At 46.9% G+C, this 70,971-nt stretch overlaps 1 protein-coding gene across 1 annotated transcript; it reads left to right on the forward strand.

Moving 5' to 3' along the window:
• Positions 1-771: 771 nt before the first annotated feature.
• Positions 772-37,624, forward strand: USO1 (USO1 vesicle transport factor; the record flags this gene model as incomplete). The annotated part of the gene is made up of 25 exons (XM_081999255.1): positions 772-837; positions 1,341-1,427; positions 1,549-1,613; positions 8,018-8,097; positions 13,867-13,967; positions 16,010-16,112; positions 16,270-16,325; positions 16,965-17,085; positions 18,845-19,023; positions 20,005-20,145; positions 20,989-21,077; positions 21,838-21,992; positions 22,249-22,460; positions 23,289-23,309; positions 27,306-27,416; positions 28,089-28,207; positions 28,591-28,772; positions 29,747-29,868; positions 30,898-31,036; positions 32,351-32,514; positions 33,122-33,211; positions 33,899-33,985; positions 35,552-35,650; positions 36,127-36,342; positions 37,547-37,624. 25 exons carry the CDS (start codon positions 772-774, stop codon positions 37,622-37,624), a joined length of 2,883 nt encoding a protein of 960 aa, XP_081855381.1.
• Between the last annotated feature and the right edge of the window lie 33,347 nt (positions 37,625-70,971).

Raw genomic sequence — 70,971 nt, forward strand, 5'->3', positions numbered from 1 at the left:
CTTTAGTTGACTCTGAAAATAAAACCCCCACAGCTCCTAAGTTGTGATATGAGTTTTTTTTTTTCCCCTGGTGTGAAATGAACTAACTTAAGTCTCCAGATCACCAGTTGCTTCCTGTGTTCATTTGCTGTCGTTGCCGTATCACTTGCTGTGATGTGATATGCAGAGAAACGAAAACACTGCGGAACCAAAACCGGTGCGGGTTGGGGAGAGGAGGGTGGCGGCAGGCGGGGGCTGCTGCGCGGGCGCGGGGCCTGAAGCGGCTGGAGGCTGCCGTGGGACTGCGTGCGGCCGCGCTGAGGCCGAGCCACCGCGGCTGTCCGGCTGGTTTTGTGACGAACACGTAATACAGTCACTTTTTTCTTCGCGGTTGGCGTTTGTATCCCGCTTTCCTTCAGAAGCGACGACTGCGGCTGCCCACCACGCCTTAGGCACTGCGGGGCGGGGGGCGGGTGGGTGCGTGTGTGTGCCGGGTTCAGGTGCTGGGCGAGTGAATGCCCCCGCCCCGCGGGTCCGTGCCCCGGGGCGAGCGCTGGCAGAGCGCAGCGCTCCGCCGCTGCCGTGCTGCGGCAGAGCTCGGGGCTCCCCGCTGGGGCACGCGGGCGGCTACTCCCGAATCCTGCTCGGCCGCGGGGGCGGGGCTCCCGCTCGGCCCCGCCCCCTCACCCGGTCCCGGCGGCCACGTCGGCGCCACGTCGCGGCGCAGGCGCGGCGGCCGCTTCCGTGGCGGGGGCGACGGCGGGGGAGCGGGGCGAACCGAACCGAGCCGCCATGAACTTCTTGCGGGGCGTCATGGGCGGCCCCAGCGCCGGGCCGCAGCCCTCCGGCGCCGAGACGGTGAGCGGGGCCGACCGGCGGCCGGGGAGGGAAGCGGCGGCCGCCGGGCCCCGCCCGGGCTCCAGCCGGCGGCTTGTTGGCGGCAGGCCGGCGCCGCTCCTCGCGGGGCGGCCGCGCTGGGGCGTCTCTCGGGCGGCGGCGGTGACAGCGCGTCCCGCCCGCTTGGGAGGGCGGCCTGGGCGCTGCGCGGGGCCGGGAGCACGCTTCCCCTTGGCGGGGGTCGGAGGGGTGCCGCCCCGCCGCCGCCGGCCCGGGAGGCCGCCGCGAGCCTCCGTGCCGGGCTGCCTGGGTCGGCGCGGCCGCCGGGCGTTGGCCCGGGCAGCCCGCAGGCCCGGCGCCCTGGGCGGCTCCCCAGGACCGCGGACCGCGCCGGTCTGGGTGGGGGACTGACGGCTCTCCCGTGCGGAGCCCGAAGCCCGGCTGGGGTTCGCAGAGCCTTCTGGAATCTGTTAACGTGGTGGCGGCGCGTTGTCTTTTGTCACGCGTGTCCCGTGCATTTCCAGATTCAGAAGCTGTGTGACCGCGTCGCTTCTTCCACTTTGTTGGATGACCGGAGAGATGCCGTACGTGCTCTTAAATCGTTGTCCAAGGTAAGTACCGAACTGTCTGAAGAGCCGCGTGGCTTTTCAGTAGTTTTGTGGTGTTTTGCTTAAAAGGCTTTTTTTGGACTTTGGGCTGGACCAGTAACTGCTCGGTTTTTTCTGCAAACAGAAATACCGGTTGGAGGTGGGCATACAGGCTATGGAACATCTCATCCACGTTCTTCAGACAGACCGGTAAGCGTGTTTCTGATTTCTGGCAGCCACCTCCAGCTGAGAACCTAGCCCTTTTCTGCCGCGGTCAAACGGACGAACACAGACTTGGTTCTGATTCTAAAGCTAGGAGGGGAGCTGGGTATCGAACAATTCTGCTGTCACGGGGGATTTTTCTGATGACAGACTTGAACGGTGCGTATTCAGAGGTGGAAAGAACAGAATTCCATGAACTTGGGTGAGAGGGACAGAAAAGCCAGTTATAGAGTGAAGGTGGTACCCAAGTGTATCTCAGTGCTTCTCAGTGGTCAGCTTCCACCGCTGTGAAAAGGTAAACCCGAAAGGACAACATTAACTAAAGACAGTATTTGAAATAATCCACGTGAACTTGTTACTGGGCAAAAGGTGACCTAGGCAGAATTAAGAGGAAATGAATCAAATCAGCAGCCGGGTGTTTTCTCAGATGTGTGGTGCTGAAGGAATTGGTAGAACAGTTCTGTCACGGGCAGTAAAGCGGTATTTATATTGAAGGGCTCAAGTAGACAGGAGAGCTGGACTCCACGCCTACTGTCAAGGCAGCTGACACTAGTCTAAATACTTTAAGTGACTAAGATAGAATGTTATATGTATGCAATCCAGCATTCAAAGTATCTTTGCTCTCCATCTCTTTGTGCAGTTTGCAGCAAGGCTGTACTTGGTAGTACCCACATGTTGTAACTTGGAACCTTTTTGCAACGCTCGGATTTAAGCTTCAAATCCTGTGCGTTCTTGGTGCTTAGGTAGGCAAGGGTATTGTGACAATCTTTCAGTCTGGATTGGAACATCAAGCCGGTAAATGGATGTTAAAACAACTGTCGTAAGGGCATATGTGGAACAATTCCATGAGCACACATGGAAAGCAGGAGTGTGTCTTTGAATGTCAAGACTAAAGGAGAATTAGGAAAGCAGCAGTTAAGTGTCTAGAAGGAGATATCTTGCTCCGCTTAGGTATGTAGGACAAGAAACTCTTCAGTGTGCTGCTGGTGGCTTGCCTCGCCTGGCCAGTTAGGCCAGCTGAGGAGAAGGTATGGGGCTGATGTCTAGGTGAACCTGTGTTATTTCCATTCTGTTGGCTGGTAGTTAAAAATGAATGTCGGGCCTGCCTGCAACTTCTACAATGAAAACAGCAGGAGGGAAGGTTATAGGAGTTACTGGCACTGGTGTGAAGGGAAGGCCTTCAACAAATTAGGTCAAGGAGCCTGCTTTCATCCACTTATCTGGTCTTGAGGCCAGATTTGAACTTTGAGAGGGGAGGCGGAGCTCAACTGATCTCCTTTCCTTTGAGATCCTAACCTGAACCCTGCTGGGCAGGAACTTTAGAACTTTCCTGTGCCTTATTGAGCTCCAGTTGCTTTCAGAGCTTGTGTGTGCTGGGACTCTGTGCAGACATGTTGTGTGACTCGGGCTGTACTTCAAAAAAAAAAAAATAGTAAATACATTTCTGTGGTTTTTGGCTTTTCAGCTAAAAAAATGCCGTCCTCCACAAAAGGTGGACAGGCACGTTTCATGTTGGGTGCCTTATGGTTGACCAGCACATAAGCTGTCCTACATGTTGTACGCTGTGGGTCATGTGAGAGAGGTCTAGTTGTATCCCCGTGTCTGATAAGTTCAGGTACATGTTACAGGTGGTGTGACGGCACTGTTTGCTGTCAGAGGTCGTAGAGGTGAGGATCTGGGGACCCTTTCAGTCGTAGGAATGCAAATCAAAGCCAGCTCGTCTGAATAACTGGTTGATAGATGAGTCGCAGGCTCAGCTGTCCGTGGTGTCCGGAGTGACTGGCATACTGAACCGGGAGGATGGTGGCCTGATAGGGGACGGTGGTGTTGTGCTGTCATCGTCGTTTCAGTGTGTGCCCGTAGGTGTGATCTTTGGACCTTTCCAGTGTCTGCCTGAGGTGCCCTGAAGCTTTCTGCAGAAGTGGGAAATGCTCCTTTTCTCTGTCTGTGCTCCTTCTTTTTTTTTTTTTTTTTCCATTGCAGCTGCGAAAAATCATTGTTATGAAGCAGTAATGCAACTTCATAGAGAACAGAAGTCAATGACTGACTCCAGTTGTCTTCTCACATGTTACCGTGTTCAGGCGAGTGACTCGCGAGCGCTGGTCCTGTACATTGTGTTACTCAGACGTTTAAAATTACGGAAGGTCTAATTTGATTAGAAATATGAAAGGAGCGGAAAAACAGAATGCTGAAGTCAAAATAGCAACTTTTGTTTTCCTCGATAGCTTAGCTTTGGGAAGTAGGCTTTTTCAGTGAATATCAGGCTGGCCTGCAGATGGTTGACTGAGCTCCTGAGGTGAAGCTTTTTGGCTGGGAAGCTGCTGACGGTTGCTATTGTACTGACGGGAGATGTTAGGCACCTATCTGCCTGTTGTCTTGGGTGAATGCCTATAGTTGCCGTGTTTTGCGTGCCTCAAAGTGAAGGTAACCCGTGGGATTCCCCTCTCAGTTCCAGGTTGAGTAGAAGCAGGGCTTGCTTGGGCTCTAGCAGGTGACGCTTAATGTGCTCTCCAGCCTTTTTTGCAGGGATGGGGTGCTTGGGTGGAACAAATTACGGGGGAGGAGCAGGCAGCAGGCATGGGCTTCTGCACTCGCGGAGCCTGAGTGCGTGTATGGAACGGTTAGCTGGTGTACAGGGTACTGTAATGTGAGAACAGTGACAAGTGCAAACACGCTTCCCTATTTGCTTTCACCAAAAATTAATGGAATAGTTGATGCACAACTGTTTGATCTTCAACGGCATTTGTTTTGCTGGAATATGTAATAGGAATATGAAAAACTGAAGCAACTTTGCTATTAAGAGGTGATTATTTCCTAATGCAAATAAGCTCATTGTGAAATCGGTATCTTACCGAAAAGTCATTTGGTTTTAAGACCTTCTCAGCCAAGTATGATAGCACAGCTCTTACTTTTTGTGACAATGATGTTAATTATTATTCATGTGTCCCTCGAGTAAGAGCGTAGTTGTCTTTTTCACCACTGCTGTATCTCTGGATTTTGGTGAATCGATTGCTCCCTCTCTTGGAATTGGAAGTGATAAACACAAGTACGATATCGGCTCTGTAGCAGTAGTTCTTTCCTTCCTTCTGCTTGCAGCCTCGTTGCTGTGCTAGTCATGTACTTCCATTGTAGTGAATCACGCTTTTCTTTAGCCCTTTTTATTATAAGGTGTGACCACATTTTCTTAATTCTGAAGTTGGTACAAGGTGAGAGGCATTTATAGCTTCATCTCCTATCTTTAGCAGGGAGAAGGCCTGGTCTGCATGGTTGTGCTGAAATGGTGAGCGCTGATTGCGTCTTGTCGTCACTTCTGTGCTCAGATCTTAACACCGTTGCTTTGAATTGTTTACAGCCTTTATCCCGGAACACCACTTCTGTCCCTTAAATGAACATGTCATTCCACTTGTTCTATGATTTACTTGTAGATTGCCTTAAGCTTTCTCCCCTGCCTGAGTACTTACAACTTCTTCTGTAGAAAACCGACTTCGTCCACTAGTTTTTCAGCTGTGCGCATCAGGCATGGTGGAGCCTGATGACACTCCTGAGTCAGTCTTGAAATGTTCTAGACTCTTATGCAGACCAGTGTTCTTAAGCCATATGTTTATTTTGTAACATGAAGTAGTAACTGTGATCTCCTAGAGGACTTTTCCTGACGTGCTGTCCAGATGTTGATCCATCCTGCCAGGAATTATTTTGAAGTTCCATAGACTGTAGAACAGGCCAGTACCACTTAACCGTTGGTGTGGGAGAAGGCACCACCAGGAGAAGTCAACCTGATCTTCAACTGCTTCCGTTCTGCTTGGTTAACAAGGTTTTTAAATTTCAGAGTGACAATTGTAATAGCTTTAAACCTAATACGAGCCTAGGAAAAAGAATTCTTTTTTTCTTAAGGCACGTACCTCAGATACTTATGTGCTGTTAGTTCCAAATTTTCTAATTGCAATATGCTTCTCATTAAAACTTCTCTAAGAGGTAATATAAATGTCATTACCCCCCGATAGCTTTTTCATGACTTGAGTCTGCAGGGGTAAGAAAACGCCCGCCTCCTAGAAAAGGCGTGCTGTGATTGATGACATGATAGAAACACTTTGCTTTTCCAGGCTTTTCTTGACAGTATAGATGATGCTCGTCTCTCTTCTGACAGTGAAATGCCGTAATTTTAGAAGAACAGGTAAAAGCGTTTTTGAGGCACCCTAGTGGGTCAGGACAAGATGTGAGTGCCTTCGCTTCCACATGATTCTTCTCTGCTATTGTTTGTGAACTCAAGGAGCGCTGCACTGACATCTCGGTCGAGCGCCACGTGAAAGCCCGACGAGCAGAGGGAAGACGCCTAGGCTGTCTTATGCCGGATCGTTGCATTGCATAAAGGCTGCATCTTTTATGGATGCATGAGAGACTGGAATTCTATTTCTCGACAGATTTTCATCACACAGCAAAAGTTGCACAGCTTCAGTCTGAAGAGAATAATCAGTAAAATGTTGTACGTCGTGGAGAGCAGATGGTGGCAAGGCAGTGAGCAGCAAAGATAAGATGCTGCTGTCCTCGTTTTATGATGCGTTCCTCTTTCGACGAGAGAAACGGTGCCTGTTTATACCACATCTGCATACAATTTGCCTATTCTTTTGCAGCTGCTGTGATGTCCCAAACAAGGGAAAGGAAAAAAGAGGCTGCAGGTATTTTTTTTTTGTCTCCAGGAAATAATTTCTGTGTGTTTTTCAGATGTGGAATTGTTTCAGTTACATGAAAAGGAAACCATAGGCTTTGTAGAATTGTGTTTGAAGAACTAAAATTACAATAAGGGGAAAATATAAGCAGTGTGGAAATCTGAGCATACCTGCTGGATGAGACTGTTTACATGGACCAAAAGGTTCTTGTACTTGCTCTGACAAAAAGTTTGGCAGCAGAGGAGCTAGTTTTTTCCCCCCCTTTCTTTCTATTACAGCCCAGCTTAAAAGCAGGTGGTATGAGTTGAGTGACACACTGAAGAAAAATGCACCTGTCTTGGGAGGACAGCAACAGTACAAGGATTCAATTCAAAACCCAACATGAAAAAACAAACTACACTGACCCCTGATTTTTGTAGCTTTTAATTTGGTGTGAGAGTCGTAGAAGGGGAGGTGAGGTGTCCCTTTGACAACTTGCGAAAGCCATTGGTGTAGTGATACAAGAAACGCAGGTAGGAACTGCTCCATTCTGTCTTTTCAAAGCTGGTGGATGGATCACCTTGAGGCATCTCTAGTTTGCTTGGTTGCAACAACATCTATAGGTCTGTCATCCTTAATTAGTGGTCTAGCAGAGATAACTGGCCTCAATTAAGGCTTGGCTTTTAAGATAGCTGGCTAGGTTGTTTTTTAGGCCTCTGCTCTGAACCGGCTTAGTAGCTTCTTAAAATGCAAATTTATATTTGGTGTGGAGGCCTGATTTTGTATGCCCTAGAGATCAAGGCACTTAAAAGTTGGAATGAGAGGTCTTGTTTTGACAGCGTGCTCTTCTGATGCTTGGGCAAGACATGAAGAGAGCTGTGAGGTGTGTCCTTCTGCACCATGAGGTGCCTTCCTTTGTGATGTTAGGTTTTATTTTCCTTTGGTTTTTGACCAGCTGTGCTTTCATACTTTTCTGGTTTATGAGCACCAAAGCAATTATGTTCCCCCCCTCCCCAAGCTCTTGCACTGTGTCTTTGTGGCAGCGTAGGGTTTACAGATTGTTCGGTCTTTGTAACGCAGAAGAAACAGGTCTCTCTGAAGCAGGGCCTTATCAAGAGAAGAATCTTGGTGTAAGCAGGTGAGCTAATGCTTTGGGGTTAGATTGGCTGCCCAGCAGCTTTCTGGGGATACTTGGAGTTGAACAAGCCGTAATAAGCGGGTGTAGTCCGAGTTGGTGGCAAGGAGCCTGGCCTGTTTGGGAGAATCCGTGGCTGTTGTCATTGCGTTCACGTGGAGCGCAAGCTTTTGGCCCCTGGTTCTCACTGACGGGGTAGCGGGGAGTTCTTTGGTGGGATGGTCCTGAAGCTTGCCTGCGGCTTCCTTGAGTGACTTGATGGGAAGGGGTCTGAATCCCTCCCAGAGATTTCTCCTGGTATGCTTGAGGATATGTGGGTTGGAAGGAGTGACTCAGGAAATAAAAAGATCTGCTTACGGTGAAGCTTCCTGTGGTCATCTCACATCACCAGACTTTCTGGATGTGGCCACCTGAGGGAATGGAACTGGGAAAAGGAGTTTGACTCCATTCAGGGACTGGACAGCTCATGGTTACATGGTATTGCAAAATGTCTGTCAACATCGGTCTTTCTGACTTGACCTAATGCTGCAAAGGGAACTGCCTGTGAAGAAAAAGTATGTTGTAAGCGTAGTTGGAAATAAGTCATTAAAGAAAAGTGGTTCTTTCATTTGCAGTTCAGATTCTGAAATAATTGGCTATGCCTTGGACACTCTCTACAATGTAATATCGAATGACCTAGAAGAGGAGGAACAAGGTAAGCGCTTGGTAGTAATAGCTGTATTAACTGTGGGGGTGCTTTCCTTGGTGGTTTTGTTCAAATGATAAACTGTAACACTCTGTGATTTACTAATGCTGAGACTTGCTTTGCTCTCGTGTAGCTGTTAGGACAACGCTAAAAATATTGTTGTATGCAGCTTGCATTAAAGTAATACTGGATCTCTTGCTTATTTGTTTAAAAACCTGTGTTCCATGAACAGCAGCCAGTTTGGAATGGGATCATTAATTATTTTTTCTAGTTTGTAAGTAAAGAATCGAGTCATTCTTTGCTATTGGGAAAGGACAGTTCTGCCTCTTGCTGCCAAATGGGACACTACTATCTGATGATTTAGTGAGAGAGATATTGAAGGAGAAAATCTCAGGTACCCATGATAAGGTGGCTCTATGTTAAATGTGAGAAGTTTCTTTTCCAGCCCTGCTGTGGCATTTAAGAAGGAGACTATGCCTGTCCTTCGCAAGATAGTTACGAGTAGAAGTAGGCTGTGCAACTCGCTGCCCTTCCTGCCTTTATTTTATTTTCAAAGGCTTTTCTCAATAGGCCATCAAAACTGGTCTCAAAGGCCAATGAAATGGTTGCTGCTCTTAGAAATAACCCCATATTTGACAGAAACATCAGTGCATTGAAGAAAATGAGAACAGTAGCCCAAGTTAGGCTTGGGCAAGACGAATGTTCTTAAAACTAAATGAATAGGTGCTATGAGTGTCCAGACTGAAGAAGAACCAGATGCTTCTGACTAGTAGAAGAGCTGTGGATTATACCCATTTCAGGCTCTTGAAGGGAGAATGGTGTGGGGAGCAGGACAGTCAAAGTTTCCTTGTTTTTTGAATCGAGGGCAAGACTAGAGAATGGGGATGGGATCCAGCTAAGGGCTGTGCGAGTGCTAGCTTAGGAGGAGGCCTCAATCGGGAAGCGATGTCTGTCAGATGCCGAGCCTGTATGCCCTCGCTCTTATCACCATCACCTGGGAGGACAGAGGCCAGGGTCCAGTTACAGTCACGCAGGCAACTGCCAAGTAGGTGACGCTGCCAGAAAGGTCACTAGCTGTAAAACTGAAGCAGGTTGTGTAGTAGAGCCAACTGCGAGATTCAGTTAACCTTTCTGACATTTCACTCGTGCCTTGTTGCAGGTGCTATTTGGAAAACCAGTTCCATTTGTATTTGCAGATCAGGTCTTGGCTTGATCACCGTTTAAACCAGTAATCCTAAGCCACGTGGTCGTAGACTTGCTTTTCAAGGCTTTAAGAGGAAAACATCAACAACTAAAAAAATGCTGTAGGACGTCCACTCAGCTTTTGGATGAATGAAGATGAAAATCTGTCAGCTTGTCCAAAAACATTGGAGGTCTTGGGCAAGCGCGAATACAGTGTGAGCAGAAGGCTACATTCAGGGTGGCGGAATATCTATGGGTTCATAACATCCTATGCGTGCCATGGACCTCGAGAGTCTTTCTAGTTCTTGACAGCCCTTGTATCTCATTTTTCTGTCTCCGTTACATGTGGTGGAGTGCGAATGCTCCTGTGAATTGGCAAAATGTGAGGTGATACTGCCGTTTGAGTTGAAGTCTCTTGTCTGCAGTATTTACCCCAAGATGTTTCTTCAAAGGCTCCTAAAGTGATAAATAACGTTATGGAAAGTAGGTGAGGGTTCTCCAGTATGAATACGTTTTTGCTAGTATGTTGGCATTATGTTCTGCAGCATGTCCTTTCACGGCGCTTCTGCAACAAACTGTCTCGTCTGCCGTAGCTGCAAGAGACTCGCAAGCCGAAATGCTTCGGTGATCTGTTATTCTTGACGATCTCTCCCATTGTCGCTGTGCTTACTGGCCCTCCTTTTCCTTGTTCATCCAGTTGCCTGACCTTGATGCAAGAGGTTTGATGAAAGATAGAGTTTTACAGTGGTGGTGAATGGTAGTGGCCTTGATTACAGATTTGACCAGATTATTATTAGCAGTCTGTTATGAAAGTATTGACCAACTTGAGTTATGTACGTGAGACCGCCAGTGTTGTAAGAGTATGGGGTTGTTCAGTTGGGCCGCTTCCACAAGAACTACCCGAAGGAACTGCTGCTGTGGAAAGCTAGGATGGCTGGTTTGATAAATCTGAGATTATGCTGCCATTGGTTGTGCTGTTTGGGAAGCTATTCACCTTGTAAACCTTTCTCTTGTTTCTTTTTCCTTTATCTGCATTGACAGATGATTCTGAAGGTAAAAGAACCTTTACTTATATAAATATAGCACTTTGTTTTAGGCCTAGTTGCTACTCACACCCATAACACTTGTTGCCGTTTAAAAAGGACACTGTAAAGACTTGCTTTGGAGCTTAGCAACAGCTTTTTGCAGTCTGCTCTAAACGTTTTCTTTGGAGCTGAACTGTTTTCCCAATTTTATTTCTGATATGATTTGGGTATGTTGAATGCCAGCAGATCTGTGGAGATAGTAACAACGACATAGTTTTGTTTAGCGTGTCATGAAAGCGTGCAGCTTCAGAACTGGTGGGATTTTAATGGGCGAAAGTTTGCGAACGGAGTTTCTGTTTTCGTGAAGTTTGACACAAATGCACGTGTCGTACCACGTAAGCATCCTTCACAGTGTCTCTTTTAAGCAATGCATGTTAAAATACAGCGTTCGCTCGTACCGTAAGCTACCACTAACACTTGGTATGCTCGCCTTTTTTAAACTGGTTTTATGAAAATGCACTTCATCTTCTTACTTTAAGATTAAATTCTAGTTTCCAGTGCTGCTTGTCAGCGAATCACCAAGAGTTAATCTTAATATGTGGAAGTTGTTAGCTTTATTTGAAAGAGCAATTATGGGTAGAAGTCTGGTTGCAAGATTGTGGTGTATCCACATAAGTAGAAGATGCAATTTCACTTTGCCTGTTTCTTTTTGTGTGGCTCCTCTCTTTTTTGTGTTTTTTTTTTTTTTAATTTAATAGAAGAAATACTGATAGGAAAAAGCAAGAGTTGAGAGAAGGAAAAAAAAAGACAACTTTAATTTGTCCCTTTTATAGAAGAATGCTAAATATTCTGAACTAGAGTCAAGCTTTTGGAATAAATAAAAAGTACGCAAAAGCAAGTTCGTAAGAGGCTGTATGAGTGTCGTATACTGCTCAGGTTTTGCCTTAGCACCTGAAATTTGTGCACGGACAAGAGTTGGGATGAGGAGGAATCCATAGTTCAAATGCTTGCTATTAGTAACTGAATTTGGGTGAAGGACAAGATGTTCAGTCACAGCTTGCAGAAAATTCCAAGGGAAGTATTTTGACTTAAGCAGCTACTTAAAAGAATACGAAGTTTAGGTCTATGGGCTTTCCTCGGTTTGCATCAAGCTACAGCAGGTGCGATCTGTCTGTGATTCGCAGCTGAGTTGCCTCTTACTTTACAATAGCACGTGCAGCAACTCAGCTTCTGTGGAGTTGGCTTACCTGTGTTTCTTTCTTGATACGAACGAGGACTGAGCCAGCCTTGATAAGCCCCTCGGCTTCAGAGGGCTCGCCATCAGGCTTGCGTTCTGCTAGATGCTACACACCTGAGCTAGCGTTATTTTTGCGCAGTCTGTCCTCCCTTTTTTCATTTTTAGGTAGTGTTTCTAGTTTCTGCAGCTAAAAATTTACAGCAGACTGGTGCTGCTTCTCTCTGCCTCTTGTAAGCCACCTACCGATAAGCTTGCTTCAAGGGAGAAATATAGTTATACTACACTGCAGAAATGATCCGCTACTCTCCGATGTCTGAAAGGCCAAACAAAACCTCTCTCCTAAGGAAGTCCTTAAAAATGAGATCTTATAAACTGATGCCTGGCAGTGAATCACCGGCGCCAACAGTTTGAATTGGGTTGGTTGAATTAAAATTGTTTTCTTGGCACCGAATTTTTACGGTAGAGTCCTTTGATTTCTCTGTTTTGCCGTACCCCCAACGACATACGGAGTTTGAAGACTGTGCGTGGCCTTTGACCCTTTTTATAGCTGCTCCGTTGTTAATGGTTTGTTCGTGACTGCTTGATAAGGCTCTAAGTCCTGCAGTTTAAGCAGGAGGAAAAATCCTTGTTTTGCCTTCGCTTACCCGAATCAGACCTTTGGATTTGGTTAGAAATACAGTGGCGTTACCACGTATTTTCTGGGAGTTGTGCTTCAAACTGGTTCCGGTGCCCGTGGCTTCATCAGCTGGCATGCGATGGTGTCGCAGCGCCCAATGTACGTCTGCGTGATTTGTAGGGCAACCTCCTTCAGAAGATGAGCCGTGGCGCCTTTACTGAGGCTCTTCAGCGAAGCGTTGGGCTGTGTGAACCGCCTGAAAGACCGAATAGAGCCTGGGCAGGTGGCCGTATGCTCGGTGGGCAGGACGGGCTTGGAGGTTACGGTGAGAGAAGGCAGCAGAACAGCAAGTTGTTGAGAGGATGTGTGGGGAGAGATGTTTAGGGGATGTTGTAGGGAGAAGAGTGCATGGCCAGAGCTGGATACGAGTGGATGTGTCCTGTGTACGGCTCCCCTAGCAGATAATTTGTGTGCATTGGCTTTCTGTGCTGTTGAGAAGCCTTCTGTAGATGCAGCTAAGCCAAGAACCAACCTGGTTTTTAAACTCATAGAGAGACTAGTTTCGTAAGGGGTGGCCGCTGGCGTCTCGTTCAACTGAATTCCTGCCTCTGCTGAGCAGGGCTGGACTTGATCTACTGCCAAGTGCTTGAAAAGCTGAGGTTTCAGAAACGGTGCTGGGCTTGCATGAAATGTCTTCTCTTCCTACCCACAAAGAAAGTATAATAAAGTACTCCCTTTGAATTATAATCGCCCTTCCTCAAGTTCTCAGCTGAAATTCCTTAACTATGCCAACCAGTAGTCCCTACATACGATTGTGTTGTGAAATAGCTTTGTAAATTGTCACTCGGCCTAGAAAAACAGCAGCGGTGCTGTTTGCATGTTTTCTGGGGGACTTTAGCATTTGTTTTTTGCTTGTGCAACAATGATGCATGAAAGAATGGTCTTAAAACAGAATTCATGTGCTACCCCAGTTCTGCACAGCAGAAGAGTAAACAACAGAGTGGCACCTGATCTCCTTTGAGAAATTAGATCAGATTCCAAGCCTGAGAGGTTGTGATGCTCTCCTGTTTCAAACTTACTCTCCTTGCCTGATGTTTAGGTCTTTTCTATTGTTAAAGCAAAATAAATAAATGAGGTGTTTCAGCTGTTCAGCTCTGGTTGGTTTATATTCCCTACAGCTCACTTCAAGCCTCTTGGTATGAAATGTACTTTGCTTTTGCACATTAGTGAACGGTCCTTATGAGGAGTTTCTCTACTGGATCGGTTCAGCTGCATGCGAATGTCGCTGCTTTGGGGTTTTCTGCTCCTCCTCTCTTCGGAGGGTTCTCTTGTCTCTCTGAATTTTCTGTCTCTAAAGGGTTGTTATGTATAGAACAGGCAACTGTGGGGATGAGTACTGGGATTCTGGTCAGCTGTGATCAGTAGAAATGGGATTTTTTTTTTTTTTTTCTTTTAATGCTGACATGAGGTCATTCAGTAGATTCTTGGTTGCCTCCTGGTTTTAAAACAAAATACCTCTGAGTAAATGTTATGTTTAGAATAAGGTAGGCTTTCTCTTTTGTGCAAAGCTTGTGTCAATGTTTGTTCTGAAAGCATTCAATTAACATAATAGCAGTGGCGCTAAACCTCTGTCACCTATGGTCCTATTTTAATAAGAAAAAGAACACCTGAGGTTCTTCCAGTCATGTTTTGTAATACATTGTCTTTTACCATTACAGAAGAAAACTTACCAAAACAAGTTGATGATTTGGGAAGTCAGTTCACAGAGATTTTCATTAAACAGCAAGAAAACGTTACACTGTTGTTGACTCTTGTGGAGGTAAGTAGACAGTATCATCCTTGGAATACTGAGGGATACGTAGTGCTGTACAGGGAGGTTGTCGTAACGGATAAAGCTATGGTTTTTGTCTTCCTAGTGAAGCCTATGTCATATGTGAGGTGTTCTTAGACATAGTGTGGGCTTGGAGGTGAGTGAAGATTATGACCTCGATGAACACCGTTGGTGCAGCTTTTAATGCAGAGTAACGTTGAAGGGGTTTTTGATGAGGGCTTCAAATCGGTCAAAATCATTGTTTTGCAAACAGGAGCTGTCGTCGCTCGTGCAAGGATAATTTTTCAGACGAAAGTTAAATGATTATGAGATAGTAATGCCTGTTGAGATGCAGTTGAAGTGGAAGGGGTGACTGCTGTCTATTAGCATGATATATTTAACTCCATTTCCTATGGATTTATCCTCAAGGACTCCCTCTTTTTGTTTCTAAGAATCTATAAATAAATAAATTTATATTTATGTTTATATATTTAAATAAATAAATAAATATTTTCTGTAACTAAGAATATGATTATGCTTGAGAGAAAAAGAGCAACCAGAATCTTGGTTTTTTTTTTCCCCCTTCATAGCCAGTCTTCAGCAAAAAGATTATGTTCTGCTCTTCCCATATGGAACTTAGGTCATGGTTTCAGCAGTATTAAACATTTGTCAGTATATCTGAGGTTTAATCCCTGCGTGCCGAATTTTTTGGCCTCAGTAGATGGAAATGCAAATCAGGAGCACAGTTTTGTAGGCTACGGTTAGTGAGTTTGTAAAATTATCTTTCTGAAACTACTTAGTGAGTGTGAAAGGTTGGTTTATAAATATACTCTCGAGATGCATAAATGCAATACTTACTTTAAAGAGAATCCAGCATATGCTTGATTGATGTATCTGTTAAAAGTTAGGCTAGGACCTTACACCACAGCAGGGTTCTGTTGATTTTAGTGATCCAAATCTAAGATCTGCAAGTTGGAAACATCAAGCATCTGTCCTAAAGGTAGGTGAAACCTACAGGAGGAGCTACGTGACAGCTGAAACTACCTTGGTGTGTGATTGCATGTAGAAGCAAGTGTCATTTGATAAAAATGGATGTAGCATCGCGCAGAGCTGGAAGCTTGTGATGTTTTAGAAGTTACACGTCCTTTTTCCCTGCGGAAGCCGTTGTTGAGAGTCCTCTTTGCTGGCAATATCATGCCTTTTAGGGTTTGTCCTGTACAAGAGTCACGTTTTAGAAAAAGCTTTATAAACCATCTAGCCTGTTTGGTGAGATGGTTAGAAAATTGATTAGCTACCACCTCTCTTCGGCAGCAAGTAGAGTGAAGATGTTTCTCTTGGCCAGTGCCTGAGGTAGCTAGGGTCCTGAAGAAAGGACGACACGCACTCAGTTTCTGCTTGTAACTAGGAACAGGGTTAAAACAAGACTTCTTGTCCAAATGAGGGATCTGCTGCCTGACTTGAAGGTGATGCTTTAAAACCAGCAGGACTAGAAGTAGAGTAAGCTCTGTGAGGTGACTCAGTTGAGATGTGGGTCCAGTTAGCAGCTGTTGAATGAGTTTGAGCTCACCTGGGGACCCCAAAGGTTTGTTGTGGCTTGGTGAAGTCTGTCATGGACTCATTAGTTCTTGAGCATTGTCTTGTGGACAAGAGCCAATTTTAACAGAGAAGCTGCTGTTACTGTTTGCAAATAGGGAGCAGATACCAAAGGGCTTGCTTTGCCTTCTGTCTTGGATTTCTGGGTAATATGGACTGGTCCCTGGAGGACTGACGGATTTTTAGAATGCAGAAATAGCTAGGGAGGCTCCCGCAGAGCAGAGGTAGGAAAGGAAACTGCTGGCAGTTCATGTTGCTGATAATAACATAGAAAGAACTATGTAACAGGATAGTGTTTTGGCTTGCTGGCTATGCTCTGTTATAGGATGGATGAAAAAAGAAATTGGCAGGAGATGCAATTCCTTGTCCCGTTGGTGTCTGTTCGTGACTAGTGTCTAGAAGAGGAAATTGAACGCCTGGGAATTTATTACTTAATGTACTCCTCTCTGTCTTTGCAGGAATTTGATTTCCATGTTCGTTGGCCTGGAGTGAAACTACTAACATCTCTTTTAAAGCAGCAAGGACCTCAGGTGCAGCAGATAATTCTTGTCAGCCCTATGGGTAAGCGGTTGAGTTTATTGCTGATGAACTTGAAGCTGGAAGCTCAGCAAGCATCGTAGTGCAGGGCTAGAGGAGTGTCCATCAAAGTCTTTTAATAATGTCCAGCATGGAAAAGCTGCACCTTTTTTATGCTCTTTTTTTAATGTGTTTCTTGCAGGTGTTTCCAGACTCATGGATTTACTAGCAGACTCTAGGGAGGTTATACGAAATGATGTAAGTACAGAACAAAGGCAGTTTATTCTCTTAATAAATAGTAACTGTCAATTGAATAGCTTAGTACTTGTGCGGAATTTGGATTAAGTTAGACGAATGCACATGAAGAAATCATTGTGGTTGTTAATTGGGAATATTTCATTCTTCAGTCGGGTGGCTTTAGGATGTCTTGCCACAATTCACTTAACAAAGGCGAACTGTTACTGTGTACTTAATGCAAACATTCGCCCTCGTGTAGGGTTTTCCTACTGTCTTAGCTGATCTCTCTCTTGGCCTTCTGTCAGGTTCACTTCGGTTCTTCCTCTTTACTCATCAGATGCCAAAATGCCCTCATTACTTACTACGGAAGAAATGAGGTGCTTTGCAAGTTTCCTCTTCCTTCTGTGTAGCCACTTAGGATCCTTTTTAGCAGTACTGTGGTTCTGTTTTGAAGTGCAGTGAGGCACGAGGGAACTATTGCGAGGTGTCCGTGGCAGGTTTTGTTAGATGTGCCGAGGTGCAGGGCAAGCAGTTCTGTCCTGTGATTCTGGCCAAGGATTATGTTGCTGATTTAGCATCCTTCTAAAAGCTGTGATTTGTGAAAAGCAATGTAGTTGCAGTAAAACTAAGTTTCATGTCTTCTCTTCCCCACCTGTCAAGGGAGTCTTGTTGTTACAGCAATTGACAAAAAGTAATGCAGCCATACAGAAGATTGTTGCTTTCGAAAATGCCTTTGAGAGACTTCTGGATATCATAACAGAAGAAGGAAACAGTGATGGAGGTACAGAAAAGTCTTACCCTTATTCAGAGTCTTGTGCTTTTGCACAAACTATTAGGTGACAATGTTTACGGGCTCACACGTTAGTATCTAATAGGAGCCTAATATCTAATAGGTCACTGGGTAGAAGGGTCAAAGCATACAGCCTGGTTGTAACAAAAGAAGCAAAAAGAGATTGAACAAGTAGGCAGGGTTTCAGCATCTTTTGGTAACTAGTCTTGAGATACTTAGTTAAAACATCGGTTAATTTTTCTGACCGTGTGTGTATGAGTGTTTGGGTTCTTGTTTGGCTTAGGTCTGTCGATGTATGTACCTTGAATGGCAGTGTCAGATACACGTATGCTTCATTTGTCACTTACAGACTTAAGCATCTGCATTCCTCTCAAGGTCCTTGGATACTTGGAGTGGCTGGAAGTAACAACTTGCTGAGTTTCTTCAGCCTCACTAGTAACTTCAGCTTTGTGGTCAGCTCCTTGCCAAATCGATTACCTGTTGCGGGGGGGGAAAGGATAAAAAAAATGAGCAAAAGAGATGCAGCCCTTAGGTGCTCTTTTGGTTTTTTATTAGCAACACATCCCGAGTTTACTGTCAATTGTAGTTTGCTACAGGATCTGTTTCAATAACAAGACAGGTTGCTGTTGCGTGGCCTCTGTGGGCTGCAGAAGCAGTCAATGCTTCTCACCCAGCTGAATTATTCCAGGTATGTTGGCATGGAAGGATTAAGCAAACCTTTGATTCAAAGCTGCTATTTTTAGGCAGTTAGTAATTTTAGGAGACTTGGTATGTAAATGCCTAAGTGCCAAGAGTTCTCTGCTGCACCGCTCCTACGTGTCCGCTCCTCCTGTCTGCAGCCCTGCCGAGGGCCGGATTACCAGCTATGGCCCTGCAGCAGGAGCGGGAAGCGGGGAATGTGACAGCCTGTCCCTCTTTGTTCTCCCACTCCCAAGTCTGGCACTGCCTGTGCGTTTTCAGCAGTGCAAGGAGTAAGTCTTCATCCTTTCTGTCGAGTCCCAGCGGTACCACGAGCAGGCTGCCTTTCTTTGTGCTGTCTTCTGGACAGAGTGGTCTGAGGATTTTTCTCTTTGCAGAGTACGTAGTTGTTGAGCATCTACAGTGCTTTTTCAGTAAAGATAAAACGTGAGGCTAAAAAAAGAAGCTGTTACAACTCCAAGGAGTGGAGTTTGAATTGGCTCATTGTCACCGCTATATCTAAGAATTGCTTTTCCACCAAAATAACCCGAAAAGTAGCTTTGAAATGAGTTGAAGATGTAGCCAGCAAAGATAATGAATGTGTAATCCTGTAAGAATTTCTGCATTTGAATCATGATGCTGTTCAAGAGGGACTTCATTTTAGTGCTTACAAAACAGACAGTTGTGTGGTGTGACTCTGAAGTAGGTATGCTTCAAGACACAAAGTGGTTGTGAGGCTCAGTTTGAAGTTCTTCCCGTGGCCACCCCATTAACTCCTACAAAGCGTACATTCCTTGGAATTAACTTTTTGCTTCAGACTTGTGGAAGAAACACAATTATGATCTCCTTGGAAATACGCTGGATTGACATCCATGTATTTAATTTAGAGTGACCTTAGATAATTTTTTCATGCATGAGGTTCACAGTTCTTGATCCAAATCTAATAGTTGTTAAGAATGAAGAGTTCAGAAGTGTGTGCTCTGTTCCACCTAGAACATACTTAATGCATGGAGAAGCTAGCTAGTTTTCCACGTGTCACCTTTTGATTAATCTTTGTTTTTTGTCCCACCAGGAATAGTAGTGGAAGACTGTCTCCTCCTGTTACAGAACTTGCTGAAGAACAATAATTCCAATCAGAATTTCTTCAAAGAAGGTTCGTATATTCAGCGTATGAAGCCTTGGTTTGAAGTTGGAGATGACAACTGCGGGTGGTCTGCACAGAAAGTAACTAATCTTCACCTAATGCTGCAGGTAAAACACTTCACCTAAGTCATAAGTACCAATGTCAACACTTGTTCAGCTCTCTGTCTATGAAGAATAAGTGTAAACTAACTGTTCATTGTGAAATGCATGTGTTGTCTTTAGCTCAGAAGTAGCTACCAACATTCACGAGATGTGTTTGTGCTGAAAGCAGGGCTGTTGCCAAATTTTGAATTTGTAACAGCTGGCATATTGCAGAACTTCATTTCACGTAACTTAAGATGTAACAGTGATTTGAGTTAAATGCATAATTCGGGGTGTTCTGGATAAAGAATCCTCCTGTATGAATTCACGTATGGCTGTGGTGCATTAACCGAGTTCCAGTAGCTGCCCTCACTGCGGGTTGATAATTGTTGATTGCTGGGTATCTTCCCTTCTGCTCACCCCTCCTGAAAAATGGAATAGAATAGGCAGAATGGAATAGGAATAGAATAAATAGGCTATTTCAGTTGGAAGTGACCTATAACGGTCAGTTAGTCCAAGTGCCTGACCAATTCAGGGCTGACCAAAACTTAAAGCATGTTGTTCAGGGCATTGTCCTAAATGCCTCTTAAACGTTGACAGGCTTGGGGCCTCGACCATCTCCCTAGGAAGCCTGTTGAAATGAAATAAGGTTTTCCTGGTGTGTGGGAGTTTGCGTGGAAGCTGAATCTTAATGATGAAAGTGGCTTCTGACTTTCCGAAAGGTGCTCCTGGGAAATGGCGAGCCAAACAGTAAAATAGTTACAGCTTGATTTCTCATCACTCGGTTGCAAAGTTTGCAACAGAGTCAGGTATTTGGAGGGACTTTTTTGAACTCAAAATCAAATGGCCATATGTAGTAACGAGTTGAACATGCTGTTTAATTGTTGTTTTCTATCTCCATTTTTAGGCAAGCATTGAATGGCCAAAAGTCAGATGGGTAGATTTGTTTTGTTTTGCACTTCAGAAGGTTCGGGCTCTCTTCACATAGAAGCGTCTCTTTTCTTCTAGCTTGTGCGGGTGCTCGTGTCGCCCACGAATCCTCCTGGTGCTACCAGCAGTTGTCAGAAGGCAATGTTTCACTGTGGCTTGTTACAGCAACTCTGCACAATCCTGATGGCAACTGGAGTTCCTGCTGACATCCTGACAGAAGTAAGAGGGAGCAAGTAGATGTAGGGCTGGGGCAACTAAATGGTTAAGGCAGGAGTCTACAGGGATAACGGGTTGATGCAGAGACAAGCTGAAGTTATAGTATTTGCTAAGAAACAGTATTTCAGAAGCCAGAGTTGTCAGCTTCCTGTGTCGGCAACAGAAATGCAAGATGATCTTTTGTATTCTGCAGCAGAAAGTATTTGGTTTCGCTTATTTTGTCTGTTGGGTTTGAGCGTAGCCCAGAGCGGCTGAATTGATTCATGTTTTCCCCTGTTTTGGGGGTGGGGTTTTTGCTGTTGCTTTTTTATTCTGAGAGAGTCTAGAAGTATTCCCTATCAGCAGGTTTCCAACGGTGGGGGATTTCTAGCTTCTAGAAAGCCTTATTAACAGTCTGGAACGAGGTGTGTTTTGCCGTGATAAAACGATGTGCTTAGATTGAGTGTAGACTGGTTCCTTTGGTGCGGCCTCGGTTCCAATGCTTTTGTTTCTTAAAAGGTGAGTTTCAGAGGTCTCATGTTCTGACTTCTCTAAAACGTCCAGTTTAACTGGCTATTGTAGCAAAACTGATCTGACATAGAAAATTCACTTGGAGGTAATGGGGTATGACAGAGCCATCTGAGCTTTCTGTCCCTTAACTTTTTTGCTCCGCGTGCCTTACAGCTGCTAGTTGCTGGGGTTTCATTGGACGTGGTTTTATTGAATAAATCTCCATGCTGAGGCTTGGTATGTATTTTTCGATACCGAGCTATCGGAGTGATCTTGAGTCATTTTGAGTGATCTAGGTAGTTGACTGTGGCTCGCATTTAACTATGCATTTAATTTTTTCCTCTGTCCTTTCTGTAGACCATTAATACTGTATCAGAGGTCATTCGAGGATGCCAGATGAATCAAGACTACTTTGCCTCTGTAAATGCACCTTCTAATCCGCCAAGGTAGAGGAAGAAAAGTACCTAACTGTGTTAAGTAATGACATATTGGTTTGGGCAATGGCAGTCTAATCCAAAGGAGTGTTTCAATTCGGAGGTTGGAATGATGATACAGAGCAACACCTTCAAGTTCATGTTGGGTGTACCAGTTGTAGAGTGAACGTGTCAGGTGTGTTGCGTCAGAGATGGGGCCTGAAAGTGATCTTGTTTGCTATCTGGTACTTGGAAATCGAACAAGTGATAGTTAAGAAATTCCTAGATCATGACGAGCTGCCGCTGTCAACCAGACGACACTCTACAAAAGGATTTAGAGGCTACGGGAATAGGCAGGTAACTGTTACTTCCTCAGACTGGGGAATAGCAAGCGTTAGCTTAATGACAGCTTAATGCCAACATCTGAATGTGAGGGCGAGGGCAGAACAAGACCGTTCTGTATTACAAGTTGCTGGTGGCCTTATGAGGCCTTTTCTACAGGATTGTTGAAGCCAGCGGGGAGCAGCAGGGGACTCGATGTGAAATGAGGATATTGTGCAGGAACACTGGCTCATTGCAGTCACGTATAAGGAGTCTACCGTTTTGAGTTTTAACTACCTGAAAAACTTTGCTATCCAAATAAAAAGGTTTTACTCATTTGTTTGAAATGGTAATAGATGGAGTAGGCAAAAGCCTCTTTCCTTACCTAGAGAATACACTCCAAATTGTTTATCTGCAGTTGTCTTGGTTCATGACTTTGTCCTGACGGCTTTTTTCTTTCCTTTCCAAACAGGCCTGCGATTGTAGTACTTCTCATGTCCATGGTAAACGAAAGGCAGCCTTTTGTGCTACGTTGTGCTGTTCTCTATTGTTTCCAGTGCTTTCTATACAAAAACCAAAAGGGACAAGGAGAAATCGTTTCGACGCTTCTGCCATCTACGATTGATGGTACGCAAAGCTAACGTCTGCGCAGCAAGTTGTGAAACTAGCACAGATGTTTAATGCATCAGCTGGTGTCTCCTGTATAATTATTTACCTGCCACTGAGCGTCTGCTCCAAGCAAGATGATTTGGCTTACTATTTCCTTAAAACTTCACTAGTTTTCATTTTTCTGTGTTTTGACTGTATTCTGATGTCTTGAATATCTTGCCGGCTTTGTGGCTTGTTGTAATCTCACTGGTACCTCTTTTGGCCGTTCTGGTAGCTACAGGTAACTCTGTCTCAGCCGGTCAGCTGCTCTGTGGGGGCCTCTTTTCCACGGACTCTCTCTCAAACTGGTGTGCCGCTGTGGCCCTGGCCCACGCCTTACAGGAAAACGCCACTCTGAAAGAACAGCTTCTGAGAGTTCAGCTGGCGACGAGCATCGGCAACCCGCCAGTGTCGCTGCTGCAGCAGTGCACCAACATCCTCTCGCAGGTACGGCAGCGAGTGCCCCCCGCTTTCGGTTACGACTCCGGGTGTCCGGGAAGAACGCTGCTGTGGGGCAGGTGCATCGCAGGGAGACCCGAGCGCTAGCTTAGCGAGGAGGAGGACTCTCTCTCCTCCTGACCGTTTTTAAGCTTTGCTTAAAGCACTCTACGCTTCAGGGGGAGGAGAAAAGCCCCAAATCTTGCTTTTTCGTCGGCGATTGCCGCTTGACGTTGCCTACTCTCAGGAGGTAGAGGGTCCTAAAGCATCTAGAACTTAAAACTTGGTTTAAAAGACAAGGCAAAGTGGTAGGATCCTCAGTCACATTTTGTTGCTTGGTTAGTATTTAACCTGTAACTGCTAACTTGAAACATCCTGAAAATACCGGGCTCTACTGTATTGATTGTTGTTTTGCTAAAGCCAAAAGCTTATTTGACCTTGTTCAATGTGTTAAGAAATGACCAGTGAGTGAACTTCATTGCCGGCCCACACTTCCTAGCGACGCTTGCTCCTGTTAGGCATACTTTTCCCCCGACCGGCTGTAATGATAAGGAGCCAGTTAACTCTGGCAGCCATTGGACTCTCCTGCATTTGAGAATAATGGCAGAATGCTGGAATTTTGAGTTTGTTCTTGTGACTTACTTTATCTGCTTTCCCTGAAAATAGACAGTACTCCATGCTTTTCCTGGCATTTTTGTCTAAGGTAAATTGAAGTCAGTAAACCTGCCTGTGGCTGTTTAGCCTTAAATGATACAAGGGACTGAAACTTTGCGGGGGGATGTTTCTGAAATGTGTGCTGCTTTGAGGTTCTCAAAGTAACCTGTGTGTAACTTGCAGGGTGATAAGATCGACAGACGGGTACGTATTTTTTGGCACGGCTTCGGTGTTTGCTTGCCAGAAGCAGGCCGCCTCCTCTTGTCTGGGTTTTGCTGGAGAGGTTTCCTTTAACTGCTTTTTGATGTGTTTCCACTTACAGCTTTGTGTTGCAGTTGGGTTTGGGTTTTTTCTTAGCATAACAAGCTCTTTCTGTGTCTCCAGGGGATTTTCTGGGGGTGCTCCAGAAAACTATGGCATAAAGATCTTGGGTAGCACTGGTGCTTTCTTTCCAGAGGGGCAGACTCATTGACCATCTGATCACCTAACAGATGCGCTTTCTTGTAAGAAAAATTAAAACTGTTAGGAACGCTGTTTTCTCAGACTGGCCTGTAGCAAACAGCTGTACAATCTGAAGTGGGAACATGCTGCTGATTTCCGGGCTGCTAAAAGAAAAACTGTCTTTAACCTGCTTCCCGGGCACTTTGGATGTTGTACTTAACAGCAGAAGTTTTAACCTTGGAGCTACTGGTTGTGAATAGCAGGGATCTCATTGCTAGCTAATGAACTCTGAAGTGAGTTGTTGGAATTTAAGGCTGTGTTACTTGAAGTGCTGCTAAGTCGCCTATCAGCAGCAGAAAAAACAACTCTGAAATGTGTGGCTGCTGTGGAATTGTCTGCTTGATTTACCACCTTGATCATAGTTGTCCGGACGGGTGGGGTTGTATTGTCACCAGCCCTGAACTGTAGAACAGCACCCATGGAGAGCTGTCATCTACCACAGTAGGGGTTGTCATGGTATGTCTAGAAAATAGCTGTGTGTTCTTTTTTTTTTTTTTTGAGAGATAGAAGGTATTTTGGACTGTGTGGAAATCTTTAGTCAGATTATGTTAGTTGGACCTCAGAATAGCATGTAGTTCTTTGGAGTAGATGGGGTTTGTGACTGCTTCCAGCAGATAACGTGTGTGGTAAGCGCCACGTCGGACAAGCAAAAGGAACTTTGTCTTTCTGACGAGATAAGCGACATTTCTATGAGTGCTGTCTTACGAAGCACGAGGTGTGCCAGTGTGCTGTATGGCAACGCTGCCAGTTACAGTGGTTACTGCTGGCGCGCAGGAACTGGCTAGCAGTGTTGGGACAAAAAGAGCCAGTTCTTGTAAACATGAGGGGAAGAGGGTTTCTAGTGTTGCTTGCTTGTTCTCTTTGGGGCAAGCATTTCTTTTTGTTCAGTTAGGGGGTGTTGTAGCCATTTTGTCAGTAGTTATTCAGTCTGAACTTTTAACTTCCTTGGCCTGGTTCTGCTCGCTGCAGGTAACTTTTGCCTATCCTAGAAGGGTGAAAGTAGCATTCTGTGGGTGGTTACTAGGGGGTTAAATGGAGACTGTCAGCAATTAAGCTGGTTAAGGGTACCAAAGCCTGGCGTTTGTAGAAATAGGAGCTTGGAGGAGTTGGTCAAGCAAAGTGGCCTGTTCTCTGGTTTGCTAGAGACTTTAAGGGTCAGCATAGGGAGGGGCATAGCTCTCCCTGTAGAGCAGAAGGACTGGGGAAGAGGTATTCCTGGCAGTTTCGAAGCAGTCTGAGGTGCGAGGAGCAATGAGTGGGGAAAAAGGGGCGGTTTGCTTGACTGTTGTGTAATAGTACTTGCAGGTGAGGGCACGGTGCAAGTGTTGGAAGGTGGATGCTCAGTCCTCCATCCATCAGGTGGGTGCAAGGACACTCTGTCCTTCAGCGCTGCTGCGTTACGGTCGTGTTTCCCCAAAGGGGTTTGTGGGGCAGGTTAAGTTATGCGGCTGGGATGTCATGAAGGTGTTAGTGCATCTAACCTGGAAGTAATTTGGGTGGAATCTGTGTTCTTTTACAGAGCTCTTCTGCTAAAGCAGTGTACAGCCAATGTGACTTCCAGGGTTCTCTCCAACCTAATTGACCCTGTAGTTCTGTGAGATGGCCATGAGGAAGGAAATAGCCTGTCTAGAGGCTTCAGTATAGCAAGAACGGCCTGTGTGGTCAGCAGGTTCTGCAGCTAAGCTGTTTGATGAGACAGTGCTATTGCGGTTCACTGCACTAATGTGCTGTGGCAGATCATTTTCTTTATGAGCTCGTAAGACCTATGATTTGTCACCTGTGTCTTCATTCATGGTTCACCTGAACGCTGGAGTGTGAACGCAGTTCTTGGCCTTATCTAGCGGTTAATAAAAAGCGGTGAGGCGCCTCTTTGGGCAGCTTGCCTTGCCTTTGTGCGTGAACCCACTATTTCCTAGCGAGTATCTCTTCAATATGTCTTGTCCTTAGACTCTTTTGGAAATAAATGTCACCTGGTGAGCAGAGGTCTGGAAGTGTTGTGTTGCATGCAACTCAAAACCCGATGACCAAGTGCGAGGTGGGTAGGGGAAACGCACAACGGTGTCGGGGAAAGCTAAATGGGCCATCCCAGAGAAAAAGAGAGGGTGAGAGGAGAATAGAGTTTAGTGGGGACTAGGCAACCTGCAGTGAGGTCTAGGTCAGTGGAAACCAGTTGCGGCATTCAGCTAGAAGGATAGCAGCAAGGAAGATAACCTGTGTGTTAATACGACAGCGTGACAGGGTCACAACAAAGCTACAAACAAACCTATAGCAGAGACTAAGCAATGATGGCTAGTAGGGCATGTAGTACTCACCGTCACGCGCACCAGGCAGCTGCTGTGCAGTTGGTGATGGCTGTACTCTCTGCTCTTCGGACACTGTTCACTTGGGTCGTTGGAAGCAATGATGATGATAACGACGAAAAAGGGCCAAGCGCTCCCTTTCCTATGTGGGCAGCATTAGGGATAGCTGCCACAGTCTCGATATCTGTAATGTGTGTTCTCCTCTATTAAGGAGATTGTTTCATCTTAGTGATGGCGACAGACTGCAGCAAATCACAACACCTCAGAAACAAGTCCTCGAAGGCAGTCTCTGCAGAGCTTTTCTTCCAGAGCTGCTAGACTCATTTCTAGTCTGTCTTGTGGTGGCTGTAGTTGGGCAGCTGGGAACCTGGCCGCTGTCCTCTGGCTGTTTAGATGGGCAAACTGGCTTTTTTTTTTTACGCTTAGCTAAAGTTTAAAGGCACCACTGACTTTAGCTCTAATATCAGAGGCAAGGATGGGAATTCAGTATCTCGGGCGCAGGTAACTCTCGAGCACGGACTTGCTCTGTTGTTGATGAGTACTTCTCCCTTTTGCCAGTGTCTTGATTCCTGTCCCTGCTCGTTCCAGTGTATTTTTTTGTCCCTCTTTGGAAGATATCCCGCCAGTTCTATATGCCTCGTCTTGCCTTCGAGACTTGACTTGAGCTTCCAGTTACTTTACCCAGTTTGTTAGGTGCTTGTGTCAGGTGGTGTTTTCCGCGTGGGGAACGTTTTTCTTGGTTGCCTTCTGAACGCTGACTGTTGGAAGAGATGTATGCCTGTCTTGACGCTGCTGTATGCTGCCCACGGTATCTGCAGCAAAGACAAGGGGGACAGAATTGAGAAGACAGTCAGTTTGCAGATGAAAACTAATTTTCCCTAGTTAACAAAAACAAATGCCGCAGTTAGCGTTCCTCTTGCTGGCTTAATGTGCGCTCTGTCTGAACCAAGAGTCGCTCCAGTATTATCTTTCTTTACTGAGAAAATAGTATTAGGAATTTTTAGTCAGTAAGGGAAGTCTTACTGATGCATCCCTTCTGATCGGGAATCCTTACCTGACTTAATTTACGCCTTGTTCCTTCTTCACAGGGGTTGTGTGTATGTTCCTTCATGTTACTCTAGTATTAATTATAAATGCGCAACTAATTCGTTACGATGATACATATCGGTGCTAATTTGCCTTGACTTGTATTTCACATCTGTGTTGCTTGTTATTTTCCTCTGAAAACGGTTAAATATGAATGGTTTAATACTTGTTTCATCAAAGCACTAAAGCTGTGGTCAGTATAACTAACAAATGGGTGTTTTGCAAGACATGACTTGTCTTTTTTTAAAAATGATTCTGGTATTTTAGTCCTGTGCTGTGGAAAGATAATGACCAGGGCTTTTATTCTTTTCAGGGCAGCAAAGTACAGACCAGGGTTGGGTTACTGATGTTGCTTTGTACTTGGCTAAGCAACTGCTCGATTGCTGTCACACACTTCCTTCACAATCCAGCCAATGTACCTTTTGTATCCTTCACCTGCTCGCACAGTAGAACCGCTTGCCTAGGAATGACTTGGATTATTCACGTTAAACGTTTATCTAGGTCAGTTTGCAGGGATACTGCACGACCTAAAAGGCAATGCACTGGGGCAAGAGATGTAAGCTGCCCTTTATTGGCAGTGCTCTGGGTATGCTGATCTGTCTATAAAATGTGCATGTACATTGAAGTACAGTCGGAAGCTGTGTCACTCTGCCGGTAAAGTGTATTTTTTTTTATGGAGACAAGCCCAGTGATATTTTTAGCGTGACGTAGGCTTATAGCCAGAGGTAGGAAGAAAGCTTCCTACTTCTGCGGAAGCTCATTTCTATACTTGCTTTTTGCAGAAAAAAATCTCACTAAAGTACGCAAAGCTCAACTGTCACCTTATCCCAACTGAAAGTGTGTTTTGGAACGACTAAATCTCTTTGGTTAAGCTGATGGTTACTGAGAAAAGAAATCTCAGGGAAACCCTGATTACCCAAGTCCTTCAAAACAGGAGCTGGCGTTGTGAGGCTTTCATCAGCTATTTTGCCTGCTTCCTAATCAAGCTTGGTTTAACACGTGCCGATAATTTTAACTGGAATTTATACAGGGAGATGTATGTTATGTGTATTGTGTATTTATGAAATACCTGAAATATCCTTAACAAGAGCTCCAGCTCACAGGGCAGATAGCTGAGAATCTGGGGGAAGAGGAGCAGCTCGTCCAAGGCCTGTGTGCGCTTTTGCTTGGCATTTCCATCTACTACAATGACAATTCCCTTGAAAATTATAGGAAGTAAGTATGATGTAGAAATAAGAGGACTGTAGGAAAAGGTTCTGTGAATGGCAGATGGTGGTTTAAGTGGCTTTTAAATGAGGTGATGCAGTCGAGAATATTTGTTGAAGGTTTTCTATGCACGTTGCTTTTGGGATGCAAAATAACTGACCCACCTCTAGTTCGGCAAAGCAGATGGCTGTTCTGCAGAGGTCCTGCTAACCTCTGCCTTCTTTGGGCTGAGAACAGATGTCAGTGGCAACTGAAAACTGTCTCTTGAATCAGGTGCAATTAAGACTTGACACAGATAATCGAAATTGTAACTGCCAAAACCATCTTGTGGGAAGAATGGGTTCATTTCTTCTCAGCTGTTGCACTGTGATTGATGTGTTTCCTCCTCCTAGAGAGAAGCTGAAACAGCTGATTGAGAAGAGGATTGGCAGAGAGAACTTCATTGAGAAGCTTGGCTTCATTAGCAAACATGAACTTTATTCCAGGGCTGCTCAGAAACCACAGCCTAGTTTTTCTAGCCCGGACCATATGATGTTTGATCATGAATTCACTAAGCTTGTAAAGGAACTGGAAGGTGAGATGTTGGGCTCGTTTCTTTAGTTTTTGTGATGAACTGATGACTGAAATACCAAATGTGCTGATTGTAACCCTGTTAAAAGTAGCATCACGGTACTAAAATGGAGCATTCTGAAAAATGTGTTACAGCAATAGCTGTAAGAAATCATGTACCCAAGCTCACAGTTCAAGTATTGAGTAAAAATACTTGCAGTACAAGCCCATAATCAGGGTAACTGTAACTTTAAGGCTAACTTTATATTCTTAGGTGAAATGATTTGTAACACTTGCTATGAGTTACCACACTGTGGCCAAGAGGTGTATTGCCCTGTTCTTACCTGGAGACTCCAGTACTAAGCACATAAAATGGTCACAGAAGCTCAACTCATGGAAGTATGCAATCTAGATATTTGCTGTTTCTAACTGATTTATTAAGAGAATGTATGAATGCTGAATTTCCTGGCTTGTTAGAAAATGATAGGGACTTTCTGCAGTGTTTTCTGTCCTTCTCAAGAGAGACAGGTTGTCATCATCCTTAACATAAAACTCATGTCCTGTTTATTAATATGGCCCAACTTAAATCAGTCTAGAGAAGGAGAAAATCTTGAAGCGGCAACAGTGAAGGTGGTTTTGCCCTACCACCTTTCATCTGTGTGTTGCCCATGTAGTCCTGTGTCTGTCACTCATTTGCACAATGACTTGGGCAACGTTTGTAGTAGAGCCATAATGCAAGTAAAACACGCCTTGTCTGATAGGAAGGATTCAAAACACTCATTTGCTTTTCTGAAACTGTAAAACACAAAGTGTGCAAACCTTGCTATAAAAAGTCCCCGTTTCCTGTTTTCTTAAACCTGTTTGTGACAATTGCTTTTTTTTAAGGTGCAGGTTGAGTTTCCAATGCCATGAACTCGGTTAAACTGGGTGAGCCTGTGAGACTGTTTTGAGGACAGAAAAGATAACTGGGCTTTAGTTGACAGAAACTGTTTTTGACAGGTGTCATAAGTAAAGCTATTTACAAGTCCAGCGAGGAAGATAAAAAGGAGGAGGAGGTCAAGAAGACATTGGAACAGCATGACAACATTGTCACTCACTACAAAAAAGTCATTAGAGAGCAGGTAAGAGGGAGTTACGCTCTACACGTGCCTCCAGAAATTGTTTGTTCTGGCTTTCGGAGGCCCCGCGGTGCAGTTTGATACCCGATGTTCCAAAACAAGTGACAAGGAATCTAGCAAAGCAGAAAAACTTCGAAAACCACTTAAGCCTAAAATTTCTGGTTCAACTAAAATGTCAGTGTTTAGAGTACTGATTAAGTTGAATTCTTTTCCTGGGACACATCTGGTCGTTCCTGTGGTTACAGGTTTCTTTTCAAATGACTGACGGCATAATGTGCAGCCCTGAGCAAAGAGAGGTAGTTCGCAAGTTCTGTGCTCTCACCTTTGAAAAGCTGACAGATGAAATGAAGAAATGAAGTTTGTCAGTGAAGTTTGAGTTTACCTGCTGTGGTTGGACTCTGAAAAATTTTTCTTCCAAGGGTGGTTGGCTTGTTTTGTTGCCACAGCTTAGATCGAGAAGTAGAGGAGCACAGCTCATGGATTTAAGTAGTTAATGGGGAACTGGCAGGTGCTTGTTGTTCAGGGATCTGGAATGGACAGAGAGTACAGGCGTGCGTGTACAATTAAGTGGCACTTTTGAACAGCCCGTGAGGCTTTATTGAACATGTGATGACTGCAATTACCACGACTTGTTTAAAGACTCTCAAAGTGGACCAAACGCGTGCAGGCTTCGGTGTGATGGAGAAAAATTACAATCATCAGATTTCACGTACTACTTTCTTTCTTTCTCCTCCTGGCCCTGGTGTGGGAATGCTAGAGGTGTCCCCCAAAAGATTCAGGAAGCATTGGTCTGGTGTGACAGGCTTCTGCTGTCTTTGCCAGGCTTTTTTCCTGGGTTCTTCCTTTTTTCCTTTATCTCTTGCACGAGGCTGTTGTGCTCATCTGTCACAGTGTCTGTGACGCACTGGTAGTGTCGCTAACCATGTAACGGTGCGCTTAAGGTTTTTGTCTGTCTTTTGCCTTCCTGACAGTGTTGTATTCAAAAGTGTAATTACTCCAAGTTCCTTTTTTTTTTTTTCCTTCCATTCACAGGATCAGGAGCTTGAAGAATTAAAACAAAGAATTAACGCTTTAACATCTCAAAATGAACAGCTCCAAGCAACAGTTACACAGCAAGTGTCACAGATCCAACAGCATAAGGACCAATATAATCTCCTTAAAGTACAGCTAGGTAGGCTTCAGGAAGAATAGAAAACCCAAATAATCTTCCTAGTGCAAGGATGTTGTGTGATTTATGGCAAGCTACAGAAGAGCTCTAGCGGACAGCCTTCTATTGCTTCAGGCATGCTGTTGTACCTTCTGCAGCATATGAAAACTTCCCAGAGGGATGAAGTAATTTTTTTTTTCTAGCTGACGTTAAGCATTGCAAACCATTTATTTTAAGCATCCCATTTGCTTCATTATCTAAAAATACGAGGTTTTGCTTTAGGTGCCTTGAGACTTAAGATGATTAAAGCACAGTGAGAACAGAGAGGACAGCCTGAAAATGTGAATGAGGTATAATTTGTTCTTGCTTTGTGCTTAACTCTTGGGTCTCCTGAAATAATAGTACCATTTCCCGCAACACGCGTTTGAGCGCTGGAGCTAGGGCCCATCTGTCCCGTAGGCCTGCTCGTGGGGAAAACAAGCGCCCGAAGAAGACTGCTGTAGAGGCCTGACGGTTCACGTAGGTGGACGTGTGGAAATACTGGGGTTATCAATGGCTTCTGACCTGATACCAGTATCACTTGGGTTGCCCATGGTGAAAAGCCAAGCCCTTCCTTGCCACCTTAGCTGCTTTCCTGCAGGTGTGCCTGGTGAGGGGTCAGAGCTGCAGCTTGCTGTAGGAATGGATGGCTACCAGGGAGCTGCTGGCAGAGGCTTTCTACACCTTTGTTTCTTTAGTCCAAAACAGTCGTTGCCTGTTCAGACTTACAACATGAACAGATGGGCCACGGTGCGTGCTGAGTTTGGGTCTCTGAATGAAAGCGTGAAGTAGGGAAGACTTGCGGAATGGCAGCTGTGCGAGATGAGGTTGAGGCCTGTTACTGTCACTAGACTAGAGATGGCTAACTGAATGCTTAAATCAGGACAGTACTTGCAAGCTATTCCCAGGTAAAGATGCCTGATAAGCTGTATATGACGTGATTTCAGAAAACAATTCTGCCTTAAGGATTATTAATGATCACAGATACCTAAGAAAACAGTTGTCCTTCCTCTGTAGAATGGTTTGCCTGTGAACTTTATTAGGATGAAGTGAATAATGGAAGCGGCATGCAGGTGCAGCCACAAATATATTCTTGGAGGAATGGCCAACTAGAGCTCTTAATTCAACTTTTGATAGAGAATTCTTAAATGCTCTGCTTCGGTTCTGGAGTTAGAAGGGATTGTATTGCCCTGCGGGGCGGGTGGAGGACGGGCCAGAAATACTTTGATTGTGGTGTTTGAAGCTAACTGCAAAATGATGTTGTTGTTTGTGATCTTTGTTACAAACTCTGCCTTTTAGGAAAGGACAGTCAGCATCATAATTCCCACAGCGATACGTTTCAGATGAATGGCATTCAGACGGAAGAAGCGAGCAAATTGAAAGAGGAGTTGGAAGAATGGAAAAACAAGCACGAACTGCTGCAAGGGCAGTTAAGGGAAAGGGATTCCATGATTGAAAAACTGGTAAGCGGTAACTGTCTCAGCAGAAGTTGGTGGGGCTTCCAGTTCGTGTTTTGAAATGTAATTTGCCTTAAGCTGTGTAAGTCCCCATTACGACGGCAGTCAAGCGGCCGTAGCTGATTGCATGCTGGTAATGGGAACTAGGGCGGGAGGTGGCTTGAGCAGAGCCTTCTCTGCTCCGCACTCTTCCCAAGAGTAATTTGTGCAGCTGAGCTGTCAGACTCTGGAATCTGTGGTTTTTTAGCATGTTTCGGGTGGGGAAAAAATTGTGTGGATCTCTTAGGAGCTTAGCGGTGGTAATGCTTAAGACATACGGTGGCCTGCGTTTGGCGGCCAGCTTGTTAAAACGCGGGATGACGCGTGCTGCTTTTATTTGTGTGTGGCTTCTGCGTTCGGATTGGTGAAAGATGCTTCTGCATCCACCTTAGAGGAGACGGTCCAGCTGCTGCCTTACGATCGGAGAGCTTTATGACGTGCATTTCTTAGCCTGCTTGCACCTTCCCTGCTGCGAACCGTGATTGTGCAAGCACACAGTTTGCTTTGGGTCCTGACAACATGACTGTATTTAGTCTGTGTAGTTCTGTGGCTGATTTGCCTGTTGCTATTACAGAAATCTTCGCAGCTGGAGATGGGAACAACAGAACAGTCTTCACAGACCAGCAAATCCGGTGGTCTGGAGCTCAGTAATGAACTACAGAAGGTGGTGAACTTGTGGTATTTCAGCAAAGCTGCACTGAACAGCGGCAGCTCGGTGTGGGATGGGAAGGGAGCTTTGTCAAACTTCTGGGGGGAGCATCGATTCCTGAGTGTGTTGGGTGTTTTTAATGGCGTACCTTTATGTGATGATGGTACTAATCTTGGAGCATCAAGATTATACTTCCAAAACCGAATCGGTTGTTTTCGCTAAGGAGTCATCTTTGCACCAGAAGATGCTTCAACTGACTGTTCAGACTTGCAAAATCTGTTTATTCGTTGCAAAACATATCTTTAAATGTTGATATGACAGCTCCCAGGTATTAGATGTACAGCATAGAGTCAACATTTAAATGTCAGCTGGTTCAATAATTTAAGGTAGCTGTTGCTCAAAAAATACCTAGCAGAGCGGTGTGAAACAACTTTATAAACCTGACTGAGGCTTAGACAGGTACCTTGGCTGTGCATTCCACAGAAAAGAGTTTCTAAGAGCAGGGCCAGAAGTGGTGCATGTTGCCGACAAGTTTGTCTCCTAGAGAAATGGCTGCTCTGCTCTTGCTGAGACACACGCAGCTTTCCTGTCATGTACGCTAGTTAGTCTGGTAGCATTTAACTTAGGAAAAAAATTTATGTGAATAGGTAGCTCGCTTTATCAAATAAAATTAAAAGTATGTTTTCTCTTTGTTTCCCAAAGGAATTAGAAATGCTCAGGACTCAGGTACAACTACAGTCTGCAGAAATCTCTAAGCTTCAGACTGAGAATCAAAAGCTACAAGTAATGGTACGAGTAAAGAAGTTCCTTATTTTCTCTTTGGGGACTACATCTTGAAGACTTTGCTTTCCTGCTTATGCTGTCTGTAGCTATTGTCCTAAGCAGTTTGTCTTAAAAATACACATCAGCAAGTGATTCTGACAGTGTTGTAAATGCAGAAGCATGTTACCTAGATAAATCTTTCGTGAGGAGAGAGGGGATTTCCAGTCAAGTTAGTGCTCTGTGAGGCCATTGGTCCTTGGTGTTTTTAAATAAAGGCATACCAACTATTTAGTGTTTTAAGCTTATGCCCTAGTCGAAGGAAACGGTCTCCTGTGAGACACAAATGCATGGTATCATGTACATGAGAGATGATAACTGTCAGAAACAGTTGAGGATACTCATTTGAAAGTTTACATACAGACTGTGTATACGTACAGACCTCCAAATACTTTAGAGCTTTTTTTTTAGCAGTGTATTGAAAAGATAAGGCAACGAAGCCTTATAGAATAGCTAAAAAAAATGCGTGTCCTCAAAACTAGCTAACAGCATTAGAAAGTGAACGTTGAGCTAGAGAACTTAAAGCACGAGTTGCATGAAAATGTTACAGACGTTTCCAGAGCAGAGCTGACAGATAAAGCCGCAGGAGCGTGGGCCACACGAACAATTGAAAGGATGACAATGTGATGTTGGGTGCTCAAGCAGGAGGAGGGTAGCTCCTGTGTGCCCTGCTTGATGACCCTGCTGTAAAGGAGACAGGGAAGCTGGACTTGCGTAAACTCTTGCTTCTGGCTGGTTTGTTCTGACTTGTGCACCAAATTCTAATTTCGTTACTGCAACAAAGAGGACCTGTGTGAGGAAAATACCAAGTGTTTAATGTACAGCAAATGTGAGAGAGGAAGGCTTTTCACACTGTCAAAAGTCTCAGCCGGTTTGATTTAAGATGACATTGCACGTGTGTTGGCTATGTGTGCTTGTGAGGCAGAGGCACACTCAAGTTTTCTGTGCCGCCACCGGTACTCAGACCTCCTCATTGCCACCCTGCAGACTGCCTGCCTTCCCCAGGGCTTTGACTTACATGTGGTATAGCTGGAGAAGCAATTGTCTCCATTTCATGCCATGTTGCAGGTTTAGCTGAAAGACAGCTGCCACATTTTGGAAATAACTTTGGGTAGGCCTGGCTGAGACTCCAGTTGTGCTATTTTTAGTAGTCACATAAAAAGATGTTTAGCCTAACGAAAAAAAATCTTTGGCATTTAAGAAGCATCTGAGTGAAGGCTGGTGGCCTGTAATGGACAGGGTCTGCCTAGAAAAAAACACCACCTAACAGTCTTTTTAGGGAGCTGCTTCTATGAAACAAGGGTTGCACCTTGTGTTCTCCTTTTTGAGTGCATGTACATGTGTGTTTATTAAGACCCCAAGAAGCATAGGTCTGTTTCCGGATGCCTTGCAGCACAGGATGTAACTACCCCACCTTGGCTATGCTGTAAGAAGAAAATACGCTTTTAAATTCTACAATTCACTGTGTAACGTCTTAGTGTGCTGTCTTTCTATGTGAGGCATTCAGTGCTCCGATACTGAATTTCTTGTCCACAGAGCACAACTGCAGATCCTGTGTTAGGAGACAGCACTGCAACAGCAGCAAACAACTCTGAATCGGAGGGGCGACTTCAGCAAGAAATAAAAGAATTGAAGGTTGGTAATGGCTGAACACCAAACCAAGTCCCTTGATACTCTGCTTACAGTTAGGAGGACTTCTACAACAGGAAAGGCTTTGGCTGGAAGTGGTTTGTTTCCTCAGCATCTGAAGTGTTTCAGGCTAGGTAGGGGTAGCCAGATGTGTCTCCTCCTTCGTTTTTTACTAGGGAAGTGTAGGCCTTGTCTGCCTTAAAAGAGTTGCAAGGACAGTCTAGGAAATAGCTGTATTCTGACGTGGACAATCCAGTTTGGCTGGGGGGGAAGGTAGCCATGGTTAAGACTTCTACCTGCCTTACTCCTGCTTGGTAATAAGGGGAGTTTGGGTAAGGAAGTGTGTGGGAGCAAGGCCACAGGGCACTTGATGGGGTTGGAGCTGTTATGGGTAAGTGTACGGAACGTGTTTGTAGGAAACGAGGCTTCAGCTGTTCCTATGCTTATGGTGTAACTTGGTGTGGGATTTTTCTGGTTGCCAGAGTGAAGTCAAAGCCCTTTGCGAGGAAAAAGAATCACTAAAGCAGCACCTGGATTCATCCAGTAGTACGGTTGCAATCTTGCAGGATGAGAAAAATAAACTTCAGCAAGAAGTTGCTGAGTCAAAGAAAGAACAGGATGATCTTCTGGTGCTTTTGGCTGACCAGGATCAGAAACTATCTGCCCTGAAGATCAAATTGAAGGATCTTGGTGTACCGGTAAGCAAAACGATGGGTCAGGTGAGTTCTCTGATCCGAGGCAGGTCTGAGCAGTCTGGGTATGGCAATACTTGATCCGGTAAGTCTGGTGAGGCATCTTTCTATAAATAGAGGGTGGTTGAATCTATCAGAGTAGCTTTCTGAACTTACATTGGCAGCCACCTATAAAAGATGATGACTGCCTCGTGACAGAAGTGTTTAGCTTAGGGAGATTGAGAGGTACCTGCCAAATTCCCGTGAGGAAAACTACCTGTCACGTACGTGAGACCTGACCACGTGCCTGGCCTTGCTGCAGCTTATCCTGGTGGCCAGCTAGAAAGCAGATGACGGCCGTCTTGTAATCCCCATGGATCGGTCCACAGGTAACACAAATGATAACTAGAAGGCTTTGGTCCCCTGCTTAAGCAGTGCTGCAAACTGTCAGAGCAGTTTCTGGGAGCCTGGTCTTCCGGGCAGTTTCTTTGAAGAATCCTTGTGACTCGCAGCTGGATGTGTGACACGAAAGTGGACTTAAACTAGCTGCTGAGCTGCAGTTGTTGGGGCTGAACACCACGTTAGAGCCTGAGTTTCCTCTCGGGAGACAATAATTTGGTATCGTATGCCCTCCTTCTTAAAGGAAGGATTACATTTTGGTAGTTAGAAGTCATCTGGTTTAGGTGCAGCAATAGGGTTTTGAAGAGTCTGCAGTGGGCGGAGGTGTTATTTGTAGATTTCCCCCAAATACTTTTCAGTACATCTTACACGTGTAGCCAAGGCATCTTTTGAGTCTGTTGACTTTTAAATGACTGAAATAAGGAGAAAGTACCCTAGAAGACATAAGCAGCTTGACTCATGGAATTGCGAAGAACCGGACAGACATGTTTTCCTCCTCAGCCTATTTGGTGAAGAATGTGGGCTTTTAGTTAATGCAAGTGTATGGGAAGCTGAAGCACATATGTGGTCGCTTGCTCGAGTGTACAGGGCAGAACTGATGCGCTGAATAGCGGCGGCTGTTTGCGGTAGTCCGCCATCCTTAGCAGAGGAGTTAAAAACTCTGCGATGTTACAAGATGGCCGTTGCCTTTATTAAGCGCGAATTGATGTAGCATGATAATTTTAGGTTAGCTTCAAGCTTCTTTTTACTCCCTCAGCATTTGTCTTGCGTTGAAAAGGTTGGGTCCGAGCAAGGGATGTTACTGCTCATAACAGGTTTTTCTTAATTTCAGGTTGAAGATGAAGATGATATTGAATCTGGAGATCAAGGGGATGAAGATGAGGATGGGGATGAAGAGGAGCAAGACTAGAATGCTTTTGTGTGTCACCATGAAAACTAGATGGCATTGTTATTGGGGAAAAAAAAAGATCTATTATTGGTATACAAAGCAAAACATCTGCTTATGAGCAGCAGATGGGAAAATGGCAACCATGGGACTAGTTACAAGTTACTGAAGTGTTTGAAAACCCTTCATACTAGGTAAAGCAAACAAAAATCACTGTTTAAGTTTTACATGAGTATTCCAAATTATACTTGTTTAGAAGTTGCTTTAGACCCTGTTTAAAGCATAGGGATGACAATGTTGCTGCCTCAGTTCATTGTCATTGACAGAAGTTCTGTGCATTTGACTACGGTTTTAACCTTCTGGAACTCTTAACATAATTAAATACAAAAAAAGTATTTGGTTTAACATCTGTCAAATGGAATCATTGCCCCCACCTCCAGCATGGAGCTTCAGTGTAATTCATGGCTTCCTTGAAAGGGCAGTTGTGAGGTGGAAGGGTTGGGGTGGCTGCGGTGTGCGGTGGCCACTCTGTCGGCCTCATGGGCTGGTTCCCTAGCTGCGAATGGACCTGCGCTGCGTTGCGTGCCTTGATGCCAGATACGGCTGCATTTGGAACCTCCTGGGGCAAGCCGCAGCGCTATGCTAATAACGGTGGAGAGGTTTCACGGGAACTTGCGCAAGAAAGGTCGCGTTTTTTAGAAGAATCTCTATGGAACAGCAAAGACCAATAAGCTCTTTGTAAAAATCTCATGTGCTACCAAGTCAGCATAACAATAAGTAAAAATCTTATTGACTACTTCAGTAAGGAGATGAAAACTACTCTGATTTGCATAACTTATTGGCTCTTGATGAGTGAATAAAAGATAAAATTTCAAAAGGAAAAAATGGAATACAGTAAATGCCTCAGTTGAATTTTTTGGTAATAAAAATAGGTATGTCCACTTAGTACTCATTCATTTAACTCTCTTGTCCTGTTTCATTAAAATACAATTTGATACACATGTAAAATTGTGTAAAACCAGTCTAGGGTAGCAGATGAAAGTAATAATATGCCAGGGTATGGGGGCCCTCATCACATGAGTATATGGGTGTGCTGGTTCAGTTTGTGCATTTCTCAACAACGCAGACTTCAGTAGCTGCTTGACTTCTGTACAGCTTTTTTTTTTTTTTTTAGAAAAGAAAAGGGGGACTTACATCCCTCCAGCAAGGCCTAGTTCTTACCTTCCATGTGACTTGCTTTCTGCTGAATGCTGCACATCACAGAGGAGCTGTGAGCAAGCAACTCCCAGCTGTTGTCTGTCTGCTTTGTCTTTCTCTAGGCAAAAGCCAAGGATGACGGCAAGGAGCACGCAGCCCCAGGCGGCCATCTCGGTGGCTTTGCCATGTTTACTTAGGCAGCAAGAGCTGCAGTTAGATTTCTTGGCAAGAGTACTTGGATTCTGAGGAGGCATTTGGTCTCTCTGTCTTCTTTTTTTTTTTTTTTTTTTGAAGGCAGGAGGAGATGAACAAACTGCAACAAGTAAAAAAGCCAGCCCAGAGAGGCCTGAACTGCTCTTGCTGTTTGTTCAGTGATGTGAACAAGTTCTAATACAACTGACAGCTTTGCTAGCTGCAAACCTTTGTCACAAACACATTGCATGAATTCAGCCCAGTTTAGTGATTTAGGCAAGTCTCTTCTTAATATGACTATAATTTCTTCTTGACATGAAACTGAAGAAAAAAGATACCTTGTGGCCACTGTTTAAATGGAAGGCGGTACTATCGTGGCATTGGCAGCTAACAGGTCTTCATTATTTGTTTAGCTTTTCTCAGTGCAAAGCAGGCAAGTCGAAGTTACTTGCTTGGCCAAGGGTGTTCTGGAGCTTTTGTGTCAAAAGGGATGGAGTGATATATGGCTTTTAAAGTTAGCAGGGCAATAATGAGAAGTAGTGTAACTTAAAGCCTGAGCTTTCTGCATTGGGACTTACTACAAAGCAGGTGAGATGGTACACCACTATCCCTACTCACAGATGCTACAGTCACAAGATGGGATTATTACAAACAGCTGAAGAATTTTAAGTACCCAGTTCCCACTGTGTGCATGGATATAGGCTGATACTTATTTGTTAACAATGCTGCTTGTGCCTAGGGTTGTCCTTCAGGCACAATGCAATGGGAGTCTTTAAGCATAGTGCCTGTAATCTGTTACAGAAAACCATGCTGGGCATGTAACTGTAGCCATGTGCCATTATTGATGGCATGTGAATAGAACTGTGGAGTAGAATGGCATGCTTGCTTTTTAAGGAGTTTTAATTGGCATGGAGTGGTTCAGGCACCAGCATTACCACCTGAAGAAACGGGAGCTCCTTTTTGCAGGCCTTGGGGAGTCATTTTTTAAAATGCCTTTTTTGAGGTAGAGCTAATAGCTTCAGTACCCAGCTGTCCTGTGAGCGCTGGCAGTGCCAGTTGGTGCTGTCAGCAGTACCACCCGTGGGGAGAGGGTGACAGTTTGCCCTACCCTATTCAGACAAGACAGACCTACTTACTTACATCTGCTTGAATCTCTTCCCCCTCATCGCTGTCAGCTGTCCTGCAAAGCAACGCTTTTCTGTGAAGTGTTGGATCCTTCAGCAGAGAGCGAAGGTGGCAATGGAGAAGGAGTGGTGTCGGGAAGCCTCATGGCTCTGTTGTGTAGGGAGAGCCTGGAAAGCTGATGTGGCCTGCAGAGCTGGGCCAGGAGGGAAATTTGCTCTTCCCTCCCCGTGTCCCGCTAGGTGATCTGTGATCTTGCAGGCGCTTTGTCTCTTCTACGCACCTTGTACGTTGCCCCAGATGTTTCCGCTTTATTGTATTCTGTGTGCCTTTTCTACGAGGTCTCTAAAAATGCTGTGGGCAGAAATAAATAGGTATTTTTGTAAGTTGTTCTTTGGTATGTGAGCATACCCTAGGAGGCAAGTGTGCCCTTCTAGAATAGAGGGAAGGGGAATGGAGAAAGGAAGATAGGGGGAAAATAAACGAACCTTCTCCTTAGGCCGATGAGACGGAATCACCTGAAATACAAGCATAAACACAGACTCAGTATGTGAGTATTCACAAAGCATGCGATGGATGATCTGGCTTGATGCTGAGCAGGAGCTCTTAATCTGGCAGCTTTACCTGGACATCAGTGCCACTCCCAGAACATGCTATGCCGCAACATTTTTTTGTTGCCATTCTCTGCAGTGTTATGCTTGGGAAGTTCTTCCTTTTGGATGCAACTTCAAAACGGTTGAAACTGCAAAAAAAAAATCAAGGTAGAGTTAACTAGGTGGGGTAGGAAGTTCAGGAGACAGACAAACCGGTTGCAAGCAGGTTTTAAAGCAGCCTGTTCAAAGCACTTTTCCCAATTAGAAAACCTGTTTTGTTGATTATTTTATTGCACTATCCTAGTGGTATATCTTCCTGCTCGTAGTAGACGGGTCTGGATTATAACTGTGTTACTGTCAAATGGGTGGCCTTTGCCTAGAAGGTATTCACTTGACTGCGTTTTCTTGGCTATGACATGAAAATAAGATTTATTCGTAATTCTTTGGAATCTTTTCTTGTCCCATCATGATTGGGACATCATGAATGCAGCCTAGTTTTCCTCACTCTGCACAGTGTTCGTATCCTTCCATGTAGCCTCTTTGTAAAAGCGAGAAATTGATGTTAGTGAGGAGGTAAATATATCATAGATTTCTACTTTGCTTGTTGCACATACCGGCCTTGACACAGGTAAACAGGCCTGGAGGTGCTGAGCTGCAGAGAGTACCAGGAACGAAGAGCAGAATCAAGTAATTCTAATTATTGTATGCTAATGGTAGAACGCCATAACCCACTCGGAGACCAGAGCTGGTGCTTAATGTGTCAAGTCCAGACCAGACATTGTAGGTCCCTTCGTGTGCCCCTATTGAATGCAAGGGTTTTCGGGAAAGGTCCGGTGCTGCCTGGTCTGAACAGGGGAAGTCTTTGTAATTTTGTTAAGATGGGTGCTACAGCATTTTCTGGATCAGCTGTTTGCAAACTAAGGACGTGGGGGAAGCAAAAGCAGCCTTACCTGTGCTATGCAGCCTCTGTCTGCCGTTGGTCTTCTGGAAGTGCAAAAATTGCCGAACTCTCTTCATTTGTGTGAAGTTCTTCCTAGAAAATAAAATCAAAACGGAGTGTTCAGTAGTGCATACAGGTTTAGGAGATTTTTTTTTGTTGTAAAACTTCACTAGAAAGAATGTCTCCCTTTCCCTTATTCCTGTAGTTTAAATAAAGTTTGACTGAGGGGAGAGTGGAGATGGATTTAGGGGGGCAATTGGGGGCCAAGCAATCAAATCTTTGGCCTCACTGAAGCCGTTTGGCCAGCTGTCAGTGCGGTCGGTGTTCGATGGTGCGGGCGGCACCTAACGCTGCCAAACCTGACACCTCTCGGAGCGGGTCGGGTGCCCTTGTACCACATGCAGCGTCGTTATCCTTTCCATCAAGAGGATTTTGAACCGTTCTGCTCTCTCCCGCCCTCCTTGGTCGCTGAACCAATCCATCCCAGGGCAACGTTTGCTGCTGTTCCACAGGGTGGTTCCTCCCTCAGCCCCCAAAAGACCCTAGAGGAGGACCAGGACCTTTTCTCCTGTTCCTCCCGAGTGCCCAAGTCTTCGCTTAACGGCACATCTCCAGTTTGAATAAGTAGCCGACTGGATTAACCCAGCCTTGTGCGTTCATGAGCAAAAGGACAGCAGTTGCAAAAGGACAGTTGCCATGGAACGAGAGCGCGGTCCCTGTGCTTGGCTGTGTTGTGCACCTTTCATCTGTAGCACGGTTCCGTTGTGAAAAGAGAAGGGAAACGCGTTTTTGTTTTGTTCGCTATCCCTCTCAATTACTATTTAAGGGGGGACTATTGTCATATTACTTTTTTCTCTCTGTTACACCATTTGGCACAGTTCTAAATCACGCCTCCTACTTGCACAGCACTTGTGTGCGTGCATGTGGGGGCTGTGTCAAACAGCCTTGCCGCTGACCCCTTGCAAAAATAGGTGTTCGGAAGCGACGTCTACAGCACGAGTCCTCACCAGGGCAAGAGGTAGCTCACCGGGCATGCTGGTCCCATTGAACTGAAACCAGAGGCCCTCTCTATGGAGGCAAGTGGTGAATCTAAGTCACTAGACAGGTAGGTGCAGCACTGCTCTCTGCTGATTTTATAGCCCTGTTGTGCAGGGTGTAGGTTTTTCCATACATATCAGACTCCTTTGCTCTGTGGAGCAGGCGCAGAACATGACATTTATGTGAAATGACATTTCAGAAACAAGAAATGGATCTGGACAGGCCTGCGACCACTTCTTACCACTTCTATAAGAAACCAATAACTTTATGACACTGTTCTAGCTAAAGGACATCCGAGAGGGAGCAAACTGTGATGCAATGGACTCAGATCCCGAGGCTAGTGTGAAGGTCAGGCCAAGGCTGAAAATACCGTTGGTGCATGAAGTTGTGCCTCAAAGCTGAAAATTTCACTGCCGGGCAAAGAGGGGACAGTCAGTGGTCATAAACAGTTGCTCGCAGGCAGCACATGCTTCGCTGGAAGCAGTATAATAAATCACAGGGAGGACAGCTTGCTCGATTGGAGGCAGATTACTAGTGCCAGTCAAGAAGAGCCGCTGCTCTGCAGGCTGGGGCGTTTACATGGGGGAAGATGCTTGGGAAAGCATGTGCTGTGGGCTTAGTTTTACCGAGGGGCCTCAGACCGACCCCCGTGAGAGCAAGTGACAGGTGAGCTCAGCACCAAGAAAAATGAATTCGCCCCGGTTGCCGGTGAGACCCGAGGCACAGGAGAGCTGAGGCTCCCCCAGCCGTGTCAGCAGACGTGGCCGTTGCAGCCAGATCGGTATCTCCTTACTGACCCGGGGTGTCGAGGCTACGTGACAGACTGGGTGAGAGAGGTGCTTCCCAGCTCACGGGGCTGACACCGAGCACGCAGGTTGCAAAATCAGCCCCACGCTACGGTAATGAACCATTTCTGACTCTTCTGTTGCTGCGTCTCTGTTTAGACAAGGGAAGAAGGGCCTGACTTCTCTGCAAGTCCCTGGCTGGGCCAGGAAGCATCACCAAGACAATCTGTGGGCGGCAGGAGATGTGCCTGGCTCTGCAGTCTCTTGCCTCATCTAAGACAGTCAGTATGGCAGGGCTAGGCCCCACGTCCAGAGAGCGAGAAGGCTCTCACCTAAGTTTCACCACCAGTGGGGGGTTCCCAGAGCTTCCCTGATGGCTGCTGAGTTGTCGGGTGCAGCCAGGGCTCTTGGCGGGGCAGGGATTTCTAAACCTTCTTTCTCACACCAAGGAGCCACGTGCTGAGCCTGAGGAAGGCAAGTTCTGCATCCACCACAAGAAACCAGCTCGGTCTTCGGCTTCTTGACTCTCCGTTTGGGCCACGTTGGGGCCAAAGACAGAGCATGTGCTTATGTGCTTCTCAATTGTACTGGCCCCAGATTTCCAAGAGAGCAGGAGCCAACTTGTGGAGGCGCACGAGTCTAAGGAGAAGTTTGCCGGCACTTACGTGACTCTAAATTTGTTTCTTGAACTCCCAATCACCTGCTCCGCCCCTGTGGACAGATTTGTTGCCTGTATCTCAACGTATTTACAGGGATGCCACCTGAAAGACCTTTCTTATTCATTCTGTATCTGAATTAACGCTAAGTTTTAGCCTGTCCTGTCTATTCATACCTCCTCTTTCGGAACAGGGTGCAGCGTGGAACAAAGGGTCTGCGTAGCTGCTCTTTGCAGTTTCAGACACGAAAGAGGTGCAAAATGTTAGGATCTCTGCCGTCTCAGTGGAGGAAGGGCCAGGTTGCTGCACGCTCACATCTCTAACTCTAGAGGCTCTCTCTGTGGTGTTACTTACTGCAGTCAATCCATCGGATTTGGACATGTCACTGGGTAAAGAGCTCAGCTCCCGGGTACACAGACAGTCCAAAGGCAAAGGAGAAATGGGGCTCCCCCACTAATTAGGGGATTCCTGAGACAGGTACTGGTTTAAGCTATCGCTACAAGCCTTCCTGCACCTCACGTAGCGAGAGATTCTCGCTGCTGAACTCTCACAATGAAATTCAGTCTAAGCCGAGACCAAAGTACAGCCAACTGTTGTCTTCATCTCATCTCCCACGACACAAGCAAGTTGGGTAATGACAGCACAAGGTTGCAAGCTGTGTCTCCACCTGCGCTCCCGGGGGACCCCAGACTCTCATCTGCATGCTTTCAGCCCCAAAAATGGTGATGCATGGGACAGCGAGTTTGCTGCAGGCTGCATTCTTCTCCGGGTGGCTCTGGAGGGCGTGTGGGTGGCAGGGAGGCAGAAAGCTGCCGAGGTAATTAGTTAGGCCTTCTTTTCCCTTGGGCACGTCTCAGTCACCATCCTGGGGAAGGCTTTGCTACCGGCTGCCCCGACCAGCTCCTCGCTGAGCTCCAGCATGGCCACCAGAGGTCACGGTGTTCACACGCACGGCACGGCGTTCCCCAGAGCTGCAGGCTGGCAACACAAGAGGTTACGCGAAAGAAGGGTTGCCATGCTAACTAGGTGGTTGCTTTAGCTTTTAGACAGAGCTGTAGGACAGCAAACAGCTATAACATTACTGACTCTCCTGCTACCTAAGTCTAGCAGTTCTCAACCTAAAACAGTTTTAGCAGCTGGCACAGTTTGAGGACATGAGTTTATCTGAAACGAGAGCTCATCATGGAACTCGGGTGTGGACTTCAGCTGCGGAGAGCGCGTTGCCCTCCTGAGGCAGAGCAGGCAGTGGGGCCGTCCCGCACCGCGCTCACAGCGGCGCGGGCTGGGCCTCCCGCGGCCAGGGCCGGGCTCTGCAGGACTGCACACGGTGGGCCTTTACCTGCAGGAGGGCATGCCAGCGCGCGCTCCGTGCTCCAGCGCATCCTCCTCGCGTGCCCACAGTGGTTCCCTGTTAGTGTGCTCCTGCCCGCTCGCCTCGGGAATCCTGGGGGTTCTTCTTGTGTGCCTCTTAAGCACCAAACAAAGCTCTTCTGCTGAATTCCCCGGTAAAGGTAGACGTGCCTGGCAGCTGCAAGGTAGTCGGTCCCCTTGTTCCTGCGCCTTAGGTGGAAAAGCAAGCAAGCTGTTTATGCTCCAGGTGTCAGGCTGAAGCCAGTGCTGTGTCGAGTCGGGCTGAAACCTCCCAAACTCCCATTCAGCGTTGTGGTGACACACGTGGAAACGTGAAGGCCCATCTTTCTACCCTTCGACGGAAAAGCATCAGAGTGCGAGAGGGAGAGTGCTGGACCAAGTTAAAAGACCCGTTCCGCCAACGACCCCCTGTGGGACCTGTGCAGATGAGCGGCTTGATTTGCCTCAACCTCCACTCAAGTTTCTCTCCTGGGCTTTTGCAAACTTCGGTCACATATGTTGTGCTGCATGTGGATATGGAGCCGACATCTCTGGCTATGGGGCTCATTTCACGTGGAAATGCAGGTGAGAAGGCAGGCGCAGCTAGCTCCCAGTCTGAGGACAAGCTCGGGCGTTGCGCTGCCCTCCCAACCTCTTCCCTCCCCTCTCACTGGCTCCTTTTTGTTAAATTGCGGCTCCCGAGTTCACTGCAAGGTGACCGGAGGGCTGCTTGTTTACTTATGTCTCCGTAAATCAAGGAGTTAGTAAAAAATCACCCAGGTTGAATGAAAAGCTTTATCTGACCGGAAATATCGGCATGCTTGAGATCACTAGGGTGTGAGTGCTAGGCGAAAGTGTTTGAGGTAACTTTTTAAAGGTTTCTAAGCTGTTTTAAAGCACAAAATGGAAAAAAAAAAATCTGGAAATAAAACCAATGCTAAAAGTCTTCCGCATTTTTCAGTGCAAAATGTGTCAATGTCTCTCTCCGCTCACATGACACCAGGAACTGCAATGGGCTGCCTGAAAGGTTTAAAAGCAGAAAGTCATTTATTTGCTGGGAGAGTTGTTTTTTGGTTTCTTGTCGGGGGAGCTGTTTTCCCACACATCCGTTGGTGGGGAAAACCTTTTCCCAGGTATCTAGAGAACAGAGCATCTGTTATGACGCCCGGTGAATGAGCAAAGGGCTTCTGCGGCCTGTCCCGGCCACGAGTGAGTACAGGAATACGGGAGGCTGCTCGTGGTAGGAGGTGGTCGGTGTCGGCCCCGAGCAGCAAGCAAAGACAGCGGGTCAGGCACCCCAGGGCGCTCTCCATGCAGGTTAGCCCTCCCCTGCGCCCTCCAGCGTACGCGCCCCGGCGGGCGCACGGCGAACGCGCACGAGGGCTGGTGCGGCAGAGGCCGGGCCAGAGCAGGCTCTAGCGGAGTGCTCGCAGGGGTAGCTGCTCCTTTCTCAGCAGAAACGGAGGAGGCTGTGTCAGCCCGCCCCGATGTACAGGCGCATGCCAAAGGTAGAGTAGAAACATGCCAGGCTCATTCATCACTCCAGGAAATCCGCTTGGAGAAGAACAAACTTTCTCTATTTTTTTTTTCTTCTTCAGATCTCTCAGACATCTACACTCAACTTTTTGTCATGAGCTGTCTGGAGCTGATTTTATCTTGCACGCTATGCACTTCAATGGCAAGGAAGGGGGTGATGGTTGGGCAACTGACACAAGGCTTCCACTCTGAGCAACCTCAGCTGCAGGTAGCCGATTACTCACTCCTTTTCCTGGCTGGGCCCAGTCTAGCCGTTTTTCAAAGTATTTCTAAACATATGTGTAGCTGCAGGCTGCAGGACCGGCTGCCGTGCCAGAACTAATGGGGCTTGGACGGGGGCCTGGGGGGTTTGAATTGCTGGGAGTTTTGCCACCTTCTGGGCAGCCCTAGCAGGTCTGCTTTCCTCCTGCAGCCGCTATGGACCAAGAGCAACTGCTGCTTCTGTCCCCCATTTTCGGCTCTGTCGTACAAGAAGGATAGCAAGTACTTTGCATCTAGAGGCTAGAAGCTTTCAGCAGGGAGATCGTACCTTCATTCTCAATATTTTCAAGACGCTGTTCTTAATCCATGACCAGACCTAGAGGCATCTTTTCTCGGTGGTTTCCAGCCCATGTGGCTGCCTAGTTCCCATACACATCAGTGCATGCCCAAAGGGGAATGGGGTAAACGAGGCCCTCCAGGACTGTCGTTCCCAGCTCCCGGCAGATCATGCTTTGCCCTGGTTACCTGCGTGTTGTGTTGGTGGCGTTTCCACCACAACCACTGTAGCTGGACACAGTATAGACATCTGTTTGTTTAGCTTGCTTTTAAAATAAAGCCAGGAGCTGATGAGTGACATCTCACTGATGCGATCATGTGCCACCCCTCAGCCTGAAGTTGTCCCGCCTGCGCCGGCCGACCGAGCGGGCTCAAAGACGTGGCTGTGCGACTGACAGCTTCGAAAAGATTGCCCTTTATCCAGAGCTAGGCTCTAGAGGTGCGCTCTTAGGGTGGTTGCATCATCCGTACAAATCCCTGACTTGGCCATCTGAAGAGAAGGGCTCCTCCTATGGACAGAGAGAGCGTGCAAGTCTCCGATCTGGGCCCAGCGCTGTGGCTGAAGTGCTCTGGTGTGATTACTGTGGCACTTGAGACAATTTCCTGGTGAACTTTCACTTGAGTGAACTTTACGCTTGAGCCATGTCTGCCCTTTGCTCTGGAAACCTCCTGCTTTGACCTCAGCAGACAGCAGAAAAGACCAAGTGAGAAATTTCCCCCCACTTCTGCTTTTACCCTTGAAATGTAGCTTTTACAATGGGGCTGGTTATACAGTATTTTTCTTCAGCGTTCAACTCCCGTTTGAACGTTCCTGGTGACGCTCCCAGCTCCTCATCAGAGAATTTTGTTCCGACTTCTGATTGCGAGCAGATAACATAACTGTTATTCTTTCTTCCCTGTTGCTTCATGGTATGCAACAGGACATTAGCCAAAACAGTTGCTTCCAGGTACCTGCCGTTTCAGGAGTGACCTATCTACAAATGTCTATTACTTCCAGGTTTGCTGCTGTATTTTCCTGAAAAATCTCCCAAATGAAATGTCAGGGCAAAAGGATTGATGATGCAGCACATCTTTCCATCTCTGAGAAGATGACAGGACTGACAGCAGCTATCACTCACCGTGAGACCAGGAACTGCACAAAAGGATCCCTGCTTTTTGCCAAAGCCACTCCTTACATCCAATCTTCTCTGCCGGCAGCGGAAAACAGCACCCCTTTCCTTGGAGGATGCTGGCACAGATGTGCTTCTAAGCGCCTGTTTTGCCCGGCATTCAGCAGTGGGCATGCGCTGGCTGAAGCTCTGGGGGCCTGCCCCAGCTGTCTGCTCACATACGGTGCCCGTGACCCATACCTGCCTGGAGCTGTGGTGTTGCCTGGAAGGAAAGAGCAAGCTCGGAGGGAAGAGCGCTCGTGCAGCGCGAAGCCCACGCTCAGTGTCTCCCTGCATCTCCTCCACCTGCGGTGTTCCAGTCAGATTTCCAGGCGTGCGTGTATGGCTTGCATCCGTCTAGGCCCCAAAGAAACACCCGAGTCCTAGACTCCTCAGGGAAGAAACAGTGGAAGGGACGTCCCCATTCCAAATGGCCTCTCTCTTATGAGGTCTCATCTGCCACGGGTATGCTTTCCACAGGGCCTCCTTACGTCCAGTTCCCTTGGACACAGGTGAGCGCAGGCCCAAACTGTTTCAACCCTTCGTGTCTACGTTCTTTGTCCGAAAAACAAGAGAGAGCAAGAGAGAGCGGGTTGCTGGTGTGATGGAAAAGCCACCCTACTGGGGAAGAGAAATGGCGACAACCTTGCAGTTGTGTGACCTAAAGACAATGCCATTCGCGTGGCCTGTGCATGGCCCCTGGCTGCCCAGCCCCTCCAATAGCTCAGCTGGACAGGAGGAGAACAGCAGAGGTCCTGCTTGCTCACTGGTTTCTGGATCAAAGCAGAAGGCAACTGAGGGAGGAAGGAGCTGGCCCCATTCAAGCTGGGTTCTTGTCACACCTGGGAAGACAGTCGGCATGTCGGAGCAACAGGCAGCAGTCAGTGCCTGACCGTGCCTGGCAGAAGACCAAGTGGGCAAAGACAAGCTCTGTCTACTGAGTAAATGGCATGCAACCTCCTGTGAGATCTTGGCAGCGGGAGGTATTCTGTAAAATCACAGCTTCCGCTGCAACGTTTATTTTGTGCGGAGCTGGGTTTTGTCCCATCGCCATCGGCAGCGGGGAGCTGCTCGGTGTGTGTGAACAAAGGCACTGGGGAACCCCGGGCTGCTCGGACAGACCCCCTCCCGCCCGCTGCCTTTTCACGAGCCGAGCACGTACAGCCACCCAGCCACCCTCCAGAGGCTGGGCAGACCTCCGCGCCGCGACTCCTCCATGCTGCCATTGCCCCAGACCTAAAGGGTGGAGGATTTCTTTAGAAACCTCCAGCCACTGCAGAATAAAGACTTACAGGTAATATGGCTTCATACTAACGTCCTGCCCACCCGTCCTGACAGAAGAGTATAGAGCAAGAGTACCAGAAGCAATTCTGCCTTCCTGTCTCATGGCTTTTGTTTTGCTCAAAGCACTAGGACTCCTGGGGGTTGCAGACCTGACAGCTCTTAAAGACTGTGACGGCACACAGGGCAACTGCAGTTCTGGTGCACTTCTGGTCTATGGGGATTTCTGGCTTCATGCTGGGTAGTCTGGTTGTAACACCGAAATGCCAGAGCTTTAGGGTAATAACTGGTATTAGCGAGGAAACTTGAATGAGCATATATTTTCCCAAACGTGACTTCACAGTTTTCCAAAACCCAACAAAACCAATTACATAATATAATATAATACAATACAATACCTATATGTATGTTGCTTATCCTGCTGAAAAGCTGCAGGTTAGCCAAAGTGAGCCTGCTCTGCATTTAGCAAATGCAAATCAGGCATGGCAGCTTTGCTGTACGAATCTAGGATGCTGTCAGCTAATGCCTTCCAGTTCCTCTCTGTGCTATTAGAAAATTCATTACAACAAGGGCCTCATGGAAGCATTTTGTTATCGTTATTATCACATGAAGTTTTGAACGGGGCTCAAGAAAAGGTGGTGCTTAAAAAGCACCTAGTTTGAATTCATGCCGACTGCACATTTATGATACAGGACTGAAACGTGTCCTGGAGATGGATTTTGCACGAGTATGGATATGCACATCCAATGACTGTAACTTTAGTCTCCCTGGGACTCTAATTAAATTTTATTGCCACGGCTGCAGGTCAAATGAAATACCTCCAAGTGCCTCAAAGATCCTTCCATGCAAAGATCTTAGCTGGCGTCAGTGGGACGGGGGGCACCTCCCTGTTATCCCAGAAACTCTGTACCTATGGGGGGGCTGCTCTTCAGTACCTGCCTGGAAAGAGATACGGCAGTGCTGGGGTTAAAACTGCACCCAGGACATCCCCAGGGGACCACTATGTCTGGGCCACAGTGAAACCCACAGCTTCTGATGGGGACTTCCCACTGACCTGAGAACCCTGTGGCTAAATATGTGTCAAAACTGTAAAGATATTCGCTGTGGCATGAAACCTGAAAAGAAACTATGGCAAGAATGTATTTAAATACTACCGCTGGATGCATTAACGTTGTTTTAATCCTGTGGATCGTTTATACACTCAAAGAAATACCCTTTCAGGAAACAAGGATTATAGCTTGGATTTGACAAATTCATTTGGCTGAGTCAAGGACTAGGAGGGGGTCATGTTTTTTGTTTCGTTTTGTTTGTATATCATTTCATTTCTTTTTAAGGAAGCCCTTTGGGATTTTTCCTTTTGAAATGTGCTAGTGGTGAAAACAGCCAGGATTAGATCTAGCTGAAAAAAGGAAATGTTTTGGTCAATACCAAACAAAGTGCTTTAGGAGTCTTCCTTTCACTCGGTTCAAAACGTGCTTTCAGGTTGATGCAAAAGACAGTATTTTCGTTGCTTTTTTTTGGTTCATCCTTAACAAAAATGACCCTCTCAACCTAGCTTTTTAAATATTATTTACTCACAGTAGATATATTTTAAACAAACAGATCTATTCACAGCCTGTGACGTTGTGAAGTAGAAACTGAAAAAGAAAAGCAGCGCTTCCAAGCTGATGGAAGTCCACCAGCCTACAAGGTGCAAATGCCGCTCGACTTAAAGCGGACCGAGACGAAGTGCCCGTCCTGCTCAGTGAAGCAGACGGTCGCATCTGAAAGCCGGTGAGTTTCTGTGGCGTGCTTGCTCCAAAGAGAAGGCTGCTGCAGCTGATCTTTGTTGATCTTGTATGATTTGGAGTGGTTAAGCTGGCTCCCTATTAATTCAGAATACACACTGACTACGTGTACTCATAAATACTGGCAGCTCACAGGTGTTGAGGAAAATGGGAGATTTTGGTTGCTTCGCTATGCTCAGGAAAAGCTTTCCCAGTGCGCCACTGATCCAGCCTCATCTGAGGCAGCTTCATGGGTAGACTGGGAAGATTTCAAGAGTTTCACTTTTTATTCGGGAAGGCGGAGGGTGCTTTTTTAGGTCTGCAGGAAGAATGCAAGGCTTTGCATAGCCCGTTGGCAAAGGAACAAAGATAACTTGGAAGCTATGCTCCTGCATTACTCCCTTTCTTTCTATCTATTTGGTTTCCCTTTCTGTACTAGCAAGGTAATTTTCAGTGAACAAAACCGAGCAAACCCGCTGGCTCACAGCAGACAGAAGGCGGCGGCACAAACTCAGCTGCCAGGATGAATTCTGCCAGTTGCAGAAGTCAGGACTCCCCCAGTCGTAAAATGAAAAACGAGTTAAACATCCAGCAGGTGTTAATGGAAGGCACGAACCACCCTGCAAACCGCAAGCCTTGGAAGAGGTACAAACTAAACGCAGACAGGAAATCCCCCACCCAGCCAGGACCTGGAAGTTGCCTGCACCTGAAGGAGAAGTAACTGGGGATGGTTTGCTTTAGGTCGATTATTTGCAAATGACTGAATGTGAGTGACGTTCATTCCCTTAGTTCTACGGTAACATTATCAGATGAGCGACAAGTCAGCCCTTGCTATCTCCCTTGACCACTTTCCTCTAACTGGGAGGATCTCTCCTCTCTGAAGACCTGATCCTGGTCTCCTTGAGTCAATGGCACTCCGTCATGACGCAGGTGTCAAAGGAGCACTTCTGCCAGCCAGTACCTCTCTATACAGCTGGGTCACAGTCTCAGAGCATTCAGGGATGACTGAGGGATGCAGAAAGGGAAGTATGTCCATGAGCTGCAAGGAAGGCTAAATTTCTTGGTAGAACTGGGCTGCGATGTTTCAAGGATTGGTGCTTACATAAAACGTCTTTGCTCCTATCTTTACTATTCCTTCACAGAGATCCAAAAGCCAACAAAGATTACAGGGCAACAGAGAGAGGTGCATATTTTACGGATAAGGCAAAACAGCCGTAAACATGGCCAACGCTCACAAGGAGGAAGCTGGCTGGGACAACAGTCCCATACATTCCTCTCTGGCATCCCATTTCACCCGGCCTGAATCTTCGCGGGAGTAACACAGCTTTTCTGAAATTCACCCACTCTTACTAGTAGTCAATGTTTCATTTCCCTATTCACACACCTCCCCTGCCCCAGCATGCCCTTGTTAGTTCAGACTGGCTCCAGCTAACTCTATGTGTATTTATCTTGCAGAAAATATCAATCACTTACTTACTTTTTCTGGTTTATGGGCGTTCTCCCATCTGGCACCTGGCTGCCTTACAGTTTGTTGTATTACGTGACCTCCCTGTCATCCTGCAGGCTCTGCTATGGCTCCCAGCTCTGTGCATCAGCGCCAACAGCCATGGGTTAGGCCCTGCAACAGAATGGGGAAGGACTGTGTCTCTACAATGGCCAGTTAATCCTTTCGCTTTCCGGGTACGCTTTTGTTGAGAAATGGGAACCCATTTTACCTGTATGCTGACAGAGACGGACTGGGCTGGCTGAATTTCAGAGTGCTCCGGCTAGTGCTACAGGTGGACATAAAACTGGTCAGAGAGACACTCAAGTGTATACATTTTCACATGTCATTTTTTGGCACAGAAACCACTTGCTATGAATAAAGGGAAAAGAATAACTCAAGACCTCTGGAGACGGAGGCTGCGGTGGCGTTTTACACTGCAGAGTGTTCTTCATATACCAATGGCCCTATGCAAGGCAGTTAATAAGTATTTTTAAAGCTTTCCCAATAAACTTCAAAGCAGGAGCACGTCCTATTGGCAGGGAAGGGCTGGCTACGAGTGGGAGCTCTGAATGCCACCTAATAATCCCTTCCTTCCTGCCGCCAAGGCTCTCCCCACAGGTGGGCTTCTCCTGCCTTTGTTTCCTAGTGGAATAGCCTCATCAATCACGAGAAAGCTCTAGAAACAAACCAAACATTGAAAAAAAGAGGCTGGAGCAGCAGGCCTCAAAGCAGAGGCTGGGAAGAGTTACACAACTCCCAAGCCCGATGCCGTGAGTAAACAGAGCTTCATGGAGCGGGCTCCTGTTTATCACCTCTCTCCCAGGTAGCGTTGCTCGTTTCAGAAGCAGGACTACTCCCATCCCATGGGGACAGCGTGTCAGGTGCACGACTGTCCGGAGACGGGCTAAATAGGCAGAGCAGAAACAAGCAGGAAAGGACTCTTGCTCTGCCACCCTGCCGGCTTCCCGGCCTCCAGGAGAGGAGTGTACTGCCAGCCCCCCGTTGCTCTCCGGACACGAGCTCAGTGGCTCAGTACCTCCTCGCTGCTCAGAGGCTGACACTGGAGGGAGATGCCACGCTTCGTGCATCCCCCTCCACACACAAGATGGATAGTGTGACCTGCAGCTTCCTCCGTGACAACTGTTTTCTGTGGATGCTGGCAGGGTGAGCCAGGAAAACCTTTGGTGTGAATCTCGCGCCAAGCTTTCTTTTTTCCACCGCATGCCTTTATCTTCCCAAACCGTTTCAAATCCAGTGAATTAAAAATTGAGAATCAAACGTAAAGGAATTGCACCTCTTAGGTGAGATGCCTTGTGTCATTTCTAAGATCTGAGTCGCCTTCCTTCTGGGACGGCGGATATTGAAAACATTCCCTTCTTCCCCCAGTGAAATTCACTCCTGGCTCAGGACACCACCGTGCTTCTCTGCCGCCTCCTGTCACCACCCGCAGAGACTTGGATCCCTGTTGGGCTTTGGGAAATGGTCAAGGCATGGAGCAGAGGCAGAAAGCTTGGCTCTTCGGTAGCCTGAGAAGGCTGTGGTGCTTCTCAAGACAGAGCAGCAATTAGGTGAAATGAAAGGCAGTCAGTCATTACGTGAGGGTGCTCATAGGTTACCTGGCCTGCCTCACCCATACCTGCAGTATTTCCCAGAGTCGAGCGCCAGATTGCAGGGCACATCTTAGCGTAACTGTAGACCCACTATAATTACAGAAACACATATCTTTTGGAAACATAATTGACCCTTTGGAACCGACACGCCATGCAGGTGAAATTAAGAAAAGCAACAACGTGTTGCAAATATTTGGGCAATTTCCTCTTGGTACATAATTGCTTGTTTCGTGACCTAAACCCCAGTATCCCTTACAGTCCTTCACAAGCGTACACGTTACTTAAACTATTTATAGATGCTTTGATCCTTTCTGCAATCGAGGCGGTGATACATGGATCAACGAAATGTGACATGATTCTCAATGCTGCCATCTTGAGCTATGCCTCATGTGACCTACCACCTCCTCATAGTTGCTCTGGGCACACTTTATCAGCTCCATCTATTGCAGAGTTCGAAGAGGTGCCTCCCTAGTGCAGAGGATGCTTGGGCAACGGAGGATACCAGGCATGCTGCGTTGTGTCATCAGCCCTTGATGACAGGGGTGAGAGAAGTCCGTGTCCGCAGTACTTTTCCACTCACTTTCCTACCAGGGAGCTGATAACTGGGCTGTTACGACACGTATGAGCTTTAGTAAGGCTGATCCTTGCGGAGCCAGAGGTCAGATTTGGCTTGGAGTACCTCAGTGGTTTGCTGATGCTGATGCTAAGTGAGTTATTTTCAGGTATGAGAGATCTCAGCTGTTCCTTCCTTCCTTCCAGAAAGCACCTGCAGTTCACCTGGAATGGAGCTAGATAATGCATACTCAATGACTTGTGTTAATAGTCACTGGAGATGTCTGAAAAACATGGGTGTTAAGGTCTGTGGAGCCTCTTTTCCTTCAGCAGTGACTTTCTAGCATTTCCCATGGTCAGACAGGAGCAAAACTCCAGAGCTGGCGATTTGCCAAGCCACGGGAATCCTAACAAACATGAACTTTCTGTTTTGACAATGCAATTGCTTTGTTGCCATAACATCAGTGTGTTTCATTTTGACAATGGTGAAAATATTTGTCTGTCAAAAGGTCATAAAGATATATTGCAGGGTTAATTATTAAACACAACCGTGAAAAGCAAATTGTAACACAAAGAAATTCAGGAAAATTACAGTCTTAGGAGGTAGGATGAGGGAAGGGAAGCGGTCCCTATGAAAAGGAAACCTGAAGAGAAAAAAGGAGGAATACCTTGCACAAGAGAGTGGTTGGGAACACAAGAGGCTTGCTGACGAGCAGATGCACCCGTCCTGGTCACCCATGGTGCACACGTGCACCATGACGTGAAAGATGAGCATGATCCTATCGAGTCTCGATCCCAGACCGCAGCCTGCGGTCTCAACTTCCTGCCCCAAGAAAACATTTTGCCTTGAGGAAGTGTTTGTGTGTTTCAAGGGGTAAAGGCTAGAATAGAAAATGTCATTTTTTCCTTCTCTGTCCAGAAGGCAAACTAGGCCTGGTTCCCCGGGAGCACGGGCTTGACTCCTGTGCAACAGATCTGGAGAGAGACAAGGGAGTGGTGGAACTGGGGAACCGCTCTGCTGGAAGGGCTGTCTCAGGAGGGAGCAGGAAAACAGGCAGAAGGGGATTGAGGATGCCCTAAGCAAGCTGAAGATCAACAGAAGGAAGCGGAAGAGGAGCAGGAAGCACTGAAGGGCCAGTGCTATGTCGAGTTCTTCCTTCAGAACCTCACTCCTGAGATCTTCTACAGGAATAGGTTTTGATTTCTAATGGGCAGAGCTGCCTTGGATGGTGTGGGAGCTAAGCGGGACTCAGGTTTCAAGCAGCTGGGAACAGGGAACACCATTTCTCAATTGATATCCCTGTGGATTTGCTTGTGATGACTGCTGACAACTACCCTTAGTTCCCTTGGCCTCCTCACCGGGGCTGACGGGCTGTAACACCAAAACGATTTAGGGAGCCCCCACCCTCAAGCCATGGGCTGGCGAGGAGGAACTCGCATCCGGCTCTAGGCCACAGATACGCCAGGCTTCGTTGCTCAGGTTCGAGGATGTCGAGGATGTATCGAGGCCTGGGACAAGCTGCAGGCTTTCTGGGCCGTGACTTACTGGAACGAGCTAGTCAGATTTTGATCCAAGGCAAAAGAAACCTGGAAAAGGCGCTTTTTCTTAGAGATAGTATCGCCATTGCAACAGTGAGGATTAACCTGGAACTTTCAGCATGGATCTTCTGCTTGTGAAATCCTGGCCTTTCAAAGTCTGTGTTCCCATGTGAGCCTCTTCTATAGTTTTGTTATAAAAAACTTACAGTTACATATACAGGGGAATTCCACCTTCTCCTGCCTAAGAAATTATGTGACGTATAAGCGAAAGAGCCTCCAAACAGGGCATCTGAAACAAACTTCACCAAGTGGCCTGTTTCTCCGAAATTGCACTTCCCATAAATATTTCATCCTCTCATTTCCTGTGTGCTACTTCTTACGTTATTTGTTTAAGTCAAATCCCCATGTGGCAACTGCTAACATACATAATGTGACTGTAACTGCCCTAGGAGCAAGTGAAACTGCACGGATGAGAAGGACAAGTAAGTGGAAACGGAAACCACTGATACGGCCAAGTGCCAAATGATAAAGCTAATAAAATGCCCTCTCTTTTCCCGAGCAGCAATGGACTACATTGGTTAACTGGCCTTCAACATGGGTGACAGCGACCTGCTTTAGGAAGGTTTTTTTTTAAAAGACCAGAGGGCACAGCGTTTGGGCTAACGTGGCAGAGTCTAAGGCACATGTATCTGCTGGTGACTCAGTGCCTCTGATGTCATTCCCGCTGCTGGCAAGAAAAGAGAGAGACAGGAGCGAGTTCAGATATGACCAAGGCAATTTCTAACTTAAAACGGCTGGGATGTCGCACACCAAACCCTAGGAAGGCAGCGGCGTCCCGTCTCCCCGACCACCTCCTCATTAAAACTCTTCCTCCCTCCCCATATGAAACAGCCAGGGCCAAATCCTCTTTTCCTCGCAGGGTACAAGCGGCTGCCGTGCTCTGCACGGTCTCTCTGCAAGGCTTCATCATGCTTCATAGAAGGTGAAAGGCCTCTGCACTGAGATGAGGAGGGATGCAGCCCGAGACGGAGAGGAATATTTTGCTGGAAGTATTTTAACATACAGGTGGTTACTAAAGGAAGGCCCTGTGTGCGAGTGGTGTGTCCGCCGGCCTTCGTCTCTTCCGTGCTGCACCCAGGGCCGTTTGCATCTCGTTCTGGTCCTGTCTCTGGAATGAGCAACGCTATCTTTATTTCAGGAGGCCGTTAGGGACACGTGGGCCTGTGTCTGAGCGCCAGCCCTGCAGACTCTCCACAGATGCAACCCGGCCCCTCAGCAGTCCGTGCCGCTGTGCTTCTGCACATGTTTTCTCCTAAGGCTGGCTGTTTCCAAGGTCTGTGCTGGTACCCATTTTGCACCAGCCATACCTCAAGACAAAAGACTGGCAGTGCTGGCTCCTCTGTGAAGATGCTTTAAAGTCTGCAACTGCTTTTAATCTAGGCCTAAACTCCGGCCCCCGGTGTAACGTTTGCCTGCCAGTTCAACGGCAACAGCGTTTCTGAAGTACCTCCTTTCTCTCTTGTCCCCAAGTAGAGGCTTCTTGTGTTGTCATCCTTACTCCCAGTGATTTCCCTTCTCTCTTTTTCATGAAGCAGCAATTTCTTCCCCGCATCGGCATATCCTCTGCAGCCTGCAGGCAGCATCAAAGAGAAGGACGGCAAGCTGCGGCCTGTCCCGTAGGAATGCCATCTGCAGGCAGAGGGAGCAGCGGGAGGCGTGCAGGACTGACCTCGCTGGCGGAGGCAGGCTGCGAGGTAGGGAGCTGCAGAAGATAACAATGCACCTGTTTTATTGAAGGCGTGTTGACATCGAGAATCAGATCCTGTCTTACTCTGCTAAAACCGTAAAGTGGAGTGGCTTTTCTGGAACAGCTCCTGAATGGGCTTGTCCAAACAGCAGCAGGGGAACATCAAAAGCTGCAGCGATCATCCGCAGATAAGCACTCGAACTGTCTGATCCTGAGCTACCTCCAGGCATGGCTTAGTAGCTTGTCTGCCCGTGATGATCTCTCCCTATAGCTCTCCCTTATACCAGAGCCTCTTTCCACGGCGATTGCTTCATACACATGGTAAAGGGCTAACTGACTGCCGGCCAAGAAGGTCTGATATCCAAAGAATAGTTACTTGTCAGATAACCCACAGCGTGAAGCCCTTTGAACAGAGAAGGGAATGGGAATGCAGGCTTGGGTCAGCGCTAGAGCAAGCAAGTCCCCGCTGCAGTGACCCAGCCGCAGTGGGAAGTGTGTTTGCATCAACCATCTTTCGGTAATTATAGCAACAGATGACTCAAGATCAAAGTGTGTTTGTGAATGATGTGGCGAAGTAAATGTATGTAAATCTGAGCTTTTTTATCTCTGGATCTGTCTTTAATGCTGACTTCTGTCCGGCTTTAACCTGCCCTGGGAAAACATCTCGGCTTCCACTGCTGCAGCGCTGGTTTGGACAGACCCCCGTGAGCCTCCTGGCTTCCTCCACGCTCACCTCCTTGCCCCGTGCACGGTATGGCTGCGGCTGGTTCGCGCGGCAGCCCTGGGGACAGCAGCCGTTTGTCTTTGGGGCCTGATCCCCAGAGTTCTTCTCACTGCAGAAGGGCACGTTTGCTGTCGCAGTGAGTCAACAGAGCCAGGTGCCCGGGTGCTTTGTGCCGACATGCCGAGGTGCTGCCGGTGGTTGCTACTTCCAGGTTGCCCCTCCTATTATCAGCACCCCAGCGGGCAGCTGCTCCGCTGGCCGCAGCCCAAGTGCTCCAGAGGCGGCTTCTGATCCAACTTCTCCCAGCCTTGCCCAGCCATAAGGCTAGACCGCAGGGAGGGTTTGAGAGGAAGGCCCCTTTGCTCAGGGTGGCACAGGTGACAGCTGGAGGCTCACCAGCACGTGGAGGGGGTCCCATTTGTCCAGCCCTCTGAACATATCCCATGATAGCCCTACATCTAGGCTGAATCTGTTTCATCTTCTTTCTGTCACGTATTCTCCTATCAGCTTCTCTCAAGTGTTTATCCTGTATTTTCTAATTAGTTAATCACTTTGCCCATGATGCTGAGCTCCAGTCGTTACCCGCACCAGGTGTTCTCTTTGTGCCATCGATCTGTAAGCGCTCCATTGGGATGTCTCCTTTCTGCGCAACCTACTCTGGACAGCACCACACATGTCTGAGGAGACCCTTCCGAGCCCTGGAACTCACTGCAACTCTCCTGCTCGTTAGTCAAGTTCCCAGCAGCTTCACAGCCTTGCTTTCGGTTCCCTTTTCATTTACTGCACTACTGCAGTAAAATACTTTTTTTTTTTTCTTCTTTGTCTTTATAATGTGACTTTTGCCTACAACCCTCTGCACACGAGGAGCAGGAGAATTCTTGCTGTTAGCTGAAAACTCAACACAGCATAAAAACCTGCCAGAGGAGTAACTTGCTGGGTGAAAGCGATAAGGAGAACCTTTAGCTGTGCTTGCCTGTGTCCCCTGAGAGGCAGACCACCTGCAGGGAACAGGAGTAAAGGCCTTCTAGGGCCACGGTGGGAAGGGACTGTGATGACCAGTGGTTTGACTTGTTTTGTCCCTTGTGTCATGGATATTCAACCGCCTCACCTCATGCTGCAGCATATAGTGGATGGTTGGTTCTCCAACAGAGGTTAGAGGAAATGAGGCAGGGAGAAGTTTTCTAAATGTAAGAAACAAAGAGAGAGAAGTTACTCCACACACTGGTCTCTCCTGTGGTTGCACGCTGGCTCCAGACATCTCTCCCGCACAGTTCCTGGCTCTAAAGGTGTTTGAGTCACAAGCAGCAGAGTATGGAGAGAAGGTCAGGGTATCTAGGGGTTAGGTAGAGAGAATGAATCCTGACTTCGAAAGCATTCCCCAGATGTCCCAGAGACAGTCTTGATCTCTCTTAGTGATCTCTGTTGCTTTCATTTGCTGTTTTAATTCCAAAAGGCATCTCCGTAGCCAGTGCCTTCTGCACGCTTACCACGTGGCAAGGATGACCAAGTTGGGTAAAGTTCAGAGATGCCCCCCGGGACTAGGGACCGATGCCATCTATACACAGGATTTCCCAAATCACATCAATCAAACATCTACATTTTTCATTGCTTATGCTGAGGTGCTGTGTTGCTCCTACATGCTTGTTTCTTAAGGGAGTAGAGGCTTAATTACTGGGTTGCAAAGCTCCCAAGGGTCTTATGAAAAATGAAGTGGAGGAGCGAAGCATCATGACGTACTGGGACTCCTTAAACAGCGATAGGTTGCTATCCGGCCATTTGCTGTAATCTGGGGGAAGTCTGTCCCAAAAACCATCTGCCCACCATGGATGTGTTTTGGTTGCTATCATTAAAGTCTACAAGATGAACAGGCAATTCAGGGTAGCGCTTTGAATGTTATCATTTGAGCTTCTTAAAAGCTTAATCTTTCTGTTCCTGGGATCATGTCTTCCTGATGAGGAATAATTAAGAGTATCCTGTGGTGAAACACTGGATTATTATTAATGAAACTTGCGCTGCCCTGGAGTTTTAATTGACTCAAGTGTTTAAACACATGCCTGACTTAAAACATGTGGGCACTCTCATTCCTGCCACAGGAGCTACCAACGCTTTTCACGCAACGCCAAGAAATGTTACCTATGAAAAACACGTTTGATCGTTTATTAACCTCTGCCCATATGCAGAAGGCAAATGGAGGTTTGCTAATTATTTAAAGGAAGTCGGGGTTTGACATCAAGGTGTCTGTTCTCTCACCCCACCCTTCCAGTTCTCCTTTCCCATTGCAAGCTGTCGGATGCAGACAGTGAGGTTTCAGGAACATGCCCTGTCTTCGCAACCTCTGTCTACCACGGCGGATACAGCTGCATCCCGATTCCTGCATGGAGACTCCCAACCGCTCCCGCAGTACTGGTCAAATTTTCCGGTGCTTGCACAAAAAGAAGCAGAGATGGCTGGATTTGGTGCTCTGGGCCTTCCTCTCGTTGTACCTCATCTTCCTGGGAGAAGGGCCAAGGGGAGCAAAGGCACTGGTTGCTGCCAATGGCTATCAATGAAGAGCACTTCGTGTAAGTCAGTCACATCTGTTGCCCTGCTAAATGTCATGATCCAGGAATGCAGCTACAGCTCAGGCAGTTGCCAGCTGGCCAAAGCAACAGCAGGTGTGTATTCTTTTATTTGTTTATATATGTAAATTGAGTCCAAAGTCTCAAATGATTAAGTCATGCGATGCAAGGCATGTGACAGAGTGGTTAAGAAATAGCGAAGGGCAGACAAGGGTGACAGGAGGAAAGCATTTTAAAGTGGCAGCTGTGAGCTACATCATGTTAGAATTGGGTAACCTGCATTTAGGGGAGAGGCTGGAAAGGAAGGGCGTAGCTCTGGGATGGGAGGTCTGTCTCTTTTCTCTGGAAAGGGCCCTGATCCTGGGGCTTGGGCCCTGACTTTTTTTTTTACGTCTGCTACTACAGGGCTGATGCCCGCCCACCGACCTCATCGGCCACAGGTCCTCCTCTCCCTTCTCCTCTCCTCTCCCCTCCCTCTCCTCTCCTCTCCCCTCCCCTCCCCTCCCTTCTCCTCTCCTCTCCTCTCCTCTCCTCTCCTCTCTCTCCTCTCCTCTCCTCTCCTCTCCTCTCCTCTCCTCTCCTCTCCTCTCCTCTCCTCTCCTCTCCTCTCCTCTCCTCTCCTCTCCTCTCCTCTCCTCTCCTCTCCTCTCCTCTCCTCTCCTCTCCTCTCCTCTCCTCTCCTCTCCTCGCGGTTTGGTAGACACGCATTGCCTCAGCAGGTTACTCCTGGCTTCTCCATGGCACAGGAGAAAAGGCAGAGGGGCTGAATAAAACGGGCTTGTGGATGGGACTCTGTCTGCTGAACTCACGCTGGATCACACAGGAAGTCTTAAGCTGAGTAGAAAATGTCCGCTTAAATGGCGACTGGGTTTGAACCCATAATTGCCATAACCATGTCTGATTTGCAGTTGTGTGCACAAACAAATTACTTGCCAGTGCACTGGTTGTGCTTCACATTAAATGCTCCTGGGTCCCAGTCTTTTAAAAAAAAACACAAAAAACCGTCTTTAGTAATATTGGTCTGATCCTCACAGAGATGAGTAGGAACGTCTGTATTGACCTCAGGAGAGACAGACGGTACCCTTACACACAAACCAGCCCAGTGGCAGACATCAAATGATGTTGTTCCCTAGCAGTCTACTGATGTTATTGACGTTTCTTTGAGTAGTTAGAAAGAACAAGATCCTACAATGACAAACCACAACGTTTGTTGTGGTACGTAAAGACAAGTTAAAAAAAAAGAAACATTCCCAAATAATTTAAAAAAAAGTGCATTTCACATCCCTTTTATTTTTCATGTGCCAAGCACCTTACGGACAATTTGCTCATGATCTGCCAAACAAAGGGGGCTACGGTCTATCACGGAAGACGGACATAAAATAGCTAGAAAATCAAGCCTAGAGCAGAGAATTGCACCATTAAAAATGAATCATTACCTTATACATAAAACCGCATTTATTAAGCTTTGAGGCATGCAATTCCAGGGAACAGTGAAAAACTTACTTTAAGTTAATTGATATCATTACTTCTGAGTTTCTTGTTGGTGGCTGCTTTCCTCCAGAGACTACGTGCTGTTTATAGCACTGCCCTATGGAAAGCACTGGGACAGACAGTAATCGTTTGACCTCCACTGGCTGTTGGCTTTGTAGAAATGAAGTACTTGCACTTTTGCTATGAGTATTATTCTTTTAGGTATAAGGCTAATACAAAATCAGCACAAAGAACTAGATTTGAGTCTCTAAGAAGCAGGAGTGTAAAATTTTACAGGCTGTTGTGGCCTGATTTTTTTTCTCTTAAGCTCAGATTCACCAAATCCTGTGAGTTTCTGAGTCCACAACAAATGAGCAAGCTGGATGTGGAACGTACATGAAAGACCAAACTTGTGCCTAAAACCAGTCGAATGGCAAGTAAGAAGTAAGAAGCGTGCAGACACTCAGCAGGGATGCATGCTGACATTCTGCTGCGACCCTTCAGTAAGGGAAGCTGGGGCAGGAAAACTAAGTGGGTTTAAACGGGAGCGTGATAAATCAATTAACAGGATTATGTAATGTGTTTGTTTGCCATGCCAGTGGCTGGACTTGTTGCACTAGGAGTTACTTTCCAGTCCTCTATTCCTACACAAAGCCTAAAATACTTATTAAGTCATCTAAATAAAAGTGCTCTCCGACCTCACTGGATGTTGCACAGATGTGGCACAGGAGGGAAGAAAATCCAACAGTCTGTACTGAAAGTTTACTCATTACATATTTACACTAACACCGTAATTCACACACGCAGCACTGATGTGTGTAAACGCTGACCAAAATTTTGAGGTTTGATTGAAGGCATTGGCCTTCAAGTTAGGCCATTTCCTTGCTAGATACCCTGAGCAGTTCTCCCCTAGAAGAGTAACCACTCCAGATACAGAAAGACGCTAAGAGGGTTGAGCAATATGCCCTACAGACTTCCATGCCCTGTCATCGCGAGGCCGTATGATTTCACTCAATTACCAAGTCCTAATATGTGCGTGGCACTTTGGACTGATCGTCTGTTGGCTTTTGCAGAGTTGTCAGACAGAGGGGGAAAGTGGTTTTTCCATCGGTGCTGGCTGTTTGTTATGCGAACTCTCCCAGCTCCTTAGTGTCAAAACACCTGGCAGCGCTGTCACGTTGGTACTGCTTGTTTGTCCTGTTACCCCGAGCATCGTGCAAGCCCTGCACGAATTTGGCTGGCCCTGGCGAAGGGAGCCACATCGAACGCCGGCGCTCAGAGTCGTATGTGGGTTGTGCTGCCTGCTCACTCCCTGCTGGGATTCAGGTAGGCTGGGGGCTTGGGCTCAGCTTGCTGGGGGAAGATCTGCTAAGAAGATGTTGCTGCTGAGAACGATGGGAAGGATTTCCATAAACGATATGGGGAGCACAGCGATTCTGGACTAACACAACCCGTGTAGATGACACCTCAGCCGCACTGGTACTGGCCACACACGAGTTCGTAGAAGTCACCTCCAATCCTGAGGGCAGACACATCGCATAACCATCAAGAAGTGAAGTCCTACACCCACATTTGCATTTCCAGGTCTGGTTGCCCTTTTTTCATGGTTATCAGAAGGCCCACAAACTCAGCCAGGTCAGCTGCAGCTCCTGCCTACCGTACGGCCTCGTATAAAGCAACTTTCTTAGCACGTGCAAATCCAGTTCAGTCTCTGGAAAAACGTGAGTGGAGCAGTGGTATGGACCATACTTCAGGGTGGAGACTCTTCTCCCAAAACCAGCTGCAATTGTTTGTTGTGTAATGGTGCCTGTGGAGTTTTGTAACTCCCTCACATACTGGGAGGACTCACTTGATCACAAGAGTAATTTCACTTTCTGGCATCTATCATCCATCAGAAATTCCAGGCCAGAGCTTTAAAAAGCAACTAGTGACTTAGGATCTCATGACTGCTGAACATTTAGATTGAGGTATCTCGGCAGACCTGCACAGAACTCCTCCTCATAACAGGCATCAAAACTGTGGGTCGCTCCAAAAGCCCGAGGCTGAGATGTGGTGCTAACACTTGCCCAAGATGAAAAAAAAAGCTTCTTCTGAACACAAAAGCTTCTTCTGAACCAAAATGTCATCTCTAAGCCCCCAGATGAAGATGCCTGCCCAGGACTTCAGGGAGCACACGTATCCTTCCCTCAGCTACGGGATCGCATACAAATTTTAGGCGCAATAGTGCCACAGGCACGAGGGGCACAGCTTAGGAACACCCGAGGCCACCTGCCAGCATCGGCAGAGGCCACAAGCCCTGGCGGTGCTGACAGGCCTATGGCAACCCCAACGCATGACCACGCTCAGCCTCCCGTCAGGCTTTGAAGCTCACGCAACCATCTGGCTGGCATGCGAGGGGGCACATAGAAACAGGGCAGGGTCAAACACAGAGGGTCTGATGAAAGTTGTACCAGCCTATGCTCCTCTTGCGGCTTCCTCCAGACATAGCTCACAGGGAGGTGCCAGATGTCACCCCAAAACACCTTCCTCAAAGCAGTCCTGCCACATGCTGTGCTTCATCAAAAACAGCGTGGCAAGGGGACGCCCGCAAGGCGCCTGCTGCGCTACGCCGGCCCCGGCCTGCCTGCCGAGTCGGGTTTGTGGTACCAGGGGTCTGCTTTGAGGAGCGCAGCTCCTTGCCCCCGAGGAATGAGTCCAGTCACGGCGTTCTCTGTCAGCTTATCTCCCTTCTCGCGTCACGCGGCTGTTCTGTATGCTGTGGGCGACTGGCAAGCACTAGCTGAACTGCTGCTGCCTGCTGCGTAAGGAGGGAAGGACTGGGAGGCCTCTGTATTTACATTTGTTTTGGGAGACCATCAGCACGGCTGAGGGGACTAAGTAGGACAGCAAACCAGCAAGGAGAAGCTTGGTGCACGTTGGCCCGCTGGCAATCAGGAGCACAAGCGCAATGAGGGCCACAAGCAAACTGGAGAGCCTGCCGTGGTGTGGGGGCACAACGGTCGCCTCCCCAGCCCGTTGAGTGGTACGCGGGGGACTGCAGCCACACTGCGCAGCAGCCTGCCATCTCCAGCCTACGGCCTCAGCGCCTGGGTTTGCCGCTCGGCCTAAGGTGATCTGAGCGCGGTAACACGCAGGGCTTGTGCAGGACTGTTTGGTGGTTCAGTACTCCGGCACAACTCGCACCAAATCAGACAGCTGATACTCAGAGCTGGTTCCTGTTGTGGACGCGCTTCGGACTAGACTGGGCTTTCTTTGCGAGACGTGGCAGAGGAAACCTGGCTAAGTAGCTCCACAGAATCACAGAATCACTAGGTTGGAAAGGACCTTCAAGATCATCAAGTCCAACCATTAATCCAGCGCCACCATGTCCCCTAAACCATGTCCTGAAGTGCCACATCCACACGTTTTTTGAACACTTCCAGAGATGGCGACTCCACCACCTCCCTGGGCAGCCTGTTCCAATGCCTGACCACTCTCTCGGTGAAGAAATTTTTCCTAATATCCAATCTAAACCTCCCCTGGCGCAACTTGAGGCCATAAGACTGGACTCCAAGACCCTTCCATCCGTCAAGACTGACCCTACGTGGGTGATGCTGTTAGTCAAGTGAATCCAGAGAAGCTCGGCAACTGTATCTTACAGTTAAGCTATAAAGGTCCTTAGTTAAGCTATAAAAAAAAAAATCCTACCTTCCCTGAACCCATCTTGAACTCTGCCCTACACCAATCCCCAGCAAAATGGTACCTGCATCCGTTCCACCCAGGCGTTCAATCAAATGGTGACTCACTGTCACATATTCTTATTCATGCATTTATTGCCCAGATAATTCTCCACTAAGCTCATGAGTCATTCTTTCACTCCCATCACATGCACAGCGAGGATGCTGTTGCTTTCTGCTATTCATAAATTAGGAGGAGAAGAAGAACAGACAGAGCCTTGGTCCAGAAAACGTATCATCTTCTCTAGAGAAGCCCTTCAAAGGATGCACAGTTGGACTTGTGAGCTCTCCATAGGGTCCCATTTAGCACGTTTGGTGAAAGCAGGGGTATGCTTTTCCTATGCATCTTATTTTGAATATTGTCTGCTGTTTAAAGGCAACTGGACCCTGCATGGAGGAGGCAGGAGATATGTAAGGTGAGGTATGTAAGGCTGCCAGGTTTAACAGGATCGACTAAAATGTACTTGTTAAACAATCGCCCAGGACCCTTGCGGCTCAGAGACTGTCCCTGCTCTTTGCTTGTGAACGGAGTGAACGAGAATCCCCAGCTACAGTCACTCGGAGTTCAGTTGAGTTGAGGTTCCTCCTGGCTCCGTGCATTGCTTGCACTACCTTGAATCCAGTGCCGAATGTAAATCTCTAGCAGGTTCCAACAACAAAGAGAACAACTCTACTGATCCCAGGGTGTCAGTCTCCTAAAACAGGTTGTGTCTTATAGATTTCTCTGACCGTCACAAGGATCAGAGCCCAAAAGGCAACCCCTCCTGATCTGCGTGAATGAGTATTTCAAAGCTGAGCTCCAAGCGGGTTGTCTGATATTTCTAGCGGCAAGCTCCATTTTCCAAATTCAAGGAATTGGGTTTTCCGTGTGTGTTACAGGGAACAAACAAGGCCCTAGTGACTACTGCAGACAAGCACTGAACAGCTCATGTTGCTTGGTGAAGCGCCTCATGCCAGTCTACTTCTAGAGCCGGCGGATTTTGGTCAGGGCTTCGCAGGCCGTGGATGCCCAGGTCTCGTTGGCCATGTTTGCAGCTGCTTCTCTGAGATGAGCAGACAACTTTATTTCAGGCATCAGCAAATTTCGAGCAGGCCAGGAGACAAAATGCTCGGCGTAGCGTAACTATATGTATGCACAATCCATGCAAACTTCTCTGACATAGTAGACTAGGAATTGCCAGTTCTTGCTCATTTGGCAATATTCTGAGTGCTCCTTAAGACCCAGAAGATGGGGATTTCTGAATGAGGCATGAATCTCTTTTTTTTTCCTTAAAACAGGTTTGGTTCCCTCAGGGCCGTGGACAAAAAAAATGAAAACATGGTTACAGTGCATCCAACGAGCTGAGCTGGCAAATAAGAAAGTGTCTGTAATACCTATTTTTGTGAGAATAATACAGTTTCCATGCAGTATCAAGGCTATGAGGCCCAGTCATTTATTTTTTACATGCTTGGTGTGGTCTATAACGTGTAGCTGTGGTTGAATGCCCTTTTGACCACTTTCAACTGTGCTTTGTGGCCAAGGAGATGAGCTGCCTGAGCCTCGTAAATAAAACAGTGGCTTGGTGTCAGAGAGAGAGGCGATGGGAAAAGTTCTGCAGACTTTCTTTCTGCTTTCTGTTGCCGACACAGGTCAGGAGTGTTAAACCAGACCAGAGTTTCACACTGACCTTCCATCCTGCTGGACCAGTGGGTGCCCTCAGTCAGTGAGCTGACAACTGCTTAAATCAACAGCCAACCGGTTCAACTTCTTAAGGCTTGTCAAATTATTTGCATAAACATTGTGATGAGAGCAAGAATGGGCTTGAGCTTTAGAAAGGATTTTTCCTACAGTTTTCTTATCTTTGCTCCTCTGTCTGTCCCTGCACTGCCTGTTTAAAGGACTTGCTCCCCAGGGACTGATGATCCCAGGTTTCCTCCGGATTGGTGTCTAGAGCTGCAGCCTGCGGGCTCTTTGAGATGAGCTTGCACCACCTGTTTCTACTTAGCGGAGGCACTGGGGGGGGTGGTTTGCTCTTTTTCCAGTGAGCTGTATTCTCGACACAGACACGAACATCATATCCTTGAGATCCCTGACACGTGTCTGAATTTGGCCTGTTGTTAGAGGGGCACTAAGAGAGACACACATTGCACAATAGCTAAGACTCATTTCCTTAGGAAAACAAGCTAAACATACTGCGCTGTGATGCGCCATTGTGGCAGGCCTTCTGGGGCTTCACAGAATCACTAGGTTGGAAAGGACCTTCAAGATCATCATAGAGTAACATGAGGTTTCTGTACCACAAAGCACTTTGGCACATGATCTTTAGGCAGCTTTCTGTCCGACGAAGGTGTGGAGGAAGGGTGGTCTTCATGATCATGTCCCCTGCCAGCAGCGGCCAGAGCGCAGAGCAGTGTAGGTCAGGGTAGAGCTGTGCCTCCGGAAGGCTGTCCATCCCTTGTGCGCTTGATGGCTGCTTTCTCCTCGCACTGTGACCCACTGCACAATAATCCATGTGGAGAAACAAAGGGCATTTCCAGCCCGTGGTCCCCTCTCTGGTCAGTTCAGGTTTGAATCTGGCGAGACTGCTCTTGCAGGGAGAGGACAGTGCAAACCAGTCCACATGCGCATGTATTGAAGCAGCTCCCATGGTTCCTCTCTGTCTCTGAAAGTTCAGACTCCGCACCGAACCGCCGTAGCTTTTGCAAATATTCTTTGTTCCTTTTTCTAAACAGCTAGGCAGATTTTAAAAATATTGAGCTCTTCCTGTTAGAAACTTTTGCTAGTTCCCAGAGCTTGCAGAGGATCCCAGGCCTATCATCTCTGCTAAGAAAAAAAGTTCTTCTCGCATCTGTTGAAAAGGGGAAGGATGTAATATTGACCCATATTGAGTAAGAAATGTACGCTCCTCATTTCAGAGGCAGTTTTTGGAATGTGCTTGGTATTCAGATGATAACTTACGTCTGTAGCAACTTGCTGAGCGAAGTCTTGAATCACGCTTTGATAAAGTGATGTGTTTGAAGTTTCTGAAGGCAGTACCTTGCTATCATTCCCTTCTCGGTGCTGTCGCTCAGAGCTCTTCAGCCTTGCTTCTGTCAGCAGGTAGTCAGACTAGAGCCCCATTCAGCTAAACCTAAAACCCACCTGGGCTTACTCGATTATTGATTAAAAACAGGCATTGGAAAAAACGAGGAAAACAATCTTTTCCTGAACGAGTTCGCTTAAAGCAAACAGCAACAGTATGTTTTCCCCCAGCGAATGTAAGCTGAAGAGCAAGACCCTTCCGGCCACCCATACCGCCTAGCTTTGCACAGCCCATGTCATGTGGTTTTTGGGGTGTTGGCTTCCCTTGTTTCGAGGCTATCTATCTCCTACATAAATGGGGTTTAATTGCTCCTTCCATCAGGCCTGACAGAAGAGTGCTAACACACCCACTGGCTGTAAGCAGGCCTGTGACTGTCTGCAGATCAAAGTTGATCCCACCTCACGGCAGCAGCCATGAGCACATTCCAGGGTAACGAGAGCCCTGCGAAAGGTACGGAGATGCCTGTAGCCTCGTAGTGCTTCCCACCCACCGCTGACTTCCATTAATTAATTAACTCTGCAGCTTTGTTCCCTTATCATAATCCTCCCAGCAACAGCACAATAAATTGTACTTGCAACAGATGCTTAAATGAGATGATCCCAGGTCTTTGCAACTTGAAACAAGGGTGGGAAACTCATAGCTTTGTGGTGATCTCCAATTCATTCATTATACAATCGGATCTTAATTGCTTTAAGAATATGATTCTAGTAAATCTGGCCTCTAGTACAACTCACGTTAAAGACTTCAGTTGCTAAATCTCCGCTGC

The sequence above is a fragment of the Phaethon aethereus genome (genome assembly GCF_964289735.1).
Source record: "Phaethon aethereus genome assembly, chromosome: 4".
Taxonomy (NCBI): Eukaryota; Metazoa; Chordata; class Aves; order Phaethontiformes; family Phaethontidae; genus Phaethon; species Phaethon aethereus.